Raw genomic sequence first — 57,074 nt, 5'->3', positions numbered from 1 at the left:
ATCCCCCAGGCCGTCCCGAAGCCAAAGGTTGCAGCACCCCGCGACATCCGCCGTGGAGTGCCCCCTCTTCTTCCCCACCGACCGAAGGACGAAGAAATATCGAAGCAGCGTCACCGAAGGCGCCACCCCCACGAACATCTCGCAGAGGTGCGCGAAGATCGCCAACACCACGACGGAGTTGGGACTCAGGTGCACCAATTGGATACCGTAGGTCTCCAGCACTTGCAAGAAGAAGGTGGAGAATGGCGGCACCAGCCCCACCGCCACGAAAGACGTGAAGAGAATGATCCGCCCGGGGACGGTCGTCGCCGGCGTCAGGCTCGCCGGCGTCACCACCACAGCTCCCTCTTGCCCCTCGGGCACAAGCAACTTCCTGATCTTGTCCGCCGCCTCCTCGTTCCTCAGACGAGACTCCGGCAAGATGCTGTCCGAAGCCTTGTCCCGGCGGCCTCCTCCGACCCTCGTCATCTCGGCAAGAGTGGAGGTGTTTTGGTGGTGGAAAAAGGGAAGAAAGGGTGCTCCGGTCACCTGAAAATTTCCTAAGGCCTTCGGAGCACGAAGAAAGCAAAGAGCAGGAGTGCAAGAAGGCGTAAAGAGGGGTACGGACCGATCCTTTCCCCTTTTATATCTCAAAGTTCAAAAATTGCCGCCCAACGGTTCGCTCGGCGAAGCGTCGCCTCGATCGACGCAATCACCAGGCGAATCTCCCGCCGATTGTGCGGCGTCAGCGGCTGCCAGGCGTATTTTCCTCGATCTGCGCGGCGGCCGCGCGTGCCGCCCATACGATCGTCATACCCTTCGGAAGTTGTGTGGACACGCGTCCACTCGTTTTCCTGCTAGGTCGTGCTTGAGGTCTGGGTCCGCAAGGGCCACCTCCCGAAAGCCTGCCATGTGGCGTCTACACCAGCCTCGGCCTCGGCCGCGACGAATGGCCCATCCGCAGTCTCCGTCCCGTCGCCTACCAATGGGCCCTGGGGCTACTGTCGGTGTATCGGGAACCAGGGGTCCCTGAGTCCCGAGACCAGGCCGGCCGTCCGCCACGTGTCACCATCCCGCGAGGTCCCCCTGCAGGATGAGAAGAATCTAAGTTCCGGGAGAAGGTGCTCGGGGCCGCAGCCTCTGGTTCCCGAGCACCCCAGTTCCCCGATGACCCGCAGAGTCCAAGTAGCGGGAAGAAAGTGCTCCGAAGGGTTCCCACTCACCCCCGAGTACCATAGTCCCCCGATGATCCAAACAGCCAAGTGCTCGGGAGAGAGTGCTCGGGGCTGCACGTGGCAGCCCCCGAGGACTCGGTTCCCCGAAGGTCCTACCAAAGTGCTCGGGAGAGGGTGCTCGGGGCTGCACGTGGCAGCCCCCGAGGACTCGGTTCCCCGAAGGTCTTACTGAAGTACTCGGGAGAGAGTGCTCGGGGCTGCACGTGGCAGCCCCCGAGGACTCGGTTCCCCGAAAGGTCCTACAGGAGTGCTCGGGAGAGAGTGCTCAGGGCTGCACGTGGCAGCCCCCGAGCACTTGGTTCCCCGAAGGTTCACGCAGGTTCGCCCGACGACCCGAAGGGTCCCATCGGCGGGGTGTCAGCCAGTCAAAGGTCCAATGCCGCATTTAATAGGCACGCGCGGCTTGACATCCTGACATCCTGACATTCTCAGCTGCCCACGTCCTAGTGTCAGACCCTGCCATGCTTTGGCAGGGGACGTGGGTCCATTAAATGCACGGGTCCCGTCCCGTATCATCCGGGTGCCTCGGGATAACGTTGCTAGGATCGAAGAGCTCCGCCTGCCACCCTACCCTGACAGAAGAACAAGACAGAGTGGGCGCACCGGGCGCCTCTTTGGCTGCCTGGTGGGCCCTCTCAATGGTGCCGGAGGACGCCCACAGTGGCGGGTGGTCGGATGCGCGCCGCATTTTTCCACCGCCTCTGTCACTTCGCCAAGACGGAATGATGACGCCTTTCTCCGTGGCGCCTTGGCACTCGCGCCCCCTCTTTCCCATTCAGGATAAGTCGAGGTCGGCGTGTGTATAAAAGGAAAGGATGGAGAACACATGAAGACACGAAAAAAAAAGTTCACGGGCAATAGAGAAAAGAAAGACAGGCGATACGAGCAGGATAGAAGAGGCGCAAGTTCAGGCGAAGGCGACGTCTGATCAAAAAGAAGACAGTGAACTAGAACACGGGAGCCTCAAGCTCTCTGTAGGCAACACACCCTTGTAACCAGATACATCCTTGAAGAATTCCCTTCAAGAAAAGATATTACACACACAGGAGTAGGGTGTTACGCCCCCGCGCGGTCCGAACCTGTCTAAACCCCGGTGCATCTATCTCTTTTTTGCACTAGGTCGGTCATCCCCCACCACCAGCCGTTGCATTTATTTCCGTTTCCATTTGTTTCCCCGACGAGCTCGTTCAGGATCATCTCCCGGCCGAATCTTTAAAAAGGGGTCTCTCGGGATCCCTGCGACAGGAGTTCATCCTCCGACAACGGCAATAAGGTTTCTGGGCAGCGCACCTGCGCGACCGCTCTGCACTGCTTCATCTTCGATCTGCACGGCAGCAAATCGACACATCGTCAACTTCATCCCTTCATCAACCCAACTGTGAGTTCTTGATGAAACTGATGGATTTTTGGTACTGTTGCTTGCTGCTAGGATTAGAAGTATGTTCAAATGTTTTAGATCATGAAATATGCCTTTGTATAAAATCTGAAATTAGATTTTTGCGCATATTACCAACATGGGTCTCATCTCGACGATGGATGGCAAGTTGGTGGAAGCAAGAGGGTGATAGACGGGCTCAACCAAAAAAATACGACTCTTAACGTCTATTTAGATAAGCTAAAGCTAATAGTTAACTAGCTAATAGGTAGAGCTAATGATTAGCTAGAGCCTATTTAGATACATTAGCTAATAGTCGAGTTGATTGCTTGTAAATGGTTATCTTTCTCTTGGCTAGTACTACTCACTTGGTAGGTGAAAGGGTAATACTGTTTTTTCACCATCTATTAGCTAAATTTAGGTAGATTGGATTAGCTAATGAGATAACTATTAACTAGAATATTAACTAATAGTCAGCTATTCTATAGCAAACTATTAGCTTAGCTGATCCAAACGGGACTTTAATTAGTTGACTAAGCTGATTTTTTTTTCAATCGACCATTCATGTGGATGCATATCCAACGGTCATCCATCATACGAGGCAATTTAACCTTGTACAGCAAGCCGCCTTACCTCTCCGCACCATGTTACCTGCCTTGTCTCTGGTGGTTCCCACTAAACCACCGTGCTAACCCAACGATGTCGGCTATCGATTTGACGCCTTGTTCCAACTCACCGCTGGTGCTCCTGGTACTACAGTCGACGGTGTCCTACTGCCTCACCCACAGCCCACCGCCACCACCAGACGGACATGTCTCCACGACCTTCCCTCTAAAGCTTGATAGCCAGCCAAAAACCAATCATCAAGCCCCATCGGAAACCTATCCTTACCGGCCAAGGTTCAATCCGCCGTAGTCGACCGAGGATGACACTTTCCAAAAAAAAATTGCGTTAACAAGTCACAGGTTAGTTTGGAATTAGGGGATGGCCCAATTTCCCTATTAAAATCGGTAGTCAGATCATCTGCCCTATACATATAGAATTGGCCATGTTTTGGCAACAATATGAACTAAAAAAAGGCATCGGAAGGAGAATTTCACAATATTTTTATATGCTCACCACTTAATCATTGGTCGGCTTTATATTGCGGAGCTAGAACTCCAAAACAAAAATCTGTAAGAAAAAAATATCAAACATGTCGGCATGCCCACAAGTCTTACCACTGCCTTCCGGAGCAATCATGCATCTCCCCCGCGTGTCCTCGCACGCGACGTCCGTTTGACGACGTGATCCCTGGGGCAACGGAGGAGGTGCACCTGCTGTGTTGTCTGGCTCGAAAAGAGATCCTCTAACATAATACTGTCATGACTATAGTTTACGTGAGCTAAATTTTAGTGGGTTTCTTATATCAACACCAAACTCACTGTATAAGGGCGTATTTATTTGGAGGATGTGGTTGAATGAGATAGGATTATTTATGTTTTTTATATGATAGATCTAATTATCCGTTTGATTGAGATAGGTAGGGTGAACCAATTTTATGTTTAGTTGATAGAATTAGAGTGGATAAGATGATATATTCATATTTATATGTATTCCATGAATATTTGGATGAATTTGCGTATGTTTGAATTTAAATTAAATTAAAAAGAGAATATCACATGAAATGATAAAAATACATATAAATAAAATATTATAAAGAAACCTATTTTTTCATCAAATAATCTAGTATTGAAAATATTTTTATAAATTAGTACATCACATGATAAGAATATTAGTGATTTTTCTTAGATTTTTATAAATTAATTTGAGATATTAAAAACTACTAGAATTTATAAAAGCAGACTTTTTGGAGAATTTTAGTTAAATATTGCCTCAGTTTTTTTATTAAACTAATTAAAATGAGTTGCTAATGAGCTAGTTTGCTTATAAAATATTTAGAATTTTTAGACCTAAACCCTAGAGTATAATAATACTCTGAATAAAATAGAGATTTAAATAAAAAATATAAACAGGAGCCAGAGCGAACGTACTAGTGTGAGCCTTCTTGGATAGCCCTATCCAGCTAATTTCGTCCGGACCATACCATCTAGCATGTAAGGGAATATGCTCTCATCCTAACCGCTCCATCCACCTTATCCAACGAACCAAATAGCAAAAATATTAAACTACCATCTTCTAAATGGCTCTATCTATAGAACAAACGCACCCTTACGCTATAGAAACCGCTTCCGTCATGCTGACAGCGTCCATACGTTGTTTTAGTCCCGCGGGGCATCCTTGTAAACGTTGCTTTCTTTCCTATTTCTCTTCATTGTTTTTCACTTGTTTATCTATGCAAGGTGTATGGTTGGACTGAACATTGGTGTCAGGACCATTTCTTAGTGACACAAATAAATAAATACATAAATAAATAGAATAAAGAAAAGGACGTCGCTTTCTTCTCATAGGAGGCAACGTCTACTTCTTTATCATCACAAGATGCTCTGGTTTTGCAAAAGCGGTTTCTTGCTATCCGCTGGTTTCTTCTTCGCAGCGACAGAGCGAATGCTCGATTAGTAAGTTTAAAGCCAGCGAATTAATAAGCAGAGGGTTTGATTTTTAGCTCTCGTATTTTTCTGGTTGTGTTTTAAGTATTGCCAATTTTCATATGGTCTCCAGTAAAGATCGGAACAGTAACAAAATTTAAAATCTTTTTTTTAAAAAATAATAAAAAAGAGAATCATTTCCAGGGCAGGAGCATCGCTCGTCGTCTTGCTTGCGTTAGAGGAGTTTCCCTGTTGGAAGGAGAACGTAAACCAGCTTTGCAGTCAGTCCGGTGCTAACTTGCCGCGCTGCGTTCGGGTAAACCGTGCCAACGGCAAAGGCATTGTTGCTTGATTCCGGCACAACGATGCGTGAACCAGCACGCCTTGAACTGCCATCCATTTTTTTTAAAAAGAAGAACCGTAAGTCAAATAAGAACTTGCTATCGACGCTCGGAGATTTTTTTTTTCATGCCGTGCGCCAGACTGTGCTGCATATTCAAGCAGCCGAAATTTCCTCCGTATTCTGCAGGTCAGAAGCTGCACAAGGTTGCAGCATTTTCAAGCGGCCGAAATTTCCTTCAGTCAGAACAGTGTGAAGCATTCCATAGCAAAGCGCAACTGCGCTGGTGATGGTGAAGAATTACCTGCAGCTTTTGGCATCTCTGTCGTTTCATCCTTAGCTCTCTGAACCTGCGATGCGAAACAACGAAGCAAACAACAAAGCAAATGGGAGACGAATCTTTCCAGAGAGCTCTCGAGCGGAGGCGACCGAGCGACTCCGAGACAAACGGCGATAGTCCGGCCCCCTCGTCCCGACGGCCTGTCGGCCTCGGCGGAGGTTGGTCCGGTCTCACTGGTGGTTAGTGCTAAGTATAGTTAGTAGTTAATATATTTTATTATCTACTCCCTCCGTTTCACAATGTTTATCCACGCCTACTATTACATACAAACTAAGGAATATTAAAATAGAGTGAAAAAAAATACAGTACGATGACCATGCTACCTTTAATCAATACAAGGATGAGTGAAAGTAATTCACTAACGTTGAAGTAAATGCATGCATACACTCAAAGACATAGCAGAAAAATAGGCTATAAAGCATCATTGGTTACCGCAATGGATAAATAATTTGAGACAGATATTTCCGAGGCTATGGACAAATATTGCGAAACGAAGGGAGTAGTTGTTACGTTAGTTTGTAGATTTTTATGGATTTTGTTATTATAGATTTATTCGTGCTTTTGTCCCTTTGTGATTTCTCCTTTGAGGAGGATTTGGAGAGGTTCTTCTGTCATTTAATTTGTAGTCTTGTTATGCTGTTTTTTGGTGGTATCGTTGTCCCTACTCCTTTAAAAGTGGAAGGTATATCCTACCTCGTCTGACGGGTCGTCCGATTAATTTAACAGTCTAATAACACCTCGCGTTGCTGATAGTGGCTAAAAAACTTGATTGACCTTTTACAGCTCTACCTTATCGGTGATGGATGTATCGACACCAACTTCTCCGATCTAGTTTGGTAGCGGCAACCGGAGAAGCTACGGTGTGTTACATACTAGGACCTAACGTATTGCTATATAATATTTAGATTTCTGATTGTACCGATAAAGGTTGAATAAAGTCACCCCGTCCTTAGAAAAACAAAGCAAATGGCACTACTCCTAATGCACGCCTTGCACATATATTTGGAGCAATGTTTGGCTGTGTTAAGCAAGTCTTAAGATTAAAAGCCTCAGAAAACATGAAATCCGTTCGTTCAGTTTACGAAGAACCTGGGCCTATACAATGTAGTTAGCTTGTCCTGCTCCTGCCCAACGTCACAAAAATATCTGATGCTCAGAAGTCAGGGCAACTGATCTGTTTTCAGTCATCACTTTGTGATTTTTTTTTTATTTTCAAATTCATCAGAAATATACGCATGTTTAAAAAATAAAAAATAGGCCTTTCTCGCCTGTTCAACGGCGAGATTTAAAAATTGCCCGCCGAACGGACAAGGAATGATGTGGCAGGCCACATGTCTGTGCAGAAATTCTACTCAACCTTTGGGTGGGTGAGAAATATTTTTCTCCCCCACTTAGAGTCTTAGAGGGCGTGAAGGGTGTTTTTTAATATAAAATTTGCATTTTTCATCCTAGAGGTAGCAAATTTTATATAAGATAAAACATTTTAAATTTTTTTAGGAGCAGTTTCATTTGATAACTATTAGTCATAAAAATTACACACATATATCACATACACATAAAAGACCATATTATTCATCATTTCCTTAAAAAACAAGTTAAACGTATAATTGAATACATTATACTCATAACTTCTACACTTGGACAACGCGATAGACTATTTTCACTAGATTAATCATATTAATTTCACAACGGATGAGAAATTTCTCACTATTTTATAACGGTCATAGATTTCTCATCCTCCCATTGGGTGAGAAATCACCTCACCCTTTTTTCAGCCGTCTGATAGGGAGTTTTTTTTTTCTAAATCTTATCCTCCCAGTACGCAATCCATTATCTTGGCCCATCACGAGGGTGGCTCCCATGGATCGCCTGCTAAGAAGAGAATTTTTAGTGGATCGCCCTCTCAGCGAGCGATCTATTTCTTAGCCTCGGTGATAACCATGCAAACCACGATGGCAGATCAAATGGACTCTTCTCGCCCTCTGGTTAGGCGATGTTATAACCAAGGGCGACATTTATTTCTCACCCACTGAACAAACGATTATATATCTTACTCGTTTAGTGGGTGAGATCCTGTTGAATAAGCGGGAAGAGCCTATTTTTTATATTTTTTTTGGAACCAGCGCATATTTCTACTAAATTTTAAAATAAAAAATAAAAGTTCTCACTTTGTTCCAAAATCCTTCAGGCTTGGCCCAGTGCAAGCCAGGCTAGGTCCATGACGTGCTTGGAATGTTGGGCCTGATGGCACAAATGGGCCAGGACTGAGTGGAACCTCGTCGGCCTGGATGCAAGCAGGCTTTCAGGGGGGAAACCAGCCCATTTTTTTTTATCAGTTCTTTTTTGACTTTTTATTTTATCAGGTTTTGATTGATATACACATGAGAATAAAAAATTACAGCAGCATGCACTGTTACCTATGGTTTTTGGTGTAATAGTGTTGTTGATTTGGAATTATCTAACTATAGGATTCTCAAGGGAAGCCTGATTTCCTGGCCGAAACCTGTAATTTTCAAACCTGCACTTTTCTGAAGCCTGAAGTCATCAAGAAAAGCATAAATGCAGATAAGCAACTGCAATACTGCATGTGTCGTTGCAGAATGATGCCAAAGATCTGGGTTTTTTTTCAATTGGTTTCTTGTCTTTCTATTGGATCCATTAAAAAAGTGGATTTTAATGGGACAAAATTTAGAGGAGTGAAACCCAAGGAATTGGTCACTGATGTTGAACTTTCAGCTAAAACATTGGACATGGTCAGGAAAACCCCATGACCACAAGAATTAAATTTTGTACATATCTAACTGTTAATCCACTTAAAGATTAGAAAGCTCAATTGCACTGGACGCTATTCAAAATAATTGGGCCTGACCAAGTACGCAGCTTGTATGTGTTCTCTTTTACCGTTCCAGATCAATGTTCTCCGGTACAACCAAACATCTGCTGCTGTAAATTGTGATGATTACAATTCAATAGGACCATCAGACTCCAAGCATCGATAGATGACAGATTTGAGCAGCCATTCAGCCTTTAAATCTCATCTCGATCAAGTGGGTACAATACATATAAAAAAAACTACTATAAAATTGGTTGAACGCATTCTTGCTTGCTTGGAGGGCATAAAGTAGATCAAGCGATTGTGAATGTAAAATGTAAATATTTATCACATATATAGATTCAGACCAAGACTTCATTTCATTAATTTGGTGGAGTGTCCTGGTCCAGAAACTTTCAGATGTTAGTTTCCTCAAAAAATAAAGAACTTTCAGATGTTAGGTTAAACGTGTAAAGAAAAAAGCGTACCCTTAAGACTTATGTTCACTTATGTGAGAGAGACTCTGCAACCGATGTTCTGCACTGGTGAAACACAACTATCTTCTTTTCAAAAAGATCATGAAGGTTGGGGATGCGGAAAGAATCAGTATGATTTGCGTGGAGCTCAAAGCATGGAGCAAGTGCTAATCTTGGATACTAAGATACAACTGCTCATGGCCCTCGATGTTATCTTATGTCGGATACCGTCCAGTAAAACAGAGCATTGTTAGCTGGGGAGCAGTGCCTTCGTGCCCAACTCAAGAAGCGGATGTTGGGCCTTGTGGTCATTGAAAGAGCCCGGAAAAGGCATGCCTCAAGGATACCTTTCCTCGAGGTGGTGGACGCCAATACCAAATTCTTCAATTTAAAGGTCAATGCAAAAAGAAGGTTTCAAAAAGAATCAGGGATAAGCCCTTACACATGAAGAGAAAGCGGCGATCACACAAAAACACTTAAGCGGGATCATGTCCCGTCCTCCAGTCCACACCACTGACCTAAATTGGGAACTCATTAACTTATACGACAATGATCTACAAACATTGGATGACCCCTTTACCAAAGCGGAAATCCAACATGCCATCAACTAAATGTCGCAAGATAAGGCACCAAGACCAGACGACTTCACTGGGCTCTATTTCAAATAAATAAATAAATAAATGCTGGAACATTATGAAAGTGGATATCATGACGGATGTCAATGCTTTTTATGATTTGCGCAGTTCTTGCATCCAATTATTAAACACAAACAACATTGTTCTTCTTCCAAACAAAGAAGTGGTGGATAAAATCCCACATTTCAAACCTATCGGTCTAATCCACTCAATAGCGAAGATTATCTCCAAAATCCTCACCCTATGCCTCGCCCAGCACATGAACTCCCTAGTATCGTGGTGTAAAAGTGACTTCATCAAACGAAGAAGCATTCGTAACAATTACATGTTAGTGCGAAACACGGCAAGACGATTTTCACCAAAACAATACGCCCACCTTACTTTTCAAGATTGACGTTGCCAACTCGTTTGACTCAGTTAGATGGGAGTACCTTCTTACTATGTTGCAACACATGGGTTTCTCGGCACGTTGGTGAGACTGGATCACAATGCTTCTCACCACCTCCTCCTTCAGGATTCTATTAAATGGTTTACCTAATGTACCGATTAGGCATGGCCACGGGCTCAAGTAGGGGACCCCCTTCTCCGCTGCTCTTTGTCCTGGCCATTGACCCTCTACAATGCTCATTGACCTTGCAGTTGAGAGTGGCTTGCTCAGCCATCTTAGAGGGTGCACCAGACGTATGCGCATCTCAATGTATGCTGACGATGCAGCTGTTTTTATCTCTCCAAAGAGAGATAAGGTATCAGCTCTTGCATAAATATTAACCCTCTTAAGCACGACCACAAAACTAAGGACAAATTTCCACAAATCATCGGTGGCGCCTATTAGATGTGAAGACCTAAATTTAGATGATGTACTCACATAGCTACCAACAACGTGCACATGTTTCCCCATAAAATACATAGGATTACCTCTCAGCATCCGACGGTTGAAGCAAGCGGATTTTCAACCCTTAGTGGACAAAGCAACTGGCAGCTTTGTAAGCCGGAAAGGGAAAAACATTGCTCCAGGCAGATATTGGACCCTTGTCAAGTTAGTGGTTACCTCCTAGCCAATCAACTTTCTCACAACCTTCAAAGCTCCAAAACAGGTCCACAAAGCCATTGACAACATGCGAATGCAATTCCTATGGTCTGGAACTGAGACCTTAACGGGAGAAAAATACAAGGTCAACTAAAAGCGGGTATGCATGCCAACATACAAAAGCGGCTTGGTTATCCTCCACCTCGCCAACTTCACTAGAGCTCTCCGACTGTGCTGGTTGTGGCAAAAAATGGAAGGCTCAACACAAGCCTTGGGTGGGCTTGGAAATTTCATGTAATAACACGGATAGGCTCCTGTTTGCAGCTTCCACCAACATCTTTATTGGCAATGGTGACATGGCATCATTCTGGGCATTATGTTTGGATTCAAGGATAACGACCAAAGGACATTGCTCCACATGTGTTCTTGGCATCTAGAGTGAAACGATGAACCCTATACGTAGCCATCACAAACAACTCCTCGGGACAATACCTTGTGATTGTTTCAGGCATCACAGACCAACACATTGTTGAATTCGTGCAGCATGGTTTGTCACCCAGCATGTGCAACTATAACCTATCACCCAAGGCGATATCACCTAGAAATTCACTAAGCATGGTGAGTACACAACGACATCTACCTATAAAGTGCAATTTCTGGTTCAACATATGTGAACTTTCAATCACTAATCTGTCGAAGAGTGAACTCCTGTCGTAGGGATCCCGAGAGACCCCTTTTTAGAGATTCGGCCGGGGGGATGATCCTGGAAAAACTTGTTTGGGAAATAAGCGGGAACGGAAATAAATGCGATGGCTGGCGGGAGACGATCACCCTAATGCAAGAAAAAGTGGGTACGCCGGGTTTTAGACAGGTTCGGGCCGCACGGAGGCGTAACACCCTACTCCTGTATGAGCACTATATTTATCCTTGAAGGGAATTCTTCAAGAAGGTATCTGGTTCTAAGGGGAGAGCTGTTTACAAAGAGCTTGAGGCTCTTATGTTCTAGCTTAACTTGAGCTGGTTCGAGTGTCTGTCGATCTATCTTTGGCCTGGTTCGTCGGAGATTGTTGGTCGTCTGGTGGTCGGGGGCCTTTTCTCCTTTTTTTTTAGTGTTCTCCATCCTTTCCTTTTATAGGCGCGCCGACCTCAACATATCCTGAATGGGAAAGAGGGGACGCGAATGCCAAGGTGCCACGGAGAAAGGCGTAATCATTTCATTTTGGCGAAGTGACAGGGGCGGTGGAGAAATGCGGCGCGCATTCGACCACCAGCCGCTGCGGAAGCCTCGGGGCGCCCTAAAAGGGGCCCATCGGTCAGCCTCAGAGGTGCCCAGTGCGCCCACCCTGTCTTGTTCTTCTGCCAGGGCAGGGTGGCAGGCGGAGTGCTTCGATTCTAGCAACGTTATCCCGAGGCACCTGGATGAAACGGGACGGGACCCGTGCATTTAATGGACCCACGACCCCCTGCTAGTGCATGGCAGGGTCTGACACTGGGGCGTGGGCAGCTGAGAATGTCAGGATGTCAGACCGCGCGTGCCTATTAAATGCGGCATTGGGCCTTTGACTGGATGACACCCTGACGACGGGACCCTTCGGGTCGTTGAATGATCTTGCGCGAACCTTCGGGGCACCGAGTCCTCGGGGGCTGCCACGTGCAGCCCCGAACACTCTCTCCCGAGTACTGCGGTGGGACCTTCGGGGCACCGAGTCCTCGGAGGCTGCCACGTGCAGCCCCGAGCACTCTCTCCCGAGCACTTCGGTGGGACCTTCGGGGCACCGAGTCCTCGGGGGCTGCCACGGGCAGCCCCGAGCACTCTCTCCCGAGCACTTCGGTGGGACCTTCGGGGCACCGAGTCCTCGGGGGCTGCTACGTGCAGCCCCGAGCACTCTCTCCCGAGCACTTCGGTGGGACCTTCGGGGCACCGAGTCCTCGGGGGCTGCCACGTGCAGCCCCGAGCACTCTCTCCCGAGCACTTTGGTGGGGCCTTCGGGGCACCGAGTCCTCGGGGGCTGCCACGTGCAGCCCCGAGCACTCTCTCCCGAGCACTTCGGTGGGACCTTCGGGGCACCGAGTCCTCGGGGGCTGCCACGTGCAGCCCCGAGCACTCTCTCCCGAGGACTTCGTTCTTAGTATTTGGACCCTGCAGATCATCGGGGAACTAGGGTGCTCGGGAACCAGAGGCGGCGGCCCCGAGCACCTTCTCCCGGGACTTAGCTTTTTCTTACCTCGCAGGGTGGTGACATGTGGTGGATAGCCGGCCTGGCCTCGGGACTTAGGGACCCCTGGTTCTGAATACACCGACATAATCGGAAAAGCATGGGCTCCGCTAAAATGCAATTCTTTGCCTGGCTCGCAAACTAGAACAAGTTGTGGACCTCATATATGCTAGCTACCCGAGGATGGCCTCACAATCCGCATTGCATGTTATGCAGACAGGAACCGAAGACTATCCACCACTTACTTGTCGAATGCAAATTCACCAAACATGTTTGGTCATGCCTAACACATTGGGTGTTGCAACCAAAACTTCGATCGGATTCTTGGCCGCACACCTATTTGGTTCACCAATGGTGGACAACCATGGCCAACACCTCAAAAAAGGGACTAAAGTTGCTTATCATTCTGGCCTGCTGGGGAATCTGGAAGGAGTAAAATGTTACAACTTTTGATAGAAAGGAACGATCCCCATACTTGATCATCCAAAAGATCAAGGATGAGGCCGGTACTTGGGCATTTGTGGGAGCATGGCATTTAGGGCACCTTACCCGGAGAGAATAGACTTTTGTTTTGGCCTCAGCCACCTTTTTTTTTTACATTAGCCTGTCGGGTGTTTCACTTCTTTTTAATATAACAAGTAGCTCTTCTGCCGATTCATTTTTTAATAAAAAACATGCAGAACAATAGTTACTAACAAGAAGAAATTAAGAGGGACAATGACACAACAAAGTGATGCTAGATCATTAAACTCACAAGGTACAGCTACAACATTGCAAGTGTCAACTAGGCACCTGTCTCAAGAAATGACCAGAGAGAGAGAGAGAGTGAAGAGGAAACACCAACCAATTTGCCACCTTGATTTAAGGGGGATTGTGCTGTCCATATGGAAGGTTGAGACCTCCTTCCATCTTCTCACCATTCTCTTTTCTCTTCACTCCATTTCTGAACCGAATTATCAGTTTCTCTTTCTGCAGTGTGTTTCATACGTCCAAAAGTTCAGATGTAGCGCAGCTTCTTGTTCATAGTCAAGAAAACTTTTCTTTTCCTCCCTAGGAGAATACGCCAAGAAAGCTTGCAGCACAGACATAACCTTGCAGGTACACCTACTTTTCTCTCTCCTAAATTCTAATCATCATGCATGAACAAATTCATGCACTGCGTGGTTTTCTTTTCGATGGCATGATTCTGAGAATAATGATATGCGGGCGTTGTATTCAGCATTCCATTCTTGCTTGCGGCCATCTGTTTCAGAGGGAAGACCTCCGCTCCGCAATGGCGATAGCAATGAAGGGCATATTCAAAGGGTTCAAGATCATCGCTCAAATATTCAGTAAACGCCGTTCTTCCGTCTTATCTCACTCCCTTGATTGCTAGAATATTAACTTATCTGAATAGGATGGACCAAACCAAGAGGATACTAGATAGACTAGTTTGTATGCAGTTAATAAACTGTGGATCTGCCGCAACTCTCGTCTACGATTAACCGGATTAAATATCTCTGTTTGCACATGGTTTTTTGGTTCTTCAGCAATGCACAAGGAGCACGAGATGGAGATCGGGTACCCTACAGATGTGAGGCATGTGTCTCACATAGGTTTGGGCGCTAGCGATTCATGCCCAAGCTGGGTAAGGATCTCTCATGCATGACATCAGTAATTCTTCATGAAAAAAAAAAACTTCTTGGCAACCACCTACAGGTTTATGATTTTGTGCACGAACATACCCATTTGAGCAGATGAACGAGTTCAGAGGATTAGCGGAGGCATCAGCTGGTGGACCCGTCAGCTCCGTCGCGCAGTCAAGGCAGACCTCCTGGGCTTCTCTAGGTAAGTAGCCCTGAAACCTTGGTGTGCTGTGTGCACCAGAAAGAACGCGAGTTCGATGCAAAATCACCCGTCAATTTTGATGCGAAATCTACGCAAATAATCGTTCAGAGACGCAAACGTGAGAACCTGTTGGTCTATTTTTCTTGTACTCTCTGCTCTTCTCCTTGTGTGTGTCCCCTCTACCCACACACAGCTTCGCATGCGTGGCTTGGGGAGTTGTCACGTGATTCAGAACTTATTTGATAGAGATTTCAGAATAGTTTTCTGATTAGAATTAAAAGAATTCTGATAAAACAACAGCTTTTAACTTTCTGAGTAGAATTCGTAGGAGAATCACCTTACACAAAGAATTTGAATAAAAAAGAACTCTATCAAACAGACCCTTATTGTCAAACACTCTAAACCACATAATTGCTTAACACACACTAGAGTGTTTAATGGTTTGTCCCAGATGCTTGGCATGCTCGATGTCCACGGTCACAACCATTTAGCACCTGCTCTCGCCCGGTCGCCTCGCCGCATCCATCTCGGCGCCTCGTCGCGTCCACGGTTCCCCTGTCTCGCCGGCACGGAGCACGACCACATTGCCAGGCCCAAGCCCAGCAAGTGGCGCATTCCGCCTGCCTCGCCCCTCCTGGGCCTACTCCTGTCGGCAAGCGGAAACAGTAAAGAAAAGTTTTCGTTTCCTTGAATTTTGTCCCTTTTTCGCATTGTAAATTCATTGTGTTAGTTGAAATTTTGCGGAGAACTTTAAGGGAGCATACTGTACAATAACAATTATTTTTCAATTTTTTTTGTGTTTATTTGGATGGTGTTTTGATGGTCCAAGCAAAGTAACGTAATATTTTCCTGATTCTTCAAAAAAAAAAAAAAAAAAATCGCCCAATCAAATGACGAATTTCTCTTAGTTGGTGATATGGGAGGAAAATTATATGAGAGACCCAAAGAAAGACCCTCATATCTGCGTGACACGTGTCCTGTATTTCTCTCACATGTATTCAATCAGATCGTTGGATCCGGAACGAACGGCGTGGATCAGGGTCTCACAGAGGCCTTTCTGCAGAGGGTATCATATAATTTTCTTCCGGTGATATGGGTCTGTTTGTGTGGAATTTGCAAATGAGGGCCTAAATTTGTAATATTAAAAAAAGATAAACATTTTTTAAAAAAAATTGTCTTTGCCTCACGTACGCTAGGTCGATTTTTATCATCAAATATAGGTTCACCCTGTCAGCTAGGCTGCACGAAGAAACTTCAGTTGCACACTAAGGTTTGTTTCTACTTAATTCTAGATTCTGAATTGTGAATTGTAAAAGCTAATTTTAAATTTACTATAATTCAGACATATATTTGCAGAATCTATTTCCAGAATTTGACCGTTTGTTTACAGAATTTACACTTCACAATCCAGAATACACGATCAAAGACAAATAAACAGGACCTAAGAAACTCTGCCCAGGAACATCAGCTGTACTTTCTAGCTTAACCGATACGGCTGGTTTGATTTTCTGACAAACGTTGGTTCTTCAATTGCTGACTCGGTTTGCTGTGCCTGTGATGCTGCAGACTTCGAGCAGCCGATAGGCGTGCTGCTACCGACGGAGGCCTGCCCTGACAGCTCCGGCCACGACGCCGCCTGCGGTGGCACCCCAAGAGGCCCCAAGAAGGCGACGAGGACGAAGAAAGCCAGGGCATCGTCGCCTGCCTCGTCCGCGAGGTCGCCCTCGTGGAGGTCGATGGCCTCGTTCGCCACGGCGTGCGACGACAACGGCGAGCCGCCGAGCGCGCTGCGAGTCGCCTGATTCGCAGAGGGCGCCTCTGCAATCTCTGTATGTACATGCGTGTCGCCACGTAGGAGCCTAGAGCAGCGAGTGAGAACCCTTTTCCTGTTACGTTTTCGTTTGGTTTGTTTGGGAGCGTGTCACAAAGATGGAACCAAGTTTCTTCTAAAAATGGCTTTCTCCTAAAAACGTTTCGTTCAAAAAAAAGTTTCTTATAAAAAAAGGAGCTAAGTGAAGAATAGAGCAACTCGCACGCATGGCTCCATGCTGGATAAAACCGTTCTTCATTCTTGTGTGTTTTAGTCAACTTGGTGAAAGGTTTTGGTTGCTTCTCATGAATTGCTGATAAGCAGTGAAGAATATGTCAAATAGGCCGGTCTGTTTTGATTTTGTTTGGACTGGCAAGTTTTAGATACGCTCGTGTCATCTGCACATCCATTCATGGTCCCGTGCCTTTGATCAATTGGGATCTGAAACTTCCCGTACCTGCGGGCATCATAACTTCTTCTGGGATTTGACCTGAAGACTGGTTCTCAGATTTGCGATACTTGTTTGAATTTTTCTGCACTTCGTTGTCTGATCCCAAGAGTCTTTTCTCGCATGGTAAGTCACATGTGGCAACTGGCAAGAAAGGTTCTCAGGCTGCCTTCAGCAGAGCCCGTTTCAGGCGGCCGCATCACTGTCCCGGCTGGATATAGACTCTGCTCCAGCCCGCAAACCGCAAACGCGCTGGATATAGACGCTACAGTGATGCGGACCGTGAGACTGTAGCAGCAACGGATCGGTAAATTTGAGGAAGAATTTGATTATCGTAACACTGTAACACTGTTAACCATGGATGCCTATGAGTCTAAATGAAAAATAATAATAATAAAAAATAGGAAATAAAATATTTATTGAAGATTAAAAAAATAAAGAATACTATAATAGTATTAGTAGATGCTATAATAATATTATAAAGAGGAATTTTTAAAGTATCTTTAAAGTTAAAGAATTTTTAAAGTATTGTGAAGACAAGAAAGCTTTGAACTCTTGCGAAAAAGATTGTTTAGGTCCTGTTTGTTTCAGCTAGAGATTCTGAAAAGCAGTTTATAAAAGCTGGATGGTGAAAAGCTGGATTGTAAAAAGCTAGATTATGAAAAACTTTTAGGTTGTAGATTTAAAAAAAAAAATTATAGATAGTTTAGTAAATGGATTTTCACAATCTATCAAAAGCTGAGAAAAATCAGCTTATCAGATTCCCACAATCCAACCAGCAAATTTTAAAAAGCTATAACAAAAAATTATCTGTTTATTTCAGCTTCGAATTGTAAAAGCTGAAAGCCACGATCCGAAACTGAAACAAACAGTGTCCGATCTGTCGACCGATCAACCCCGGCCCCGTTTTATTTTCGTTTCTCTGGATGAATTCTATTGGACGGGCCGATCAGACATCTGGGAGGCCAGGAACTTTCCAGGGACGCTGCTGACCGAGGCGTCAGGCTTCGCCATGTGTGTGGATAGCGCCACGGAGGCACGGATCACACACTCCTCCGAAAATGACGTTGCCTACGTATCTAGACCGGAGCACGGCGTTTCAGGGGACACTCGTCAGAGCATCAGCCGTCCATGGCGGTGTAGCGAGAAGCAAAAGACAACCTGTAGAGGTCCTCCTAACGCCTCCAACCCAATCACATGAAAAGGAACAGGGCGCATGGGGGGACCTAATAATGTACAGGGAATTGTTTTCAATGAATTTAAGTAGATTTGGTCCTTTTTTTGTAAAGTTATAAAGGTTCTGTCACTGATATGTTGCTGCTCAGAGGTCGGCCCTGGGTGGTCGACCAGGTGCATGCCATGGCCGACTAGCCGTATGGAGCACTTCTGCAGATTAACTTAGCTCCAGGTGAGTAACGGGTGAAAGCAACGGACTTACGGACCTGACACCGCGTGAAGTCCCTTGGGTTCAGAGAGGACTTCTCCCAGGCTTACAAATACCGGTCAGTCCCCTGCGTTTCCATCACCAAGTGACCACTGCAAACACACAGCTCCTCTCGTTCCTTGTCCCAAGTTCCCATCGATCGATCACGAAGAACAACCATCTGGACAGGCATGGCACGATCTCGCGGCCTTGGGCTCGTCTGCCTCGCCCTTTTGGTCGCAGCGGCCAGCGCGACGCAGTTCAGAGTCGGGGGCCAGAAAGGCTGGAGCGTGCCGGACGCGAGCGCCGAGTCCTACAACAGCTGGGCGGCGAGGATGCGGTTTCAGATAGGCGACCAGCTCTGTAAGTTCCACGAGATCGCGCGCCGGCCATGATGGCAAGGACGCACGGGACATCTCGGAGATCAGCTTGTGCGTGCGGTTCTTGAATTTTTTGTGCTTGTGCGCGCGCAGTGTTCGTGTACCCGAAGGAGACGGACTCGGTGCTCCTGGTGGAGCCGGCGGCGTACAACGCGTGCAACACGTCGTCGTACGTCAGCAAGTTCGACGACGGCGCCACGGTGTTCACGTTCGACCGCTCCGGCCTCTTCTTCTTCGTCAGCGGCAACGAGTCCAGCTGCCGGGCCAACGAGAAGCTCATCGTCCTCGTCCTCACCGACCGCAGTGGCACCCGCACCCCGCCGGCTCCGTCTACCACGCCACCGCCATCTTCCGCGCCTTTGCCGAGCCCGTCCTCGCCTCCCTCCGCTACCCCTTTGCCGAGCCCGTCGTCACCTCCGTCGGCTGCCCCTCTGCCGGCTCCTGCGGCCACCCCGACCTCGGCGCCATCCCCGGCAGGTTCGGCTCCTACGTCTTCTCCTACAACCACCCCGAGCTCATCACCGTCGCCCGCGGCTCTGGCCCCGTCGCCGTCCACCCCAGGAGGGGTGCCGCAGCCGCCGTCCCCAACCTCGGCGCCATCCCCAGCAGGTTCGGCTCCTGCGTCTGCTCCTACAACCACCCCGAGCTCATCACCGTCGCCCGCGGCTCTGGCCCCGTCGCCGTCCACCCCAGGAGGGGTGCCGCAGCCGCCGTCCCCAACCTCGGTGCCATCCTCGGCAGGTTCGGCTCCTGCGTCTGCTCCTACCACCACCCCGAGCTCACCACCGTCGCCCGCGGCTCTGGCCCCGCCGCCGTCCACCCCAGGAGGGGTGCCGCAGCCGTCGCCCGCTTCTGCCAACGCGCCTGGCGCCGAGGGCAGCAACCCTACCACACCGCCTCCGCCTTCTGCCAGCGACCAGAGCGCAGCTACTCCGGTGCTCGCGGCCTTCCTCGGCTCGCTGGGCGCGTTCATGTTCTTTTGTGTCTGAAAAGTTCTGCTACGGCATGTCCTTTTGTGTAGTGTAACTCGAGATGACTTACACTGTGAAGATGATCATTTATACCTGTACTTGTTCTTATACTTGTGGATTAATAAATACTATTGTAAATGAATGTAAAGCGGCAATCACACAAAAACACTTAAGCGGGATCATGTCCCGTCCTCCGGTCCACACCACTGATATAAATTGGGAGCTCATTAACTTGTCGGACAATGATCTACACACATTGGATGGCCCCTTTACCAAAGCGGAAATCCAACATGCCATCAACTAAATGTCGCAAGATAAGGCACCAAGACCAGACGGCTTCACTGGGCTCTATTTCAAATAAATAAATAAATAAATGCCGGAACATTATGAAAGTGGATATCATGACGGATGTAAATGCTTTTTATAATTTACGCAGTTCTTGCATCCAATTATTAAACACAACCAACATTGTTCTTCTTCCAAACAAAGAGGTGGTGGATAAAATCTCACATTTCAAACCTATCGGTCTAATCCACTCAATAGTGAAGATTATCTCCAAAATCCTCACCCTATGCCTCGCCCAGCACATGAACTCCCTAGTATCGTGGTGTAAAAGTGACTTCATCAAACGAAGAAGCATTCGTAACAATTACATGTTAGTGCGAAACACGGCAAGACGATTTTCACGAAAACAAGACTCCCACCTTACTTTTCAAGATTGACATTGCCAACTCGTTTGACTCAGTTAGATGGGAGTACCTTCTTACTATGTTGCAACACATGGGTTTCTCGGCACGTTGGTGAGACTGGATCACAATGCTTCTCACCACCTCCTCCTTCAGGATTCTATTAAATGGTTTACCTAATGTACCGATTAGGCATGGCCACGGGCTCAAGTAGAGGACCCCTTCTCCGCTGCTCTTTGTCCTGGCCATTGACCCTCTACAATGCTCATTGACCTTGCAGTTGAGAGTGGCTTGCTCAGCCATCTTAGAGGGTGCACCAGACGTATGCGCATCTCAATGTATGCTGACAATGCAGTTATTTTTATCTCTCCAAAGAGAGATAAGGTATCAGCTCTTGCATAAATATTAACCCTCTTAAGCACGACCACAAAACTAAGGACTAATTTCCACAAATCATCGGTGGCGCCTATTAGATGTGAAGACCTAAATTTAGATGATGTACTCACATAGCTACCAACAACGTGCACATGTTTCCCCATAAAATACATAGGATTACCTCTCAGCATCCGACGGTTGAAGCAAGCAGATTTTCAACCCTTAGTGGACAAAGCAACTGGCAACTTTGTAAGCTAGAAAGGAAAAAACATTGCTCCAGGCGGATATTGGACCCTTGCCAAGTTAGTGGTTACCTCCTAGCCAATCTACTTTCTCACAACCTTCAAAGCTCCAAAACAGGTCCACAAAGCCATTGACAACATGCGAATGCAATTCCTATGGTCTGGAACTGAGATCTTAACGGGAGAAAAATACAAGGTCAACTAAAAGCGGGTATGCATGCCAACATACAAAAGCGGCTTGGTTATCCTCCACCTCGCCAACTTCACTAGAGCTCTCCGACTGTGCTGGTTGTGGCAAAAATGGAAGGCTCAACACAAGCCTTGGGTGAGCTTGGAAATTTCATGTGTAGAATGCTATTTTTGACACCAAAACATACACATATATGTCACAACAAATAACAAGAGAGAGGAGGAGCAGCTAGGCCCTTGTAGTTCCGTTCTCCTTTCTCAATCAAGCCTGCTCACGTGGCCTCCTTTTTTTCAGCTCAAGTTGCATCTCCAGCTTGACCAGGCCCAGTGCCTTTTCATCATGCCACACAAAGCCCAGACAGCCATCTCGTCTTCTTCGTGTCGATCTCCCAAGCAGAGCATCTCCCAGCCGCCTCTATCTCTTGCGACCAAACTCCAACTGAGCAGCACCAAACCTTCTCAAATCCGGATAAAATGGAATCCCAAAATCTTAGCCAACCGGAATCCCGAGCTATCCCCAACCGATTTGATTCCAGCTGGCCTTAAATCCCAACAGATTTGGAGCTTTATCTGGAGGGAGTCACTGCCTATATAGAGGGGGCCAGATCGGAGAGCTAGAGGGAGGGAGAAAGAGAAAGAGAGAGAGAGAGAGGGAGAGAGAGAGAGGGGGGAGTTTTGCTGCGCCGAAGCCGTGCCGCCAGGTGTGTTTGCCGAGCAGCTGTGCCTTCCCTTCCCTGCTAGCAAGCTTCGCCATCGGCAAGGAGAAATCGACAGAATCCCCTGACGCTTCTACTGCATCCACACCCCCTAGGACGCGTCTCCGATCCATCGCCATCATCACCATGTCTGCGCCCCGAGGTGAGGCCCAGCTGTGATTTCCTTCCCCTCTGATGCTATGTGACGGCCGGCCATCGTGCCGTGCGTGTGCCGCGTCGCTGTTGGCCCGAGTCCGATCCCTGCATGCAAATCGGGAACGGCAGTCCAGTGCGATACGCATGCGTGTGGTTGCTGTGCTGTGGTGCCCGGCCATCGCGCCGTGAGGATCGTCTCTATGCGTGCCATCGTGCCGCCTTTGTGCTCGCTGATGCGGCGTGCCCGTTGGCCAGTGATGAAAACTGAGGCCCGGCCGCTATGCTTCATGCTGATGTTCTGTGATAGCTCGGCCTTCGTGCCGTCGTGCTCGGAGACCGCCGATGATGCTAAAACTGAGGCTCTCCTTTCCTCCTCCTGTTCTTAGCCGAGTGGTGGTGGCCTGGTGCTACCCTTCTCTATGATGGTGATGCTATGCACTGATGTCTGGCCGTCGTGCCATGAGGCTTGCGTTCATATGGCTACTGCTTGTCAGTGATCGTGTGTTGCAGAAAATTCAGAGTGTGGGCATTCTTTTGGTTGCCCCAATACTGATTTATGCTATTGCCAGAGACCTAATTCTTTTATAGGATGTGCGGTGATATGGCTGCTGCATGTCGATGATCATGTGTTGCAGAAAATTCAGAGGATGGGTTTCTTTTGGTTGCCCCGATACTGAGTTATGCTATTGCTAGATGCTTAGTCCTTTTATAAGATGTTCGGTGCTATGACCCGTTACTTGTTGTTGTTAATCCCCTACTGCTGTGGTTGATCAAAGAATAGTGAGGGCTGCTCTTTCCAACCCCATAGTCTCTAATATGTTCCTGTGGTAAAGGAGCTATTCATGGTAGTTGCGACTCACTGTCTTTGGAGTTAACATGGTCCTATTGATGGTTATGTACTCATGCGGATGTTTAGCTATTCAGTGATGCTTGTTTCATCTCTGTTGGTGATAATTGATTAGTGGTGGCTGTTCCTTTTGTTGGCCGTGCTGCTCTAGTGTTCGTCAACATTGTTGCATTGCCTTTCCATGTCAGATTAATACTGTTACATTGCCTTTGTGGCTTCCGGTTGCCGGCTAACACTGTTACCCTACCTGTGTGGTTATTGCCTTTGTGGCTTACCAGAATATGCGCCTTTGTGGCTGGAGCCTGCGTGGCCCACAAGTGATCACCCCGCCTTTGTGGCTTTTGCTTGTGTGGCTCGTTATCTGTTGCCTTCGGAGATGGCCGATGAGGACAAGTCCGAGGCCCAAAGAGGAGCTAGTGAGTCAAGCACGGCGTCGAAGCTCCTGGTTGTGGCCATGCTGCTGCTTTTGGTCGAAGCTACGCGTCGTGCCGCGCTCCTAGCTCACCTCTTCGCACATAAACATAATTCTGAGGCCTACGTGGCCGATGATGATCCGGGATACATAAACAGTCCAAAAAAGCTTATGCCAGACTGTTGTCCCATACTTTACCGCATTTTATTGCTAATGCTTACTTTGCTTGGTCTTTGTTGCGTGTGACTACAGCCTTGCAGACTCGGAGACGACCTCGGTATGACGACCGCCAGCGCACTTAATCGGAGGAAGCCCGAAGACGGGCGTAATTAACCGGAGAGCCTCACGAGGCCACGGGAACCAAGACAAAGCAATCGCCAAATCATGAAGATAGTCAGATAGCGTGTGCGTTTGAGGAGTAAAACAATTGTAATCGAAAGATGTACTTTATGAATTCAATATGAATGAATAAAGTTACAATTCTATTACATTGTATCCTGTCTCTTGTATACTCTGTATACTGGCACGCCCGCAATATTACATACACAGTTTTCAATACAATTCGAAGTCGAGAAGTTTCGAATCCGCGAAACAAAATGGCACGCCCGGTGGGACCTGGTTCTCCTCCCATCTTTGCTGCGCTGCGCTGGTCGTCAAGATGGTCTCCCGGGTCTACAAGTGCTGCTTGCAAAAATCGTCGGGAAAATACTAACCAAGAGACGCTGTGGCTGCAGGTGGATTCGTCCCTGCCCGCAACTCGATTCCCACGATCCTACAGTTCGGAACACTCCCGCCGGTGGTCATCATCCAGCACGAGGGTGCCATCTACTCCAAAATGACGAAGGAGCCAGCTCAGGCTCCTATAACAAACAGGGCTCAAAAGAGAGCCTTTTCACATATGAAGGATGAGTGCCATAACGTTATCGCTAAGGCCAAAGCTATGCTGGAGGGTTTACCCCTCGTCGAGAAAACAGAAGCTGAGTTGGTCGTGGCACTAGACGCGGTTTGTGAGAACTTGCGTCGCAGCGTCACCCTTGCTCGTCTAGATAGGAAGGAACATGCACACCGGAATTGCCGGCGTAGGATCATTAAAGCTCAGAGGCTCCGACAACGGATCACCTCCCGTTTTACTTCAAATTGCATCACAGATGAAGAATCAGCTTCGAGTGAGCTCATGCCTCGCTCATGGATTCATCATGCGACACGAGCCAGACTCCCCGCTCGAGAGGCCATAGTAGAGGAGTTTTTGTCTCATCGCCTTGGAAGGAGGCGCAGGCTCTACAACCCCGGTTTTGCTGGCTGCCAGCACTGGGTGCCTTGTTTTCACGTCGGTGTAACGTCTGACCCTTCTTCGTCTAAAGACACAAACCAGTTCGCCGTGCTTCCAAGTGAAGTGCCGGCGCCTCGACCTGATGAGCTACAACGACAACTACAACAACTTAGAGACCAAATGAACGGTCTCGAAAGACAGTTTCGCGGTACAACTGCGTTAGAAACTCCACAGACTGGGGGCAATCCCCGTCCTACAAATCATCATGAACATCAAGATCACCGCGCCGAGGTTCCTCAAAAAAGAGGCCCTCCGCCTACAACATATCGGCCACGTCAAATGCGGCCACCCACTCGTTGGGATCAAGAGTCACATCATCAAGACTACGCATATCCAAGAAGGCCCTTTGGGCGCGATCGAAGGCCTCCCTATGAGGTGGCTTCCTCCAGTCACGAAGCCCCGAGGCACGAGGCTCCTACACGACCAGCACGTCGTCCTGCTTCATCGGCTAGATACTCAGCCCCGTATATTCTCAACGAGAATCAACGTAGGCGCGAGCGAAGAAAGAGAAACCGGCAAGCCTGGTTCCATGAATTATAGGACCTCGTTCTACGTCATGTACAAGTCCGCGTTCGGACAGATGGCCAAGTCCACCCGGAGGATGGAAGAGTTAGCGTTCGGGTAACGCCGAATCTCGAACAAAACCCAAGATACAATTTCCTCTTAGAGCGCCTGGCTCCGAAGCCACGTCAAACACAAGACAATGGCACTATCCCTGTTTCAACAGGGCCTGCCATGCACCAGCAAACGGTTGAACCACTTCAACTCTCCCAAATCATCGCTACTAAAGAAAATGAAAAGCCAGTAACGGAGGACAAACCTGTAACTGTCCCCGAGGAAACGACACCGCCATCTACTGCTAAAGGGTCCCAACAACCTGTAGAACCAAGCTCGGATGCTTCGACAAACTATGATACTACGTCCGAGAGCTCTAAAAAGTCCAATGACGGAGACATCATGATGTGCGGCACCATCGGGGTCTTGAACCTCGAAGAATCGGACTCCGATTGGGAACCCCTTCCTATCACACATGAGCTAGCATACTCCTCCGAGGAGGAAATTTTGCCAAACCCAAAGGCTTGCTTCGGCAGGTCCTCACAAACTGCTGCAAGGCTACAGAAGGAGGCCATAGTCGCCCCTTGTTTCCCCGTGTCCGGGAAGTACAAATCATTTGAAGGAGGGTCTTCTTTGTATGACCACCCTGATACCTACAGAAGTATTTCTTCGCGTTTACCGCGAGATCAAGATCAGTTACACATGGTGGCTACGCGTCCTGGCCCCGACACACGCTTGAAGATGACTGCTCGACATCGAATAGAAAGTAGCCCCGTCACATCCGAGGATGAGGGACAATACAGTCCCGGGGCTCATACATCAGACTCGCTTGAAGCACGCTCTCAGTCGCCACATTACTCCCGGCTGGCACCTTCGGCATTGTCCGGAGACGAAAAAGATCCAGAAGGCCTAAACGTTGCGCCTGTAAATATGGCCAACAAAAATGAAGGCATTCGCGAAGAACCACCCCTAGACGCGGGTACAATACCATCTACAGTACCCCGAGGGGGTACAGGCAGTCAACATCAGCAAGTACCTCTACCATATCTGGGCACTCAAAATGAGCATAATAGCGCTCTTGAAAGACAAGTAAGCGAGTTGTCCGCGAGAGTGGACCAGCTCTGCTCCATGATGCTACACTTTACGTCAGGAGGTGCACCGCCACCACCATCTAACGTACTACGGGTCCCTCAAGTTGACCCGCAGTTTGCTGAGTTCGAAGCTGCGTCTCAGTTGCGCAATCCTCCTCCGATAGGGGCAGGGGGCACGCATACTCATCAAACGGGCGCCACTCCTCCACATGTCATGGCCGTGCCGACAAATTCAGCCACACATGTTGCGCCGGCCGTGACGCTAAGAGACTACCACAGCATCGCAGAAGACGTAGTCAACAGAAGAATGCGTCAATTGGCGGCCGAGCAGGCTCCAAGACCATTAGAGAGTGAGCTCGACAAGCCATATGAAGCGTGGCACGATCGAGTCGCATTCCCTGCAGGTTGGCATCCGCCGAAGTTCCGTTTGTTTGACGGGACCGGTGATGCCACTGAACATCTTGTTTACTTTGAGTCAGTGTGTGGAGACACTGCAAATAACCCATCACTACTACTGCGCCAATTCTCAGCTTCCTTGACGGGAGCTGCCTTCCACTGGTATAGCCATCTGCCTGCGGGTTCGGTGCCCAGTTGGGTTGCTATGAAAGAGCTATTCAAGTCACATTTCATCACTATGAGAAAGGACATCTCGATTCTAGAGTTGTCCCAAATTAAACAAAGACGGGATGAGAGGATTGAACATTACATCATCCGTTTTAGAAACAACTACGTTCGTCTAGCAAGAGAGATGCATCCAGAAGATGCCGTGCAAATGTGCATCCACGGCATGCTACAACACTGGTTGGTTGGAGTTTCATGACGTGATCCCAAGACATTCAGTTCACTTGGAGATGCCGTTGCGGCTACCAAGCTTGAGTTCGAGAAGGTACCACACATCATGGAGATGTACAAGAACGCAGGCTCCACCGACAACACTAGACGGTTCGGGTCTTCGAGTAAGCCGACCGGAAATGGCAACAAGGCGAAGGCATCCATTGAGGCAAACGCTACAAGTGCCGTTCCAGTCTTCGGCCCGAAGAATGAACGGCCAAGACCAACTGTGCGTCCTAATGTCCGGGAGATGCTGAATAAGCAATATGTCTTCCGACGAGACCTCATCAAAAGTCTCTTTGAACAGATGAACGAGCAAAAGCTTGTGAATTTACCTACTCCGGCAAGACCTGAGCAGGTCGCCATGATTGAAAATCCTTTGTATTGCCCGTACCATCGGTACGTAGGGCATGTCATTGAAGATTGCATCGCTTTCAAAGAGTGGTTGCAAAGAGCGGTCGACGAGAAGAGGTTGGCCCTAAAGCCTGAAGCCATGAACCCAGATTACCATATCGCTAATGTGGTAACAGTAAGACATAATGGCTCATCATCTATTCATATAAATGAAGAAGAAGAGTATTGGGTGCCATTCGCCCAAGTAGAAGATCAGTTCGAGAGGCTTTGGCTCACGCCCGTCACTCATCGTGTGAAGGAGCAACAGTGGCAGCAGGTACCGCAAAGGCACCCTCCAAGAGCTCGACGATCAAGCTATCAAGTTAATCCTCCTTCAGCGCTGGTGCAAATTGCACGGCGTGATCCAAGTCAACGACGTATGCCTCCTCGATTCATTCTCGAGTCGGAGGGAGATGAGGCTTTCCCACGGAGAATTACCATTTTGCCTACACTAGGTCAATTCTTCCCTAGGACCTGGGGACAGCCAACGACGTCAAGAGATGAACACGTTCTCGACACTACTCCGTCCTCCGAGGTGGCGCAATGTAATGCCATCGCTGCAAGTGAAGATGAAGATGACTCAAATTCAGGAGTCGCTATTACTCCCGAAGAACGTAAAGCCCTCGAGGCGGAAGCTACATCTGCCGAAGAGGGAGAGATTAAAGAAGTAAATATGAATCTGAGAAATGGTAGAGAACTTCCCGAGCCAGTGAAGCCTCGACAGCCTCGCGCTGACAAAACTGATGGGTTACAACGCTCAAAGCTCCCCATTCAGGAATCCAAGCCATCATCGTCAAAGATGCAGGCTAAAGAAGACGACATGGAATATAACATCATTGCTCATTTAAAGCGCATTCCAGCGCTATTAAGCGTCTATGATGCACTGACGCTAATGCCAGACTTGCGAGAGGCCTTAATCAAGGCCCTTCAAGCTCCTCATGTATATGAAACGGCTATGGCCAAACATCGACTCCTTAGCATCCTAGCCGAAGCCAATGAGATATCATTCTCCGAGGAAGATAAGATGGTTGAAACCGATAACCATAATCGACCACTCTACATTGAAGGAAACATTGGGAGCGCACATCTTCGTCGTGTGCTCATAGACCCTGGCTCGGCAGTCAACCTTCTGCCTATTCGCAGTTTGACACGAGCCGGGTATACGATGGATGATCTCGAGCCAACCAGCGTGGTCATATGTGGCTACGATAGTAATGGGAGCAAGGCGTTGGGCTCCATCACCGTGAGGTTACAAATGTCCACCTTCAGCTTTAAGGTGAAGTTCTTCGTCATCGAGTTTGTGACGTCATACTCGGCGCTATTGGGTAGACCTTGGATACACAAATACCAGGTTGTTCCCTCTACGTTGCACCAATGCTTCAAGTTCATGGATAATAAAGGAGAACAACATCGAATCATCGGTAATTTATCCCCATACACGGTGCAAGAAGTGCACCATGCAGATGCTAAGTACTTCTTCCCTAGCACCGGTGGAGAAGAGCGTTTGGGTCGCTCGACCCCAGCAGTGGATGTCATGGTCACACCCGACCCAACATCCTCCAGTTCCGAGATGGAGTTCCTAATCACACCATACTCAAGACAACGAAGCTCTTTCCCTCGCGTTCGTGGCAGTAGGGAACGAGGAAAGCCTCGATCGTACGCTCCCGTGTCTCGACGACAACAAGGACCGGGGGCAATCAAAGAGGACAATTCAGGCACGTTCTGGAGTTGGAACTCCGCATCGCCCACCTCCACGACGCCCTTAATCATGGGGAACTTGGAGGCCTCTTCGTCAGCGCCATCAATGACTACTACCCTGACAAGGTCAGAAGCAAGGCCCTGGATAAAGATGAAGGGAATACACCTTCCCCGATACTTTTCGAGTATAATGCTAATATAGAAAAGCCTCTTATAACAGTGCATGAGGGCTCAACAGATGCCCCTCCAGCCACTGCGCAAACACTTCAGGTGACTAATAAAGCGGCCACCTCTACATCCCCTGAGCATAAAGAGGGGAGAGTGAAGAAGATAGTCGCTAAAATAGAGAAGGTGGCCTCGAGCTCGCCTCTTCTTCCGCTTCCATCACTTTACACTTCAGTTGCTACACCATTAGAAGTCTGGGCTGTTCCTGATCCTCAGGGATACACAAGCCCGACCCTTTTCTATAAGGTTCCACATACTCAGTGCTGTAACCTTGTGTTGAATTTTCCAGATACTGAATCGGATAAGGAGGAGATCATCGGGACTTTGAGGGTGGAACCAAACATGGTCCCCTTACTCGAGAGGTCCGGAATAAAGCTCCGAAGGAATCAGCGATTACCATCTCCGCCCAACGTGTGTGAAGAGTGGTGGAGCCAGTCAGAACGACTCGTGAAAAAGGGTCGTCTCCCTCGTACTAGGTACGGACTCGGCTACCGTCCTTTCGCCTCGTGTGAGAGCGATGAAGAGTATGAAGATGATTCCGAATTTGTTATGTGTAATACTACTTGTGCAGGTGAAGACTGGGGGCACGAGGATGATGAAGAAATGCCATCCGATGAAGAGGACTTGATCGAGACATATGAAGTCCCTCATCAGCCTCGATCATTCTGCGCTGCTGCAAACGCGCGACATGGCTTGAGAGATGAGCAATACCTCTTGGCCAAGATACATGAAGCGACGCCAATTCATCATGGAGAAATCCTCAATGCTGCCCCGGCTCCTTACCAGTTGGAGGACGACGGGCAGCAAACTGTAGATGAGCTTGTAGAGATTAATCTCGGGAGTGAGGATGATCCTCGCCCCACTTTTGTAAGTGCTACGCTCTCACCCAAAGAGCGCGAAGATTATAAGCAATTTTTAATGAAATATCGAGACTGTTTCGCATGGTCGTATAAAGAAATGCCGGGTCTTGACCCGTGTGTTGCTACCCATAAACTAGCGATAGATCCGCAATTTCGTCCCATTAAACAGCATCCGCGACGTGTCCGCCCGGAATTACAAGATGACATTATTGCCGAAGTCGATAAGTTGATTAAAGCGGGATTCATCAAAGAGGTGCAATATCCTCGATGGCTCGCTAATATCGTTCCGGTAATGAAGAAGAACGGGCAAGTCCGGGTTTGCGTAGACTTCCGTGACCTAAATCGCACTTGCTCGAAAGACGACTTCCCTATTCCGATCACCGAGTTAGTGATCGATTCTACTACAGGTTTTGGAGCCCTCTCTTTCATGGACGGGTTCTCCGGCTATAACCAAATCAAGATGGATCCACACGACGCCATCGACACAGCATTCAGGACCCCGAAGGGTAATTTTTACTATACAGTAATGCCCTTTGGTTTGAAAAATGCAGGTGCTACATACCAGCGCGCTATGACGGTCATCTTTGATGACCTCATCCACCAGTCCATAAAATGCTACATCGACGACTTGGTGGTCAAGTCCCGAGAGCGTGAGCGTCATCAAGAAGATTTGCGCGTCGTACTCGAGAGACTGCGTAAGTACCAACTCAAGATGAACCCGCTTAAGTGTGCCTTCGCCGTGCAATCCGGCGTTTTCCTAGGCTTCATCGTCCGCTACCGAGGCATTGAAATCGAGCCTAAGAAGATAACGGCGATCCTCAGAATGCCTCCACCAAAAAATTTAAAAGAACTCAAGTCCTTGCAAGGAAAACTAGCGTACATAAGACGCTTTATCTCTAATCTGTCCGGGCGAATTCAGCCCTTCTCCAAACTCATGAAGAAAGGTGCGTCGTTCGTTTGGGACGAGCAATGCCAAAATGCCTTCGACAGCATCAAGCAATATTTGCTTCATCCACCGGTGCTGATGGCCCCCATCAAAGGGTGGCCTCTCATTTTATACATTGCAGCACAACACGCTTTCGTCGGTGCCCTTCTTGGGCAGATTAACGACGAAGGAAAAGAAGTTGCATGCTACTACTTGAGTAGAACCATGGTGGGAGCTGAATGTAATTACTCCCCCATTGAAAAACTTTGTTTAGCACTAATGTTTGCGCTCAAGAAGCTGCGACACTACTTGCTAGCACATAAGGTACATCTCATTGCAAGAGCGGACCCCGTAAAATACGTCCTTAATCAACCCGCCCTTGTAGGCAGGGTCGGAAAATGGGCATTATTAATGATGGAGTACGACATCACGTACGTTCCGCAGAAAGCCGTCAAAGGGCAAGCTTTAGCTGATTTTCTAGCGGCACATCCCGTTTCGAATGATTCGCCCTTAGTCACGGAACTCCCCGACGAAGAAGTATTCACAGTTAACACAGAGGCTCCATGGGAACTCTACTTCGACGGCGCTTCACGCACGGAGTCCGACCCCGACGGGACTCCTCGTAGGAGAGCCGATGCAGGGATAGTGTTCAAAAGCCCCAAAGGTGAAACTTTATACCATTCCTTTTCCTTGCTTAAGGAGGAATGTTCCAATAATGAAGCTGAGTACGAGGCCCTCATCTTTGGGCTTCTTCTTGCATTATCCATGGAGATACATATTCTTCACGCATATGGAGATTCTCAGCTCATTGTGAGACAGGTTAATGGAGTCTATGAAGTGCGCAAACCTGAGTTGGTCCCATATTGGGAAGCCGCTCACAAACTCATGGGGAAATTTGAACTCATACTGATTAGACACGTCCCGCGAAGCAAGAACGCCTCAGCGGACGCTCTTGCAAAGCTAGCTGCAGCCCTCGTATTACCTGATGGGCAAGCAGAAGTGAAAATCGAAGAAAGATGGCTTCTACCAGCCGTACTCGAGCTCATTCCCGAAGACCACGAAGTGAACACCGTGGTGACTACCGAAGTTGATAAACAAGATTGGCGCAAGCCTTTCTTAGATTATTTTAAACACGGCAGCCTGCCAAGTGACCCTGCCGCAAGACGTCAATTGCAAAGGCGACTTCCCTCATACATATACAAAGCAGGAGTCCTGTATCGACGCTCTTATGGGCATGAGATGCCTCTTCGATGCCTGTCCCGGAGCGAGGCAGATAAAGCCCTGAAAGAGGTACACACAGGTGTTTGTGGTGGACATCAGAGCGGGCCAAAGATGTACCATAGCCTAAAGCTTTCAGGAGGCTATTAGCCCGGTATGATGACCGATTGCATTCAAGTGGCACGATCTTGCTATGACTGCCAGATACACGGGGACTTCAAGCATCGTCCCCCAGTTCCGTTACACCCGACTATACCCTCTTGGCCTTTTGACGCTTGGGGTATCGACGTAATTGGAAAAATTGAGCCGCCCTCTTCTAAAGGGCAGCAATTCATTCTCGCCGCCACTGATTACTTCTCCAGGTGGGCGGAAACAGTTCCTTTGAGGGAGGTGAAATCCGACAACGTCATAAACTTCCTTGAGCGCAACATCATATACCGTTTCGGAGTTCTTCATCGCATCACCTCCGACAACGGACTGTCTTTCAAGTCAAGTAAGATCTACAAGTTTGCCGAAAAATACAAGATTCAATGGAACTATTCCACAGGGTATTACCCTCAGGCCAACGGCTTGGCTGAAGCTTTTAATAAGACCCTCGTGGGCATTCTGAAAAAGACAGTTACAAAAAATAAGAGGGATTGGCATGACCGTCTCTTCGAAGCATTATGGGCGTATCGGGTCACTGTCCGTACCCCCACACAATCGACGCCCTACTCACTTGTCTTTGGTACGGAGGCTGTTTTACCACTAGAGCTGGAGCTTCCCGCGCTCCGGATTGCCATACACAATGAAATCACACAAGATAAAAGAATTCACCTTCGACTCCAAGAACTGGATGCCCTTGAAGAAGAGCGTCTCAACGCTCTCCAAAATTTACAATTCTATCGACAAAACATGATTCGAGCGTATGACAAGCTTGTCAGACCTCGCGTATTCAGGAAGGGCGAGCTAGTACTAGTTTTGAGGCGCCCGATTATACTCACCGGCAAAAGCAAAGGCAAATTTGAGCCAAAATGGGAAGGGCCTTATGTTGTAGAACAAGTCTACGACGGAGGTGCCTACCAACTCATCAACCAGGAGGGCGTTCGTCCAATGCCCCCTATTAATGGTCGCTTTCTTAAAAAGTATTTCGCTTAAAACCGTCCTCCATTCCCCTTGGATCAACATTGAAAAGGGAGAACTCCGAGGCTCGGTGCAAGCTTTGTGGAATAAAAGGTGTTGATCCACCCAACAATAATCATTGCCTTTCTACCTGTCGCCGAGTTGCAATTTCAGGGTATGGCTACTTGCATGACTCGCCTCCAGAAATGTACGAAGTGTCACAGCAGTTTTAAGCTGAGATAATAAACACACACTGCACGAAAGACACATGTTCCTCTGTCTACGCTTGGGCGTCAAGGTTGACTCATTCTGCCCCTAAAGCGACTAACCGTTGTTAATCTTGTACTCTTCCACCCCAGCATAAGTTCACCCGGGGATAACTATAGAAAAAGAGCAAGAGAGGGCTACCTTCCCGACACAAGTCGTGGGTATGTGTGCAGCTTCTTGCCATCCCGGCGTGATCAAAACAAGGGCCTTGTTACACTAAAAGTTGCCCGCGAGGTTTAGTACCACAGAGCATGGATGATGGGATCTCAAAGGCATTCGCAATCCCAAGATCAAGCTCAAGTTCAAGCAAATACAAAGACCCAATGAAGGTCAACCAATGATTAAAACATCTAATCGAATGTATCATCTGGTCGAATTCATCCCAAATTTAAGGGAGAAGAAACATCAAAGTGCAAGAGAGTCACCATCAATGGGTGGCATGAAGACCGCGAATGCCGGCGAGTGATCATCATTCACCACCCTCGCAGAAAATGGAGGCAACAATGTTGTAGCTTGCTCCCCATTTATTTCCAATCTCTGCTACATACAGATATAGCCTCCAGGGAGTACATGATTATCACCGTGCTTTAGACGAGGAGGTAGTTTTGGGGAACCCCCATCGTTTTCAAAAGCACTTTCAGACATGTGTTCTTCACACGTACACTGATGTGTCATACAACTAAATGCAACTGTCATGACTCTTCGTCGTCTCCTGAGGAAGGAGTCTCTTGTGGCTGTATCTTGGGATCACCTCATAGCTCGGTGACATAAGAAAAGCCTATATTTCAAAACATCAAATGCATCAAACAGGGCTGTTAGTATGCATTTCCCCTTTATTATTAGTTAATCATTTTTTTTTATATCTATTGGAGCTTGATGAAGTAGAGAAGTACACCACCTGTGTGTTTACGGATCTGTGAAGTCTTCGCCTTCATTGGCTGGCACCTCTTAAGGTCGCAGTGGAGTCTTTAATTATTTTATACCTTCACTGGCTGGCACCTCCCATGGTCGCAGTGGAGTCTTTAATCATTCTACGCCTTCACTGGCTGGCACCTTCCAAGGTCGCAGTGGAGTCTTTAATCATTCTACGCCTTCACTGGCTGGCACCTCCCACGGTCGCAGTGGAGTCTTTAATTGTTTTATACCTTCACTGGCTGGCACCTCCCATGGTCGCAGTGGAGTCTTTAATCATTCTACGCCTTCACTGGCTGGCACCTCCCAGGGTCGCAGTGGAATCGAGGATCCCCTCAGGAGTGGCGCCGAGTTTCGTCGCAACTAAGGATTATCAGGAGCAGTGAAGCGTGCCAGTGTGGTTCACGTGGAGTTGTGAAACCCTTCAACCCTATTAGCTGGCATTGTGGCTGCTACATGGTCACAATAGAGTTGATAAAATCTCTCTTCAGAGGTCTTCACTGGCTGGCACCTCCCAAGGTCGCAGTAGAGTCCTCTGTCTTTTTATGACAACGCTGGTTGGCACCTCCCAAGGTCGCAACGGAGTCAAACCCTTTTCAACGATACTGGCTGGCACTTCCCAAGGTCGCAGTAGAGTTGATATGTTTTCTTTGAGGAGTGGTGCGTTTGTCCGCCACAAGTCAAAAATATTTATCGCTGGCTGGCTCCGCAGAGCGGACGCAGCAAAAAGCTCCGGGGTGATACTCGGTAGCTGAAATTTCCTTCAAATTCAAAAGCACCAAGTCAAGCCAGCGCTCTTTTCTCTCGCGCGAGCTCAACTTGGTGGGGGGCATTTGTAGAATGCTATTTTTGACACCAAAACATACACATATATGTCACAACAAATAACAAGAGAGAGGAGGAGCAGCTAGGCCCTTGTAGTTCCGTTCTCCTTTCTCAATCAAGCCTGCTCACGTGGCCTCCTTTTTTTCAGCTCAAGTTGCATCTCCAGCTTGACCAGGCCCAGTGCCTTTTCATCATGCCACACAAGCCCAGACGGCCATCTCGTCTTCTTCGTCTCGATCTCCCAAGCAGAGCATCTCCCAGCCGCCTCTATCTCTTGCGACCAAACTCCAACTGAGCAGCACCAAACCTTCTCAAATCCGGATAAAATGGAATCCCAAAATCTTAGCCAACTGGAATCCCGAGCTATCCCCAACCGATTTGATTCCAGCTGGCCTTAAATCCCAACAGATTTGGAGCTTTATCTGGAGGGAGTCACTGCCTATATAGAGGGGGCCAGATCGGAGAGCTAGAGGGAGGGAGAAAGAGAAAGAGAGAGAGAGAGAGAGGGAGAGAGAGAGAGGGGGGAGTTTTGCTGCGCTGAAGCCGTGCCGCCAGGTGTGTTTGCCGAGCAGCTGTGCCTTCCCTTCCCTGCTAGCAAGCTTCGCCATCGGCAAGGAGAAATCGACAGAATCCCCTGACGCTTCTACTGCATCCACACCCCCTAGGACGCGTCTCTGATCCGTCGCCATCATCACCATGTCTGCGCCCCGAGGTGAGGCCCAGCTGTGATTTCCTTCCCCTCTGATGCTATGTGACGGCCGGCCATCGTGCCGTGCGTGTGCCGCGTCGCTGTTGGCCCGAGTCCGATCCCTGCATGCAAATCGGGAACGGCAGTCCAGTGCGATACGCATGCGTGTGGTTGCTGTGCTGTGGTGCCCGGCCATCGCGCCGTGAGGATCGTCTCTATGCGTGCCATCGTGCCGCCTTTGTGCTCGCTGATGCGGCGTGCCCGTTGGCCAGTGATGAAAACTGAGGCCCGGCCGCTATGCTTCATGCTGATGTTCTGTGATAGCTCGGCCTTCGTGCCGTCGTGCTCGGAGACCGCCGATGATGCTAAAACTGAGGCTCTCCTTTCCTCCTCCTGTTCTTAGCCGAGTGGTGGTGGCCTGGTGCTACCCTTCTCTATGATGGTGATGCTATGCACTGATGTCTGGCCGTCGTGCCATGAGGCTTGCGTTCATATGGCTACTGCTTGTCAGTGATCGTGTGTTGCAGAAAATTCAGAGTGTGGGCATTCTTTTGGTTGCCCCAATACTGATTTATGCTATTGCCAGAGACCTAATCCTTTTATAGGATGTGCGGTGATATGGCTGCTGCATGTCGATGATCATGTGTTGCAGAAAATTCAGAGGATGGGTTTCTTTTGGTTGCCCCGATACTGAGTTATGCTATTGCTAGATGCTTAGTCCTTTTATAAGATGTTCGGTGCTATGACCCGTCACTTGTTGTTGTTAATCCCCTACTGCTGTGGTTGATCAAAGAATAGTGAGGGCTGCTCTTTCCAACCCCATAGTCTCTAATATGTTCCTGTGGTAAAGGAGCTATTCATGGTAGTTGCGACTCACTGTCTTTGGAGTTAACATGGTCCTATTGATGGTTATGTACTCATGCGGATGTTTAGCTATTCAGTGATGCTTGTTTCATCTCTGTTGGTGATAATTGATTAGTGGTGGCTGTTCCTTTTGTTGGCCGTGCTGCTCTAGTGTTCGTCAACATTGTTGCATTGCCTTTCCATGTCAGATTAATACTGTTACATTGCCTTTGTGGCTTCCGGTTGCCGGCTAACATTGTTACCCTACCTGTGTGATTATTGCCTTTGTGGCTTACCAGAATATGCGCCTTTGTGGCTGGAGCCTGCGTGGCCCACAAGTGATCACCCCGCCTTTGTGGCTTTTGCTTGTGTGGCTCGTTATCTGTTGCCTTCGGAGATGGCCGATGAGGACAAGTCCGAGGCCCAAAGAGGAGCTAGTGAGTCAAGCACGGCGTCGGAGCTCCTGGTTGTGGCCATGCTGCTGCTTTTGGTCGAAGCTACGCGTTGTGCCGCGCTCCTAGCTCACCTCTTCGCACATAAACATAATTCTGAGGCCTACGTGGCCGATGATGATCCGGGATACATAAACAGTCCAAAAAAGCTTATGCCAGACTGTTGTCCCATACTTTACCGCATTTTATTGCTAATGCTTACTTTGCTTGGTCTTTGTTGCGTGTGACTACAGCCTTGCAGACTCGGGACCTCGGTATGACGACCGCCAGCGCACTTAATCGGAGGAAGCCCGAAGACGGGCGTAATTAACCGGAGAGCCTCACGAGGCCACGGGAACCAAGACAAAGCAATCGCCAAATCATGAAGATAGTCAGATAGCGTGTGCGTTTGAGGAGTAAAACAATTGTAATCGAAAGATGTACTTTATGAATTCAATATGAATGAATAAAGTTACAATTCTATTACATTGTATCCTGTCTCTTGTATACTCTGTATACTGGCACGCCCGCAATATTACATACACAGTTTTCAATACAATTCGAAGTCGAGAAGTTTCGAATCCGCGAAACATCATGTAATAACACGGATAGGCTCCTGTTTGCAGCTTCCACCAACATCTTCATTGGCAATGGTGACACGACATCATTCTGGGCATTATGTTTGGATTCAAGGATAACGACCAAAGGACATTGCTCCACATGTGTTCTTGGCATCTAGAGTGAAACGATGAACCCTATGCGTAGCCATCACAAACAACTCCTCGGTGCAATACCTTGTGATTGTTTCAGGCATCACAGACCAACACATTGTTGAATTCGTGCAGCATGGTTTGTCACCCAGCATGTGCAACTATAACCTAACATCCAAGGCGATATCACCTAGAAATTCACTAAGCATGGTGAGTACACAACGACATCTGCCTACAAAGTGCAATTTCTGGGTTCAACATATGTGAACTTTCAATCACTAATCGGAAAAGCATGGGCTCCGCTAAAATGCAATTCTTTGCCTGGCTCGCAAACTAGAACAAGTTGTGGGCCTCATATGTGCTAGCTACCCGAGGATGGCCTCGCAATCCGCATTGCATGTTATGCAGACAGGAACCAAAGACTATCCACCACTTACTTGTCGAATGCAAATTCACCAAACGTGTTTGGTCATGCCTAACACATTGGGTGTTGCAACCAAAACTTCGATCGGATTCTTGGCCGCACACCTATTTGGTTCACCAATGGTGGACAACCATGGCCAACACCTAAAAAAAGGGACTAAAGTTGCTTATCATTCTGGCCTGCTGGGGAATCTGGAAGGAGTAAAATGTTACAACTTTTGATAGAAAGGAACGATCCCCATACTTGATCATCCAAAAGATCAAGGATGAGGCCGGTACTTGGGCATTTGTGGGAGCATGGCATTTAGGGCACCTTACCCGGAGAGAATAGACTTTTGTTTTGGCCTCAGCCACCTTTTTTTTTTACATTTGCCTGTCGGGTGTTTCACTTCTTTTTAATATAACAAGTAGCTCTTCTGCCGATTCATTTTTTAATAAAAAAGCATGCAGAAAAATAGTTACTAACAAGAAGAAATTAAGAGGGACAATGACACAATAAAGTGATGCTAGATCATTAAACTCACAAGGTACAGCTACAACATTGCGAGTGTCAACTTAGGCACCTGTCTCAAGAAATGACCAGAGAGAGAGAGAGAGAGTGAAGAGGAAACACCAACCAATTTGCCACCTTGATTTAAGGGGGATTGTGCTGTCCATATGGAAGGTTGAGACCTCCTTCCATCTTCTCACCATTCTCTTTTCTCTTCACTCCATTTCTGAACCGAATTATCAGTTTCTCTTTCTGCAGTGTGTTTCATACGTCCAAAAGTTCAGATGTAGCGCAGCTTCTTGTTCATAGTCAAGAAAACTTTTCTTTTCCTCCCTAGGAGAATACGCCAAGAAAGCTTGCAGCACAGACATAACCTTGCAGGTACACCTACTTTTCTCTCTCCTAAATTCTAATCATCATGCATGAACAAATTCATGCACTGCGTGGTTTTCTTTTCGATGGCATGATTCTGAGAATAATGATATGCGGGCGTTGTATTCAGCATTCCATTCTTGCTTGCGGCCATCTGTTTCAGAGGGAAGACCTCCGCTCCGCAATGGCGATAGCAATGAAGGGCATATTCAAAGGGTTCAAGATCATCGCTCAAATATTCAGTAAACGCCGTTCTTCCCTCTTATCTCACTCCCTTGATTGCCAGAATATTAACTTATCTGAATAGGATGGACCAAACCAAGAGGATACTAGATAGACTAGTTTGTATGCAGTTAATAAACTGTGGATCTGCCGCAACTCTCGTCTACGATTAACCGGATTAAACATCTCTGTTTGCACATGGTTTTTTCGTTCTTCAGCAATGCACAAGGAGCACGAGATGGAGATCGGGTACCCTACAGATGTGAGGCATGTGTCTCACATAGGTTTGGGCGCTAGCGATTCATGCCCAAGCTGGGTAAGGATCTCTCATGCATGACATCAGTAATTCTTCATGAAAAAATAATCTTCTTGGCAACCACCTACAGGTTTATGATTTTGTGCACGAACATACCCATTTGAGCAGATGAACGAGTTCAGAGGATTAGCGGAGGCATCAGCTGGTGGACCCGTGAGCTCCGTCGCGCAGTCAAGGCAGACCTCCTGGGCTTCTCTAGGTAAGTAGCTCTGAAACCTTGGTGTGCTGTGTGCACCAGAAAGAACACGAGTTCGATGCAAAATCACCAGTCAATTTGATGCGAAATCTATGCAAATAATCGTTCAGAGACGCAAACGTGAGAACCTGTTGGTCTATTTTTCTTGTGCTCTCTGCTCTTCTCCTTGTGTCTGTTTTCCCCCTACATCTTCACATGCGTCGGTCTGGGGAGTTTTCACGTGATTCAGGGCTTATTTTGTAGAGTTTCTAGAATAGTTTTTCGACTAAAATCAGGAAAGCTCTGTCAAATAACATCTTTCACCTTTTAGCCCTCGGAATGTAATCCGTGGAGTGATTATCTGAAATAAACTAGAAACTGGGAATTGAAAAAAGCAGTTTTTTTGAATCATTTTCAATTACAGAATCACTACTTCCATATAATTTATTCTAAAAAATTATTTTCAATCACATAATCACTAAATCAGAGAGAACTTTAACAAACAGGCACTCAGTGTCGAACACTGAACTGCAGAATTGCTTAACACACACTAGAGTGTTTGATGGTTTGTCCCAGATGCTTGGCATGCTCGATGTCCACGGTCACTACCATTTAGCACCAGGCCCAAGCCCAACAAGTGGCGCATTCCGCCTGCTCGCCCCTCCTGGGCCTACTCCTGTCGGCAAGCGGAAACAGTAAAGAAAAGTTTTTGTTTCCTTGAATTTTGTCCCTTTTTCGCATTGTAAATTCATTGTGTTAGTTGAAATTTTGCGGAGAACTTTAAAGGAGCATACTCTAAAATAACAAAAAAAAAATTGTGTTTATTTGGATGGTGTTTTGATGGTCTAAGCAAAGTAACGTAATATTTTTTTTCGAAATTCTTGAAAAAACAATCGCCCAATCAAATGACGAATTTCTCTTAGTTGGGTGATATTGGTTTGTTTGTGTGAAATTTGCAAATGAGGGTCTAAATTTGTAATATTAATAAAAGATAAACATTTTTTTTAAAAAAAAAATCGTCTTTGCCTCACGTTAGCTGGGTTGATTTTTATCATCAAATATGAGCCCACCTTGTCGACTAGACCGCATGAAGAAACTTCAGTTGCACACTAAGGTTTGTTTCCCCCTTATTATGAATTGCAGATTGTAGAAGTTTATCTTTAAGTGGATTGTAGATTATGTTATAATTTAGATATATATTTGCAGAATTTACTTTCAGAATCTGATCGTTTGTTTGCAGAATCTACAATCCACAATATAAAATCTACAATCCTTTGCAAACAGGACCTAACAAACTCTGCCAGGAACATCAGCTGTACTTTCTAGCTTAACCGATACGGCTGGTTTGATTTTCTGACAAACGTTGGTTCTTCAATTGCTGACTCGGTTTGCTGTGATGCTGCAGACTTCGAGCAACCGATAGGCGTGCTGCTACCGACGGAGGCCTGCACTGACAGCTCCGGCCACGACGCCGCCTGCGGTGGCACCCCAAGAGGCCCCAAGAAGGCGACGAGGACGAAGAAAGCCAGGGCATCGTCGCCTGCCTCGTCCGCGAGGTCGCCCTCGTGGAGGTCGATGGCCTCGTTCGCCACGGCGTGCGACGACTCCGGCGAGCCGCCGAGCGCTCTGCGAGTCGCCTGATTCGCAGAGGGCGCCTCTGCAATCTCTGTATGTACATGCGTGTCGCCACGTAGGAGCCTAGAGCAGCGAGTGAGAACCCTTTTCCTGGTACGTTTTCGTTTGGTTTGTTTGGGAGCGTGTCACAAAGATGGAACCAAGTTTCTTCTAAAAATGGCTTTCTCCTAAAAACGTTTCGTTCAAAAAAAAGTTTCTTATAAAAAAAGGAGCTAAGTGAAGAATAGAGCAATTAGCACGTATGGGTCCATGCTGGATAAAACCGTTCTTCATTCTTGTGTGTTTTAGTCAACTTGGTGAAATGTTTTGGTTGCTTCTCATGAATCGCTGATAAGCAGTGAAGAATGTGTCAAATCGGCCGGTCTGTTTTGATTTTGTTTGGACTGGCAAGTTTTAGATACGCTCATGTCATCTGCACATCCATTCATGGTCCCGTGCCTTTGATCAATTGGGATCTGAAACTTCCGGTACCTGCGGGCATCATAACTTCATGAGACTACGAGAGCAAGTCGCAGCTCCGGACAAATCACTACTTCTGGGATTTGACCTGAAGACTGCTTCTCAGATTTGCGATACTTGTTTGAAATTTTCTGCACTTCGTTGTCTGATCCCAAGAGTCTTCTCTTGCATGGTCAGTCACATGTGGCGACTGGCAAGAAAGGTTCTCAGGCTGCCTCCAGCAGAGCCCGTTTCAGCCGGCCGCATCACTGTCCCGGCTGGATATAGACTTCGCTCCAGCCCGCAAACCGCAAACGTGCTGGATATCGACGCTACAGTGATGCGGAGACTGTAGCAGCAACGGATCGGTAAATTTGAGGAAGAATTTGATTACCGTAACACTGTTAACAATGGATGCCTATGAGTCTAAATGAGAAAGAATAATAATAAAAAATAGAAAATAAAATATTTACTGAAGATTAAAAAATAAAGAATACTATAATAGTATTAGTAGATATTATAATAATATTTAAAGAGGAATTTTTAAAGTATTGTTAAAGAGCTCCTCCGCCGCCATGTCTGACTTTAGTGCGAAGACAAGAAACCTTTGAACTCTTGCGAAAAAGATTAAGTATCTGTCGTCGTCTACCGTGTCTGATCTGTCGACCGATCATCCCCGGCCCCGTTTTATTTTCGTTTCTCTGGATGAATTCGATTGGACGGGCCGATCAGACATCTGGGAGGCCAGGAACTTTCCAGGGACGCTGCTGACCGAGGCGTCAGGCTTCGCCATGTGTGTCGATAGCGCCACGGAGGCACGGATCACGCACTCCTCTGAAAATGACGTTGCCTACGTATCTAGACCGGAGCACGGCGTTTCAGGGGACACTCGTCAGAGCATCAGCCGTCCATGGCGGTGTAGCGAGAAGCAAAAGACAACCTGTGGAGGTCCTCCTGACGCCTCCAACCAATCACATGAAAAGGAACGGGCCGCATGGGCGGACCTAATAATGTACAGGGAATTGCTTTCAATGAATTTTAGTATATTTGGTCTTCTTTTTGTGAAGTTATAAAGGTTCTGTCACTGATATCTTGCTGCTCAGAGGTCGGCCCTGGGTGGTCGATCAGGTCCATGCCATGGCCGACTAGTCGTATGGAACACTTCTGCAGATTAACTTAGCTCCAGGTGAGTAATGGGTGAAAGCAACGGACCTGACGCCGCGTGTAGTCCCTTGGGTTCAGACAGGACTCCTCCCAGGCTTACAAATACCGGTCAGTTCCCTGCGTTTCCATCACCAAGTGACCACTGCAAACACACAGCTCCTCTCGTTCCTTGTCCCAAGTTCCCATCGATCGATCACGAAGAACACCCATCTGGACAGGCATGACACGATCTCGCGGCCTCGGGCTCGTCTGCCTCGCCCTTTTGGTCGCAGCGGCCAGCGCGACGCAGTTCAGAGTAGGGGGCCAGAAAGGCTGGAGCGTGCCGGACGCGAGCGCCGAGTCCTACAACAGCTGGGCGGCGAGGATGCAGTTTCAGATAGGCGACCAGCTCTGTAAGTTCCACGAGATCGCGCGCCAGCCATGATGGCAATGACGCACGGGACATCTCGGAGATCAGCTTGTGCGTGCGGTTCTTGAATTTTTTTGTGCTTGTGCGCGTGCAGTGTTCGTGTACCCGAAGGAGACGGACTCGGTGCTCCTGGTGGAGCCGGCGGCGTACAACGCGTGCAACACGTCGTCGTACGTCAGCAAGTTCGACGACGGCGCCACGGTGTTCACGTTCGACCGCTCCGGCTTCTTCTTCTTCGTCAGCGGCAACGAATGCAACTGCCGGGCCAACGAGAAGCTCATCGTCTTCGTCCTCGCCGACTGCAGTGGCACCCACACCCCGCCGGCTCCGTCTACCATGCCGCCGCCATCTTCCGCGCCTTTGCCGAGCCCGTCCTCGCCTCCCTCCGCTACCCCTTTGCCGAGCCCGTCGTCACCTCCGTCGGCTGCCCCTCTGCCGGCTCCTGCGGCCACCCCGACCTCGCCGCCATCCCCGGCAGGTTCGGCTCCTGCGTCTGCTCCTACAACCACCCCGAGCTCACCACCGTCGCCCGCGGCTCTGGCCCCGTCGCCATCCACCCCAGGAGGGGTGCCGCAGCCGCCGTCCCCAACCTCGGCGCCATCCCCGACAGGTTCGGCTCCTGCGTCTGCTCCTACAACCACCCCGAGCTCACCACCGTCGCCATCCACCCCAGGAGGGGTGCCGCAGCCGCCGTCCCCAACCTCGGCACCATCCCCGGCAGGTTCGGCTCCTGCATCTGCTCCTACCACCACCCCAAGCTCACCACCGTCGCCCACGGCTTTGGCCCCGCCGCCTTCCACCCCAGGAGGGGTGCCGCAGCCGCCGCCGTCCACCCCAGGAGGGGTGCCGCAGCCGCCGCCCGCTTCTCCCAACGCGCCTGGCGCCGCGGGCAGCAACCCTACCACGCCGCCTCTGCCTTCCGCCAGCGACCAGAGCGCAGCTACTCCGGTGCTCGCGGGCTTCCTCGGCTCGCTGGGCGCGTTCATGTTCTTTTGTGTCTGAAAAGTTCTGCTACGGCATGTCCTTTTGTGTAGTGTAACTCGAGATGACTTACACTGTGAAGATGATCATTTATACCTGTACTTTGTTCTTATACTTGTGGAATACTCCAATAAATACATGCACGATTGTGTTTGGCTGTATACTTGGCCACGACCTTCGAAAACTATGGGGTTAGTTTGGTTCTTGCATTCTGAAAAATATTGGCCGACCGAATTTTTTCTATAAACGTTCAAAATAATTTTTAGCCGACCAAAATTTAGCTTAGCCTCAAAACACAAACACTACTTGGCATAACTAAATTTTAACATAACCCAGTTTTAGCAATGACTTCTTGAGGATGAGAATCCAACAGCCCCTAAATTCTCCAAACAAAACGCTGCATCAACTTAATCTGAATAATAACAGGCCCAGGAAAAGTAATGCTGAAACTCGATTTCACAAAGCAGGTTCAGTCCAGCACCAAGCAAAACCACGTAATACTGCCGTATCAAATAACCAGCGAACTACCAATCAATCTGAAACGGGACATGCTCCAATACAAGGTTCTATAGAGTGAAAACGCATGTTTACCATAAATATGACAAGCGAATGCCTTAACCAAAATAGGATCCATGCAACATCATAGATTCGGCTAACAGTAAATGGTACTCAACATAGAGCAAAATAAAGCTCCTCTTGATCAGCATAGGAACAGCAACACTATCCAGAGAGGACCAGTTTCTTGATGGCCAGCGCCAAGAGATGACAAATAGCGAGAAGAAGGAACCTACAGCCTCCTTCCCCTCCTACCACCCTTTCTGCGAGTGCTGTCAGTGGGAATTGGAGTCACATCCTCTACATATAAGAGAGTGATGCCATTATTATACATAAACAATAAAACATCCTATCAAGATAACTGATTCAACTACATCAAAACAGGAAAAACTGGTAGAGTTATTGTTAGCAAGATATTAGGGTTCTTACCAATACGCCCAATTTTCATCCCAGAACGAGCAAGAGCCCTGAGAGCAGACTGAGCGCCTGGTCCAGGAGTCTTGGTCTTGTTGCCTCCAGTGGCACGAAGCTTAATATGCAGCGCAGTGATACCAAGCTCCTGAAGACAAAAAAAAAAAACAAATTCACAAATTACTTATCTTGATACTGCAATTCTAAGAGCAGGCTCACATCACCCTAAGCTTCAATGATACTGGTTGTATTAGAATCTAGTTTAAGTAAATTCTTTAGATTTCATTACACATACCTTGCAACGCTGTGCGACATCTTGAGCTGCAAGCATAGCTGCGTAAGGTGATGACTCATCACGATCAGCTTTGACCTTCATCCCACCTACATGGTTCAGCACATCATGCTTACAATTACATACCACTACTGATATTGTTCAGGAAAGGAATAACCAGGAGAAAGGATTATACCAGTGATCCTAACCAGTGTTTCCCTCCCAGACAAATCAGTGACATGCTGCATATTAGAGGATCATACAGTTAAATATGGGCACCTAATGAAAAGGTCCATGCACTGGAAAAAGATGCACCACTTACAATGAAGGTGTCATTGAAGGACGCAAAGATGCGAGCAACACCAAAGACATACTCTCCTTCACGGACAGTGGGTCCAAGGGTGACATTTTCCTCCTTGGGCTCCCTTGTCTTTCTCTTCGACTGCAAACATATACTGCTGTTAGGCAACATTTAACTTACCAGACTTTGCATGACAATGTCTAATAACAATTCCACAGTATGAGTAAACCTGGGTTGATGTTATAATTCATGTTGTGGCTGTAGGAGGATCAAAATATACCATAGTAATTGGCACAAGGTAGCCTATATAGCTTGACAGTGAAGTTACACTAAAAAAACTACTAGAGTTACATTTAGAGAAAATTGCTAGAAGCCAATCAACAACAAATCCAGCTTCCACTCTACTAAACAAACCATCCTTTTCCAGAACTCGAGCAAGACTTGCACCACAGAGCATATTGTGAACTATCTTTCTTTTGTCAAACTTCTAAATTCTCCCACTTAGAAATAAATCAGCCTTGGCAAACCACCACCTCCATATTATATTCCGACGCTAAACATCTTCACCCACATCAGTCAGCACTACAACAGTTGTGATTAAATTTGCAAAACCTTGCCCCGCACATCACTTTAACGAACATAAGACGCGTTGCAATCAACTAATCCAGCAAACGACTAAGCGATTATGTGCCAGTACACCAGCCATAAGCTCCAATCAACAATTTTTCCTACCAAATCTACGCTCTTAGGAACCCATCTCTCAACACAATTACCCCTGCCACTAGCATGCTACCACCTAGATCCGGGTACGAATCACAAGCACACGAGAATAGGCTCGCTTACCATGGTTGCGTGGAGCGACGGGGGATCGGAGCCGAGCGCGCCTGGTTTGAGATCACGAGCACGCCGACGCCGCCGAAACTTCAGAGAGGCGAAGGGCGAGGGGTGCGCGCACCGCGTTTATATATGAGGTCGCAGCCTACTAGGGTTTAGTCCCACCCTTGCTCAACACAAATTCCTCTTCTGCCCTCGCGCCTCTTTGTCTGCAGGTGGGCCCCGGTTCAGGTACAAGGCCTGGGCCGGTAATTTGGTTGCTTTAGCCTTAACGGGCCATGTGTTTGGGCTGTGGGCTGGATAGGAACGCAGCCCATTTGCTTTCGTTGCCTTCGTCGCCTTCCCATCGCCCCTGCCTTGGACTCCGACCAGTGTGAGAAGGGAAAGGGTAGCAGCCGTCGTCTCTTCTTGGGATCGCACGCCGCGCGCAAGGAGAGGAGGCGAGGTTGCTAGGTGAGCCCGACTCTTCTGACCGCTCTGCTACGGTGCCATTTCCGGAGGATTCGTGGGGTGGATGTATAGTGGCCTGAGGATTCGTGGGGTGGATGTGCAGTGGTGGTGAATCTGACTCGTTTTGCTGTTGTTCTTTGAAGTGAGGAGGGAAGAGAGGAGAGGAGAAGAGGTGGTGGTGGTAGAAGGAGGGGGAGGATGAGCGAGGAGAGGCCGGTGCCGCGGCGGGAGAGCCCGTGGGGTTTGCCGGAGGGCGACAAGCGGCAGCCCAAGGCGCACCGCTGCAACGACCGCGTCGAGGATGTCGTCCAGGTACGCTCGCTCTCTAGTCAAATGTTGGATCTTGCTTCTAGCAGTTTGGCTATTGCCCGTTGTGTCCTCCAACTGATGAGTGGAGATTGTCACAGCTCATAAGTCATAAACTATCTGAATCGGCAAATGTTAAATTTTTGGCCAGTTTAGTAGTGTATCCCCAATACCTGCTTGCTAATTTGCTATCATCTATCAATTTTGGTTGTGCCCAGCTTAAAGTCACTTGATATTGCATCAGGCTGGAATTGCATTGTTTCAGTGAATGCTTCACAGCCATCACGGCCCACAACTTGTCTTCGCCCACTTGAACATGTCTTCCTGGCATGTTAGTTGCATAATATTGCCTGCTACCTGGTAACCTAGACCCCCGAAGAAACCATGATTCAGCAGCCTGTAATCAGGACTGTTTCTTCCTTGCGCTGCTGTTACTGCTTTCAGAATACTATTGGCAGCCCCAATTTAAATTTGAAAAGCACGGTTAGGAATACCAATAAGCCAACCTGACTGATGTGTCTGCTTCCAGGGTGCCCATGAGCACAATTTGGAATGATGAAGAAACAGCCCTGAGGCTGGCTAGTTTCTGTTAAAGCCCTAACAATAGTAGGTACTGATCTGTCTATTTTAAAAAACATCATGAAATAAGTATAGTGTTTTCAGTAAGAAACAGCGTGAAAATCATCACAAATCAGTTGGAGTTGGCCACCGTCGTGACATGATGGCTGTGCTAACACTGAACCTGCCAGTGTCTGAACTCCAAAATCCTACCCTCATTTGGGATTCTTGGTAGTGAGCACTTACCAGCCATAGCCACATACTGCATGTTTGCCAAAGAAAGCTGAAGCCATTGGCTCTGCTTTTTATGATTTTAACACCATTAGGTCAAATGCTGCATTATTAAGTCTGAAATTCTTCGGTATACATATGCTGAACATACTTCAGTTTTGCCAATTATTTTGCAGGCTTGCTTTGAAGGGAATCCATTCAAGACAGTTCCAGGTCCATTCAAGCTCTTCTGGCAATGCATGCGGTCGAATCCTGGGTATGTATACCTTGTCATGATTTTTGTGTTTGATGCTTTTGCCACATCATATCTGATCAGCAATGCTTTTGTCGCGTCATATCTGACCGGCGATATGATGCAAGACACTGTTGGATAGTTCTAACGCATTAAGATCTAAGTTGAGCTACAAAAGAAATAAGCATGCTCTGATTGAGAGGAATCTGAACTTGTGAGTGGTGACTAAAGTGTAGTTAATGTTAAAGTGGACCACTTTATCTTGTTTATACCTTTTCTATTTATTTATCGAGGAGGATATCAACAAGTAATTGCAGAGGAGCTCATGAAGAGTAATCTCTGCTGGAGACAAGGTTTTGGTAGCTTCAAACCTGTTTATCTAGCAGCAATATTCTACCACATGGCTTTGTCTCAATCTCATTTTCACTGTAACTGACCCGTAGTTACTGAATTGTATGAATTAGCTTATAAGATGCCTTTTTTTTTGTATTCTTGTGGAAGTTATATAAGCTCCCTCTCCATTGATGCGAATTTCCAAAGTTTGTGAAGTGAGTGACTGTCTGCATACTTCTTGGGCTAGCTGTGCTGTCAGCCATTTAGTTTCTCTGAGAGAGTGTTTTTGAGAGTTGGTTGCCTCCACATGTGCTGCTGCATATTTCAGGAAGGTGGTCTCGCTAGTTGTTTGGGTTGCTTTGATGGGGCATGCTCTTTTATGTATTGGGTAGCTGTAAAGCATGGCCCAGGATTAGTCAAAATATGCATGCATATCTCAGCCTGGTTAGATATTTGGGCCAAGTTGGTGCACTGAGGCGGCCTGGCCGGAAGCAACGAGTTCAAACAAGCCAAGGCTAAAACAGCTTTTGATTAAATGCCACTGAAATGAACAAGAAGTATAATTTGCTATTATGACACTACTTCAAAAGGGTGGGAAAACCTCTAATACCATAGCACATTTAACACAAATTTGTTCCTATAAAAAAAGAGTTAAGTACCCCCTCCGATTCAAAATGTATAACGTTTAGGACATTGACACGGTCTACAATGTGACACTTTGACTAGCAAATTCTATGAAAATATGACATTTCAAATAAAGGTGATCAAATATTATGAACGTACTTTTGATGATGAATCTAGTAACATCTATCTTATGTTGTTAATCTATGTAAGTTAAAAAAGTTTGACCGGTAGAAATCATAAAACGACATATATTTTGAATCGGAGGGAGTACTTGAGAAAACTTTGGTACCGAATAGACCAACTTACTTGATGACTTCATTCAAGTGTGAGGCTCATGATGAATCCACCCAAGATCTTATTTGTATATAGATGTGTGGAATTTTGCAGCACGAGGCTACGCTTGTCCGGATAAGTAATAACTACTTGTTTGACCCAGTTAGGCAAGCGTCCGGTTCCTTGTCACAACTTAGGCATGCCAACTTTTTTTCAGCTAGGTCTCACACGCCTTAGGGCCTGTTTAGTTAGGCTGAGGCTTTTCCAAAAGTTGCTTTTAAAAACTGCCGTTGAAAAACTGTTTAAAGAAAAGCTACTTTTGAATTTACTTTTGATGCAGATAAAATATATAATATGTGTAATACCCCTCAGAATATCATCCCTCAGGAGCTACAAAAGCTCCTCCAGACCGGCTTTTGACTTCTAGTAATAATGACAATTTTTGCTTCTCAGAAGCTATTTCCAAAAGCAAACTGTTTGGTTCAGCTTTCTGCTTCTGAGTAGCAAAAGCCAGTAGAAGCTGAACCAAACAGAGCCTTACACTCATGTAGTTGTGGTTGTTGAATTGTGCAGCTCAATATATTCCATAGCCCAAATGGGCAAATATACAAGTATGGTTATATGCAAAGAAACCCATGTACAAAGGGGAAAATACAAAAGGTACATATACATCTAACACCCCCTAACTCATGGTGGGTCAATTACACTGAGTTTGGAGAGAAGATAACTATGTTTAGCCCTTGTTTGTGCTTTCGTAAACAAGTCCGCTAATTAGAGCTCAGAAGGCACATACTGAAGAGCCACAACTTGATTCTGCACCTGCGATCTCATGTAGGAAGCATCAACACCGATATGCTTGGTGAGCTCATGCTTCGCTAGGTCTTGAGCAATACTGATTGCACCAGTGCTGCTAGAAGAAAGAGGAGTGGGTGTTGTAACCGACACCAAAATCCGCAAGGTGGAGCCAGGTGACCTCAGCTGTCAACATCGCCATAGCCCGCAACTCAACCTCAACACTTGAATGGGAAATTGATGTCTGCTTCTTGGTCTTCCAGGCAATTAGGGAGGATCCAAGGAAAACAAAATAGAGAGAGAGAGAGAGAGAGAGAGAGAGAGAGAGAGAGAGAGAGAGAGAGAGAGAGAGAGAGAGTGACGATCAGAGTGATCACTAGCCCAAGTTGTATCAGAATACACCTAGAGCCGGAGGGAGCTTTAGCGAGGGAAGAAAAGACAACGAGAAATGGTGTCACGAAGATATCGCAGAACACGAAGGACGTGTGTGTAGTGGAGCTGAGAGGGAGCAGACACAAACTGGCCGAGGATGTGAACAGAGTGAGAAATGTCTGAATTTTTGATCCCAAGGTAGACAAGACTCCCAACAAGATGACGATAACGAGTGGCGCTAGTAAGAGGCTCACCATTAGTGGAGCGGAGAGATGGACCACTAGTGAACAAAGGCAATAGCCAAAAGAGTCCGAACAATGGTCAAGTGAGCAACTGGAGTAAAAGTCTCATCATAGTCACGACGTGCTCTCGCTGAAAATCACGAGCCACAGGATGAGCTTTTTAGCGCTCAAGAGAGCCATCAGAGCGAGTCTTGACCTTGTAGACCCACTTGCAAGTGACAGGAGTGACATGGGCTGGAAGAGGAACAAGATCTCAAAAGCTAGTACGCTCTAAAGCAGTAATCTCCTCAACCATAGCATGCTGCCACTCTTGGTGGACAGCAGCCTCTCGGTAGGTTGTGGGCTCGACAAGAGCAACAGCTGTGAAGCCAAGACGCTCAGGTGGTCGAATAGTATGACAATCACGGACCGAGGTGGAGACTCCAGAGTAGGTCCTAGAAGAGACGGAGAAGAGTCAGGTGAAGATGGCTCGATCGACGAGTGTAGTAGTGAGTGATCTCACGAGGAGGAATCTCTGGAGGAGGTGGGGAAGCAACCGGAGGTGGAGCGGAAGGCGGTGGTGAGCATGGAGATGATGGTGGTTGTGGAGTTAGGATGAGAGCTGACTGTGTGGAACATGAAGGCAACGGAAGAGGAGAGAATGGTAGCGGAAAATACGGATCATGAAGAGTAAGGAAAGAAAGAGACTCAACTGTGGTGGATGGAGTATTGGTGGAAGAACAAGGATAGTAGGAACGAGATTCATCAAAGGTGACATCCCGAGAAATTCTCATCCGACGAGCAATAGGGTCATAGCAGCGATAACCCTTGTGCTCCAAAGTGTATACAAGATAAACACTCTCAACGGACTGAGTAGTCACCTTGGTGCGTTCACGAGGAGGAAGAAGAACATAGCATACACACCCAAAGCATCGAAGGTGACTGTATCCAGGAGGCTTGCTAAAGAGGCGCTCATAGGGAGTACATCCATAAAGAACAGAGAATGATTGTCTGTTAATGAGGAAGACACTCGTAGAGACAGCCTCAACCCAGAAAGTGAGGTGAAATATTAGAGGAGATTAGAAGAGCATGAGTGGTCTTAAGAATGTGACGATGCTTGCGCTTAGCAACACCATTCTGAGCATGGGCACCAGGGCAGAAAAACTAAGCAAGAGTGCCCTGGTCAGCTAGATAATGATGATGTGCATCTGAAATGTACTCACCAATAGAGTCGGCATGAAAAGCTCGAATGGAAGAGTCAAACTGAGTGTGAATCCTAGTGGTAAACTGCTGGTAAATGAAAAGGAACTAACCACAAGAAGACATAAGGTAAATCCATATAAATCTCGAATAATCATTAATAAATATCACATAATAGGAGTGATCCCCTTTCGAAACGAAGGGAGCACGCCTCAATACATCAGAGTGGACTAGATCAAAGGGACACTGGGACACATAATCACTAGAAGGGTAAGGGACATGCAGCTGTTTACCAAGCTTTCAACCCGTACAATGAAGAGCAGTGTCACCAGAGAAAGGACCTAAGACGCCACTACCCACCAAAGTGGAAAGCCTAGAGCCAGGCAGATGGCCCAGATGATGATGCAACTGTGCAAAAGTGGTGATAGAGAAAGCTGCTGACATGGAGGCAGGAGAATTGGATGACTAGCTATTCGAAGTAGCTGAAGGAATGCGTAGCCAATTAAGCTTCCAGAGGTGTTGAGAGTTATGACGCCTAGGACTAGTCCCCACCAGAAGCCCATTACAAAGATCCTGAATGCAACAAGAGTCAGCCCCAAGAATGATATGACGGCCATGATCGGTGATCTGACCGGCGGACAAAAGGTGCATTGTGAGTTTAGGAACATAAAAGGAGGAAGTAGAGAGAGTGCTCTGTCCTGCAACCGAAAGAGAGGTGCCATCTGCTGTCTGAACTAGGAGGCGACATAGAAGATATATGAGTTGAATCCAGAGTCATATGGAAGGAGGTACCAGAATCAAGAAACTGTGGGGATGATATACCTGGGTGGGAAGGAGGAGGAGGTGTGGAACCAAAAGCCTGAGCAATAGTCTCTAAGTGCTGAAGTAGAAGCTGCAATGGTGAGACGACAAAACAGCCCAAGGAGCTCCTGCTCTGTGGCAGACACAGAACGAGAGCCCGAGTGACTAGAACCACCTCTTGGGCTCTGAGAGGACCGTCCATTGCGTCGTGTCTTCTTCTGTGCTTTGTCACGCTGCTTCATGAAACACACTTGAGCGGTGTGCCCTAGCTTATCACAGTAGTCGCAGACGACACCAAAGGGGGGCCCTGCTACCACCGGAGAGGGTTGTGGCGTCGAAGGAGGCGAAGGCACCTGGGGAGGTGTGGGAGCCATAGAAGGGACTCGAGCAGCTAGGACAGAGGTGGACTGCTAAGTCAGGTTCACCCCTCCCCCCACCCGGCTCAAAGACGCGTCTCCTTAGTCCGCAGCTCAGGCATCGCCTCATCAAGCGATGGGCGCGGATGGCGCGTCAGCAACTACAATCTGACAGTCTCAAACTCAGGGCGAAGCCAGGAGAGGAACTCATGAAGACGAAGAGTCGCCCTCTGACTCTGGTGGTGGTCACAGCACCTACAGTTGCCAGCACTACAAAACTCGGCATCCAAGCTGTCCAGACGTTGCCAAACTACGAACATCTGACGGTGGAACTCCTCCACAATGGAGTCTAGCTGTAAAAGCGATTGAGCCTCCTTCACGATAGCAATGTACAACGCCTCGTTGCGAATCTCGTAGCTGCAGCGGAGGTGAACCCACATCAGTTGCGTAGTGGTGAGTCCATCGAGGGGCATCGAGAGATCGACCTCCATGCTCGCAAACAAGATGACCTTGGCACATGCCTCCTCATGCAACCAGGTCTCGTAGACAGCGAGATCTAACTAGTAAGTCTCCGTTTCGGTCTCGAAAGCATCAATCAGAGGAGCCTTGGCATCATCATCAGCATCTGGCGGGTAAGTGGGTGGAGTCAGAAGAGCAGGACAAGGCGGACATGCCCACTTGACGGTGAGGTAGCCTCACAGCTGTTGACCACCCATATGGATCTTCATGTGAAACGCGAACTCCCCTCAGTTGGTGCCATTGAAAAAGACCGGGCACCCGGTCTCCTGGAGGACTCCATGAAGACAACAACCTCTATGTTCTTTTTACTCACGCATGCACGCATAGATAGACAACTCAGAAGGTGGAAACCCCACGGCTCGTCTCGGCTCCCAGCGTCGGGCTGGCGACGTGGATGGAGAAGACGGCCAGCCAGGGCGCCGGTGGAGATCGAGCGTAGCGGATCTAAGCTCGACGGAGCATAGGTGGGGCTGATCCAGGGCTAGGAGCGATGGTAGCAGGCAGGCGGTGGCCTGGAACGAACCGGCGTCGGCTAGATCTCGAGCGGGAGTAGCTGATGCGGAAGAGAAGAGAAAAAAAAAAAGAAAGGGAAAGGAGATGGAGCTGCCTTCACCGCGGTCGACGGTGGTGGCTCACCGGCGACCTGCTGGAAGCACACCGACGGTAGTGGTAGGTTTGGGATCAAGAGCCACAAGCTCTATTGCCATGTTGAATTGTGCAACCAAAGATGACAGTGGGAAATAGACAACCGTTCCCATCCCTGTTTGGAGGATAAGTCCCCGTCCCCGTCCCTGGGGAACAAGTTTTCCCATAGTTATCCATGCGCGGGGAATTGTACCCGACAGGGTCCCGTCCCCACTATAATGGCATTAGGGTTTGGTGCTAGTTAGGTCTTAGGATGGGCCGGACAACAGATGTACGAGCCTCATGTATATTTGATACATGCATATTAACCTATATTTGATATAAGCGGGGCTCCGTGGGGAAACGGGGACGGGTTACCATCCCCGGTCTCGCTAGACCCGGCAGGGTGATTACTCTCCATTTACATCCCCGCGGGGAAAAACATCTCCCATCTCTGTCCCCTAATAGTGAATTCACCATCGGGGATCGGCCCCTGTTGACATACTTGTGTGCAGCTGAACTCTATTCCGTACAAGTATGATTATATGTAAAGAAATCCCTGTACAAAGAGAGAAAAAATACAAAGGTACATATACATCTAACAGTGGCAAGATGCCCTTAAGCAAGCTAAGTTACGGTGAGCTTTTTCTTCGCCACAAGTTAGGCAAAAAAGTGTGGTAACACTAGGCAATCTTAGGCGGGCCCTAGATTCTTCTGCATATTTGTTTCAACGTGGCAATGAGCATTCTGACCCTTAACAATATCCTTTTTTGTTTGCATCAGCAGTTGTTCACATATGGACCTGTGATTTGCAGGGAGGAACCAACCGAACCGTATACTTACCTGCAGCTGGATCCTCCAAAAAGGGCGGAAGTCAAGCTGGAGTAAACAGCACGTGAATCTTCATCAAGCGTGCCTAATTTATTTGATAGTAGTGAATTTCTCTTCACCTTTCAAGCAGTTCTTACCTCCTAGGGATCATATGAGCACAATGCTGCCCTATGTTTGGATGTTTATAATCTAATAAAAAACCGATCTTCAAAGCTGCCTTTTCCAGGCGGTGAACTCCTTGAAATCGCTGTTTCTGATATCAGAATCGCGCCCCCTTTCAGATACTGAAATGTGATATGCAGTACTTCCAAGTCCAGTTGTCGTGGGCGTTCAGAGTTAAGGCCTTGCTCAATGCTCATGTTCTGTTTCTTGACCCAGAATGGCCTCTGAAGCAGAGCTCCATATGCCGTCTATCTGTTTGTTCATACGGGTATACGTGTACAGTTGTGTATAAATGATGTTCTACACTTGTCTGTACACTGTCAGATGAGTTGGATAGTTTCAGACTGTGCTGATACACTCATAAACTGTTCCTTGAAGATATGGTTATCTCCCTGTACTGCAGGGGTCAGACTTTTGCTTCACCTTTTCCACTTTTCTGACCAATTGGTGTCAGTGTTACTTGGACATCTAAATCCAATTTTTTTGGCGAAATTGAACACTTCAAATCTGAATCGGATTTCGACACCTATATTTGTGTCAATATAACATCGATTGGTGTGAGAAATTTCATACAGAGGATGAGAGGGATGTGCATGCACCTCAGTACTTGTTTCTACATATTTTTGCTAGAACCATAACACTCTAGAGATGGATTGGGGAAGCAACAAGCCATTCTCCATTTCTCAGCAACTGTAGCACGTGGGCATGGGCCAGGCACGCATCGAAGTTTGAGACCGTGCCGTCCACGGCGAGTCGTCGTCTTCCCACGGCCTGCTCGATGCGAGTCTTCAAGTCCACATGGCATGCACCCCACCACACCACTGCATTCGTCGCGAGCTGCAGATCCAAAGCGGCTGCTGCTCAT

General features: G+C 47.7%; 7 protein-coding genes across 11 annotated transcripts; 6 read left to right on the top strand and 1 right to left on the bottom strand.

Moving 5' to 3' along the window:
• The first annotated feature begins 13,739 nt into the window (after positions 1 to 13,739).
• On the top strand, positions 13,740 to 16,910 carry LOC133927243 (CRIB domain-containing protein RIC10-like). Of its 4 annotated transcripts, XM_062373611.1 has the most exons (6): positions 13,740 to 13,854; positions 13,939 to 14,061; positions 14,183 to 14,294; positions 14,493 to 14,590; positions 14,700 to 14,790; positions 16,357 to 16,910. In XM_062373611.1, exons 3-6 carry the CDS (start codon positions 14,237 to 14,239, stop codon positions 16,590 to 16,592), a joined length of 483 nt encoding a protein of 160 aa, XP_062229595.1. In that variant the 5' UTR covers positions 13,740 to 13,854; positions 13,939 to 14,061; positions 14,183 to 14,236; the 3' UTR covers positions 16,593 to 16,910. The 4 variants fall into 4 exon arrangements, with proteins under 4 accessions (XP_062229595.1, XP_062229594.1, XP_062229593.1 ...); XM_062373610.1 differs by lacking the exon at positions 13,740 to 13,854 and having other exon boundaries at positions 13,861 to 14,061; positions 14,216 to 14,294; XM_062373609.1 differs by lacking the exon at positions 13,740 to 13,854 and having other exon boundaries at positions 13,861 to 14,061.
• A 1,462-nt stretch (positions 16,911 to 18,372) lies between these two features.
• Positions 18,373 to 19,971, top strand: LOC133927242 (early nodulin-like protein 18). Its single transcript, XM_062373608.1, has 2 exons — positions 18,373 to 18,834; positions 18,945 to 19,971. Exons 1-2 carry the CDS (start codon positions 18,663 to 18,665, stop codon positions 19,838 to 19,840), a joined length of 1,068 nt encoding a protein of 355 aa, XP_062229592.1. The 5' UTR covers positions 18,373 to 18,662; the 3' UTR covers positions 19,841 to 19,971.
• A 10,863-nt stretch (positions 19,972 to 30,834) lies between these two features.
• LOC133927779 (uncharacterized) lies at positions 30,835 to 33,687 on the top strand. The gene is made up of 3 exons (XM_062374172.1): positions 30,835 to 30,913; positions 30,959 to 32,622; positions 32,755 to 33,687. The coding sequence occupies exons 1-3, from the start codon at positions 30,835 to 30,837 to the stop codon at positions 33,685 to 33,687; spliced, it is 2,676 nt and encodes an 891-aa protein (XP_062230156.1).
• A 5,620-nt stretch (positions 33,688 to 39,307) lies between these two features.
• On the top strand, positions 39,308 to 42,247 carry LOC133925997 (CRIB domain-containing protein RIC10-like). 2 transcript variants are annotated; one of them, XM_062371731.1, is made up of 6 exons: positions 39,308 to 39,414; positions 39,499 to 39,621; positions 39,743 to 39,854; positions 40,053 to 40,150; positions 40,259 to 40,349; positions 41,731 to 42,247. In XM_062371731.1, exons 3-6 carry the CDS (start codon positions 39,797 to 39,799, stop codon positions 41,964 to 41,966), a joined length of 483 nt encoding a protein of 160 aa, XP_062227715.1. In that variant the 5' UTR covers positions 39,308 to 39,414; positions 39,499 to 39,621; positions 39,743 to 39,796; the 3' UTR covers positions 41,967 to 42,247. The 2 variants fall into 2 exon arrangements, with proteins under 2 accessions (XP_062227715.1, XP_062227714.1); XM_062371730.1 differs by lacking the exon at positions 39,308 to 39,414 and having other exon boundaries at positions 39,421 to 39,621; positions 39,776 to 39,854.
• A 1,240-nt stretch (positions 42,248 to 43,487) lies between these two features.
• Positions 43,488 to 45,113, top strand: LOC133927240 (early nodulin-like protein 18). The gene is made up of 2 exons (XM_062373606.1): positions 43,488 to 43,954; positions 44,066 to 45,113. The coding sequence occupies exons 1-2, from the start codon at positions 43,783 to 43,785 to the stop codon at positions 44,971 to 44,973; spliced, it is 1,080 nt and encodes a 359-aa protein (XP_062229590.1). The 5' UTR covers positions 43,488 to 43,782; the 3' UTR covers positions 44,974 to 45,113.
• A 388-nt stretch (positions 45,114 to 45,501) lies between these two features.
• LOC133927241 (small ribosomal subunit protein uS11z) lies at positions 45,502 to 47,461 on the bottom strand. Its single transcript, XM_062373607.1, has 6 exons — positions 47,334 to 47,461; positions 46,512 to 46,631; positions 46,386 to 46,431; positions 46,214 to 46,299; positions 45,937 to 46,066; positions 45,502 to 45,807 (listed from the first exon to the last, which is right to left on the bottom strand). Exons 1-6 carry the CDS (start codon positions 47,334 to 47,336, stop codon positions 45,740 to 45,742), a joined length of 453 nt encoding a protein of 150 aa, XP_062229591.1. The 5' UTR covers positions 47,337 to 47,461; the 3' UTR covers positions 45,502 to 45,739.
• Positions 47,462 to 47,644: 183 nt separating this feature from the next.
• LOC133927239 (uncharacterized) lies at positions 47,645 to 56,291 on the top strand. The gene is made up of 4 exons (XM_062373604.1): positions 47,645 to 47,777; positions 47,918 to 48,086; positions 49,046 to 49,125; positions 56,032 to 56,291. The coding sequence occupies exons 2-4, from the start codon at positions 47,973 to 47,975 to the stop codon at positions 56,102 to 56,104; spliced, it is 267 nt and encodes an 88-aa protein (XP_062229588.1). The 5' UTR covers positions 47,645 to 47,777; positions 47,918 to 47,972; the 3' UTR covers positions 56,105 to 56,291.
• Positions 56,292 to 57,074: the final 783 nt, after the last annotated feature.

Source organism: Phragmites australis, chromosome 8, assembly GCF_958298935.1.
Source record: "Phragmites australis chromosome 8, lpPhrAust1.1, whole genome shotgun sequence".
Taxonomy (NCBI): Eukaryota; Viridiplantae; Streptophyta; class Magnoliopsida; order Poales; family Poaceae; genus Phragmites; species Phragmites australis.
The sequence above is the reverse complement of the archived record's forward strand: the minus strand, read 5'-3'. Positions and strand labels throughout refer to the sequence as shown.

Bases quoted from the DNA above. Each gene is read 5' to 3' on its own strand.
- LOC133925997 (XM_062371731.1), top strand. From the start codon at position 39,797: ATGGCGATAGCAATGAAGGGCATATTCAAAGGGTTCAAGATCATCGCT. The intron at 39,855-40,052 runs GTAAACGCCGTT...TTCGTTCTTCAG, and splicing joins GATCATCGCTCAAATATTCA to CAATGCACAAGGAGCACGAG. The intron at 40,350-41,730 runs GTAAGTAGCTCT...GTGATGCTGCAG, and splicing joins GACCTCCTGGGCTTCTCTAG to ACTTCGAGCAACCGATAGGC.
- LOC133927243 (XM_062373611.1), top strand. From the start codon at position 14,237: ATGGCGATAGCAATGAAGGGCATATTCAAAGGGTTCAAGATCATCGCT. The intron at 14,295-14,492 runs GTAAACGCCGTT...TTGGTTCTTCAG, and splicing joins GATCATCGCTCAAATATTCA to CAATGCACAAGGAGCACGAG. The intron at 14,591-14,699 runs GTAAGGATCTCT...CCATTTGAGCAG, and splicing joins GCGATTCATGCCCAAGCTGG to ATGAACGAGTTCAGAGGATT.
- LOC133927241 (XM_062373607.1), bottom strand. The intron at 46,432-46,511 runs GTAAGTGGTGCA...TCTAATATGCAG, and splicing joins CCTTCAATGACACCTTCATT to CATGTCACTGATTTGTCTGG. The intron at 46,067-46,213 runs GTATGTGTAATG...TTTTGTCTTCAG, and splicing joins ATGTCGCACAGCGTTGCAAG to GAGCTTGGTATCACTGCGCT.
- LOC133927239 (XM_062373604.1), top strand. From the start codon at position 47,973: ATGAGCGAGGAGAGGCCGGTGCCGCGGCGGGAGAGCCCGTGGGGTTTG. The intron at 48,087-49,045 runs GTACGCTCGCTC...ATTATTTTGCAG, and splicing joins GCGTCGAGGATGTCGTCCAG to GCTTGCTTTGAAGGGAATCC. The intron at 49,126-56,031 runs GTATGTATACCT...TGTGATTTGCAG, and splicing joins TGCATGCGGTCGAATCCTGG to GGAGGAACCAACCGAACCGT.
- LOC133927242 (XM_062373608.1), top strand. From the start codon at position 18,663: ATGGCACGATCTCGCGGCCTTGGGCTCGTCTGCCTCGCCCTTTTGGTC. The intron at 18,835-18,944 runs GTAAGTTCCACG...GTGCGCGCGCAG, and splicing joins TCAGATAGGCGACCAGCTCT to TGTTCGTGTACCCGAAGGAG.
- LOC133927779 (XM_062374172.1), top strand. From the start codon at position 30,835: ATGGACGGGTTCTCCGGCTATAACCAAATCAAGATGGATCCACACGAC. The intron at 30,914-30,958 runs GTAATTTTTACT...TGAAAAATGCAG, and splicing joins AGCATTCAGGACCCCGAAGG to GTGCTACATACCAGCGCGCT. The intron at 32,623-32,754 runs GTACACACAGGT...TATGACTGCCAG, and splicing joins CAGATAAAGCCCTGAAAGAG to ATACACGGGGACTTCAAGCA.
- LOC133927240 (XM_062373606.1), top strand. From the start codon at position 43,783: ATGACACGATCTCGCGGCCTCGGGCTCGTCTGCCTCGCCCTTTTGGTC. The intron at 43,955-44,065 runs GTAAGTTCCACG...GTGCGCGTGCAG, and splicing joins TCAGATAGGCGACCAGCTCT to TGTTCGTGTACCCGAAGGAG.